The sequence below is a fragment of the Oncorhynchus masou genome, chromosome 31 (assembly GCF_036934945.1).
Source record: "Oncorhynchus masou masou isolate Uvic2021 chromosome 31, UVic_Omas_1.1, whole genome shotgun sequence".
NCBI classification, from domain to species: Eukaryota; Metazoa; Chordata; class Actinopteri; order Salmoniformes; family Salmonidae; genus Oncorhynchus; species Oncorhynchus masou.
In genome coordinates this window covers 67,874,198-67,946,286 of record NC_088242.1, presented here as the reverse complement: position 1 = coordinate 67,946,286, position 72,089 = coordinate 67,874,198, and the positions used below count along the sequence as shown (strand labels likewise).

The window sequence follows — 72,089 nt, the reverse complement described above, 5'->3', positions numbered from 1 at the left end:
ATCAAATGTAGCCATTTTGAACTACCACACAAGAGCCAACAAAATAGCAAACACTAATGCTACATCAGATAGGACGCTCAACACTGAACTGTACCACTACAACAATTTGCACGAGCGGCATGGGTGTCAGTAGTGATGAGCCTCCACTTATGTTATGAATCCTTTTTGGCCCGACAGTCTAGGGGCTGAGCTGGACCCAAGGAAAGAATCAATAAGCATCCAAAACACCCCCAAGCTAGACTAGCCTATTTCAACAACAGCTAACTAACCAACCAAAAATACAGTGTGTGGCCCGCCCAGTTCTAACACGTGTTTTTAACAAAGTTTACCTACGGGTAGTGTATGCCCGTGGGCGACTTGTCTTGGTTCCCCCTTTTCCCACCAGCAAACAAACACAAACACCATAACCAAAAACAATACTCACAGGTGAGGACAAAGTGATATGGAGGTGCTCAAACAAAAGATAGCTCAATACATAAAGAGTGATAGAGAGACATAGTAGGAGTGGGTGAACCAGCGCGATCTACAGACATATGGCATTTACAGAGAGATTGAGCTCTAGAGCAAACAACTGACAGGGATTTTAAACCAAGGGAAAGGAACTGTGATTGGGTAGGAAACAGGAGAAGGTGTGTCTTCTGATTGATGATTGATTGGTGACTGATTGGGGAGTGATGATTTTCACCTGTGAGGGGAGAAGGAGAGAAAAGAACACAGCATACATACACACACACAGGATACCTGTATCCGTAACAATACACATAGCTTGTAGGGAGGCAGGGTTGCCATGGGAAACCAAAGGGAAAGTTTTTGGATTTACAAACTACAAGCCACTAAATACCCTGGTTTAAATGAAGAAATGAATTTCAAGTCAAACCACAGATTTTCAATTGGATTGAGGTCTGGGCTTTAACTAGGCCATTCCATTTAAATGTTTCCCCATTAAACCACTTGAGTTTTGCTTTAGCAGTATGCTTAGGGTCATTGTCCTGCTGAAACCTCTTGAAACTCCCCATCCTGGATCCGGGATCGTGACTAAAGCCTCAGGCTCATTAGCATAACGCAACGTTAACGATTTCTGAAAATCGCAAATAAAATGAAAATAATGCGCCTGCTCTCAAGCTTAGCCTTTTCTTAACAACACTGTCATCTCAGATTTTCAAAATATGCTTTTGAACCATAGCAATTCACTAATTTGTGTAAGAGTATGCAAAGCTAGCTTAGCATTTTGAGTAGCATTTAGCACGCAACATTTTCACAAAAACCAGATAACCAAATAAATAAAATCATTTACCTTTGAAGAGCTTCGGATGTTTTCAATGAGGAGACTCTCAGTTACATACCAAATGTGCAGTTTTTCCTGAAAGCGTCTTTGTGTAGGAGAAATCGCTCCGTTTTGTACATCACATTTCGCTACCGAAACGAACCGAAAATTCAGTCACCTACAACGTCAAACTTTTTCCGAATTAACTCCATAATATCGACCGAAACATGGCAAACGTTGTTTGGAATCAATCCTCAAGGTGTTTTTTCACATATCTCTTCATTGATATATCGTTCGTGGAAGCCTGCATTCTTCTCTGAATTCTGTGGAAAAATACTTGCAGCTGACTTTTGCCCACCAATTCCGGCGCAGGACACCGGGCGGACACCTGGTAAATGTGGTCTCTTATGGTCAATCTTCCAATGATATGCCTACAAATACGTCACAATGCTGCAGACACCTTGGGGAAACGACAGAAAGGGCTGACTCACTCCTCTCGCATTCACAGCCATATAAGGAGACAATGGAAAACTGAGCCTCAAAAATCCTGCTCATTTCCTGGATGCCGTTTCATCTTGGTTTTGCCTGTAGCTCACGTTCTAGGGCACGCACAGAAAATATCTTTGCAGTTCTGGAAACGTCAGAGTGTTTTCTTTCCAAAGCTACCAATTATATGCATAGTCGAGCATCTTTTTGTGACAAAATATCTTGTTTAAAACGGGAACGTTTTTCATCCAAAAATGAAATTGCGCCCCTAGAGTTTCAAGAGGTTAACCTCTGTCCCAATCTCAAATCACTGGAAGACTATTCTTTCGCAGTAAATTATTTTTTAAATCTGACAACGCAGTTGGATTAGCAAGATTCTAGGCTTTCAAAACATGTGAGACTCTTGTATTTTCATGAATGTTTAATATGACTATTTATGTAGCGATCACCGTATGTTGTCAAATTTCATCCCGCTAACGGGTTTGGTGCGCAGAGAGGTTAACATCCCATCCGAAAGATGGCAACCTACACAGGGCAGTGTCCCAGTGAGATCATGTGACATATCATGTGACACTTAGAATGCACACAGGTGCACTTTATTTAGCTTATTATGTGACTTCTGAAGCTAATTGGTGACCAGATCTTATTTAGGAGCTTTTATTGTTTTTATTTTTTTGAAACATGTTATTTTTTTAATTTCACTTCACCAATTTTGACTATTTTGTGTATGTCCATTACATGAAATCCAATTAAAAATCCATTTAAATTCAGGTTGTAATGCAACAAAATAGGATAGACGCCAAGGGGGATTAATACTTTTGCAAGGCACTGTAATTGTGCACGACTTCAGTATTACTTACTAAAACAGTTCTTACACTAAGGTTTTTATTCTAAGAGAAACTTAGACTACAATTAAGTTGTGGAAATGTTAGGATTATTTTGCTTTTATGGTAGTACTGTAACCTACTCCCAACCGGTCACATTGTACAGTGCCTGAGTGGCGCAGCAGTCTAAGACACTGCATTGCAGTGCAAACTCCGTTGCTACAGATACTGGTTCAATAACCATGCCAACCGGGAGACCCATGAGATGATGGTAGGCTTTTGTTTCTCTCCCTCTAAAAACAGAAATAAGTCATTCTAAATAACAAGCTGGCTTTACTTATAAATTAGTAACAATGTCTCACACCATGTTCAAGAATGCCCTTTTTCTCGCTCACTCTTTGTTATTTGTCCTCTCCAAAATATTGTTATTTTTTAAACAAAGCAATTATTATTATTATTAATTAATTTAGAATGATTTAAAAGCCACTTAGATATTCTCAAAGATATATTATCAACCCTGTTTTTCAAGCATAGCAGTGTGTGAATTTTTGAATCAACGTTTCTCGGATGGGCTATTTGCAGGACAATATATATTGGTCATATTGGTCAGGGCTCCCAAGTGGCGCAGAATGGGATTGCCTTGCAGTTCTCCAGCTTTATCTGCTGTGATATCTGTGGGCGCATGAGGTTCAAGGTGTGAGGGACAGGCCCCATTGCACAGAAGACGGACCTAGCCCATTGGGAAGGGAGGAGGAGGACTCACTTGGTAGCACAGAGCAACATTTTAAAAGGCATTGCATTATAATGGCGCTGACTAGGGAAACATTCCAGCTGTTCTTAGTGCCTGTCTGCACGTTCAAACTAAAACAATGTATCTAATAATGGCATGAAAAATTCCCCTTAGATATGAATTCGGAGGGCAGAAATGATTAATTATTAAAGCAGTAGACCTCTCACTAAAGGTGTCAGTCAGAAGTTACATTTAAAAGCGAACTGGATTTAACAAAAAATGACAGGAAAAGAACACATTTGTAAATCCCAAACTCTCGAAGTAATTGGAAAGGTAGATACAAATTATTTGTGACATTGTGATTACAATAAAGAACTTAAACAAGATGCTGTGTTTTTATTTACAGTAGTGATGAACAGCAGGAGGCATTTTGAAAACAGGTTTTCAAATACTTGTTTTTCACAAGTGTACTGTAGCAGGTGTAGCCCTATTAGCAGGACAATAGACTCTTTATAGCCCGGATAGTGTAGGTGTGAACATCCCCCAACTTGCAATGTATTCAATGCTTAAGTATTCTAAAGTGTTACATTTCTAACTCAAAACAGCAGTACATTATTTCTACATCAACAACTTTATACTTTCGTCCATAAAATAGGGAAAAAAATACTAAAAATGCAGACGTCTATTTAAACTACATTTTAGTTGCACTTCCACCCAGCTCCAAAATCTTTATGAGATGATCAATGTATTTGATCCAGTTTATTCCTTCATTTGCAATGCAAACCGGGACGGGGGTGTGTTTTGGGTCAGTCTGCAAAAAACTAAATTTAGCCTAACAGTACAATACCAGAAATATACATGTAAATAGGCCTAAACATAACAACATACTTTGAAGGAAACTATGTGGTCCCAGAAACACCTCTGACACAGGGTCCAGCATATATCTTGATCAAATCAAATCTAATTGATTTATATAGCTGATATCTCAAAGTGCTGTACAGAAACCCAGCCTAAAACCCCAAACAGCAAGCAATGCAGGTGCAGAAGCACGGTGGCTAGGAAAAACTCCCTAGAAAGGCCAAAACCTAGGAAGAAACCTAGAGAGGAACCAGGCTATGAGGGTTGTCCAGTCCTCTTCTGGCTGTGCCGGGTGGAGATTATAACAGAACATGGCCAAGATGTTCAAATGTTCATAAATGACCAGCATGGTCAAATAATCACAGTAGTTGTTGAGGGTGCAGCAAGTCAGCACCTCAGGAGTAAATGCCAGTTGGCTTTTCAAAGCCGATCATTAAGAGTATCTCTACCGCTCCTGCTGTCTCTAGAGAGTTGAAAACAGCAGGTCTGGGACAGGTAGCACTTCCGGTGAACAGGTCAGGGTTCCATAGCCGCAGGCAGAACAGTTGAAACTGGAGAAGCAACACGGCCAGGTGGACAGGGGACAGCAAGGAGTCCTCATGCCAGGTAGTCCTGAGGCATGGTCCTAGGGCTCAGGTCCTCCAAGAGAGAGAAAGAAAGAGAGAATTAGAGAGAGCATACTTCAATTCACACAGGACACCGGATAAGACAGGAGAAGTACTCCAGATATAACAAACTGACCCTAGCCCCCCGACACATAAACTACTGCAGCATAAATACTGGAGGCTGAGACAGGAGGGGTAAGGAGACACTGTGGCCCCATCCGATGATACCCCCGGACAGGGCCAAACAGGCAGGATATAACCCCACCCACTTTGCCAAAGCACAGCCCCCACACCACTAGAGGGATATCTTCAACCACCAACTTAACATCCTGAGACAAGGTCGAATATAGCCCACAAAGATCTCCGCCACGGCACAACCCAAGGGGGGGCGCCAACCCGGACAGGAAGATCACGTCAGTGACTCAACCCACTCAAGTGACGCACCCCTCCTAGGGACGGCATGGAAGAGCACCAGTAAGCCAGTGACTCAGCCCCTGAAATAGGGTTAGAGGCAGAGAATCCCAGTGGAGAGAGGGGAACCGGCTAGGCAGAGACAGCAAGGGCGGTTCGTTGCTCCAGGGCCTTTCCGTTCACCTTCACACTCCTGGGCCAGACTACACTCAATCATATGACCTACTGAAGAGATGAGTCTTCAGTAAAGATGATGATTTTTTCCTGAAAGAAATCTCGAGCCATGCTCCCTGAAAAAGGAGGCAACAGTACATTATTGTGGAACAAATAGCAGTCCCTGAGGTGTAGGCTACAATATTTTATGTACCTTTTGCTTTGTATAGCCAAACTTACTGTCAACAATTAAACTTCGGCCTGGTCCCTGGCGAGAAATTGCCCCCCATACATGGAGTTTGAGCAGATGCTTGAGACTCGGCTTGCTTGAACTTCTTCCTTTTTTTCTGTAGCAATTTTGAGCAAATTGCTCAGGGGCCACGGTTGATTAGTCTGTGAAGATGACGTCAAGACGTTTTGCCAGCTTTGATCCATGCCTGGGCCTGCAGGACACACATTTCTTTGTTTGTCAGACGAATCATTGGGTCGAAATTACAGAACAGTACAAAACAAGAAATCACGCATGCATGGTTATTGTTCTCAGAATTTATATAGTTATATATATAATATATCTTACTGAGACTTCCCATTAGTCCATGCACATTTCTTCAACTGTCTTGACTGTGATAAGAGCAATGTTGAAGTGCCATGATGCCAGCAGATTACAGATGGTCTTTGCCGATCGCTCATCATCTTCATTCATCAGTGAGTCGATGGCTTGAATTGTCCTGATGGGAATGGAATACAACGTAAAAATGAGCAGCATACAGTAAAGACCAGCAGTCGATTTATTTAAGCATTATTTTTAGCATTATTAGGCCTACTTTACAGTATTGTCACCTACTGTAACTGTTAATTGTCCTTAGCTTTCGCGTTCGGCGTAACACAGGCATCTGATGGTGTTTGCGAATAGCACTGTCCATGACCAAAATCCCCAAGTCTACGAGTATTTTTTTTTAAATTTCTCCAGTAGATTTTCCATTCCTCCTGAAAGCCCTAGTCTGCTCACTTAAATGAATAGAAATCATGGTCATGGTGATACAGTATGTTGTTACAGCATAATCAAATTGACAATCGGCGATCAAAAGGACAATCGGCGATCTGCTGTATAGTTATAGCCTATTTTAACCTGAAAGTCACACCTATCCAGGACTGCTCGCCCCAATCCTCTAAATTTTATTATTGATGGAGAGCCATATAGATTGCAAAAGAGATTCCATGGCACATGGTTTATGAATTGACACGCAATTCTCCATTCCTCCTGAAAGCCCTAACAGTCAAATGCATTCTCTGCATTGCTACAGATGCTGGTTTGAAACCTGTGCCAGCCGCGACCGGGAGACCCATGAGGCAACGCACAGTTAGCCCCGCGTCATCCGGGTTAGGGGACGGTTTGGCCAGCCGGGATGTCCTTGTCCAAAAACCAACAGATGGAGAAAACCTACACCAGTCGAGCAATTCATTTCAGCGATAATCTTCATTTTAATTTGACATTACAAAACAACAAGAGGGCTTAATTGGAGTCTATTTCTTCAGAGCCTAGACCTATATAAAATAACTTAAATGGCTGAGGCTATGAGGCTTAACAACCTTAACCGCCTCTTAGAAGTAGGATATTTAGTTCTTAGGCCTACTTACAATTGCAACTGGTCAAAAATGTAGCATCCTACATAAAACAATTATTTCAAGAAAAAAAGTCTGTCTGTGTCAGGATAGCCTGCTCTTGTAACGACAGAAGAAACAGAACATATCAATATCCCTGGATAACCTCTCACAATAATATTAGAATTGACTAAATACAGTCATAAAGTCCACTAAGTTACTTATTCAATGAGAAAATTTGGATTTCCCCTCGGACACAATCTTGGGGATGTCAGGTTTGATGGATAGATGTGATTTTGATTTGCAGGCAGTCCTCAATTGACTTATGTGAAAGCTGCTTCCTGTCGTGAGTCTACATTGCATTCATGTAGGAAAATGAGGAATCGCATTGTAAGCACATAAAATGCAAGTTTCTTTGCTGTGCTGTATTCCTCTGAGCATGCCACCCGCAATGAATACAGGGACTCGACACTCCTGAGCGCATCCCTGATTTAGCTCGATGTCTGGAATTCAATCAGCAGTTTGAATTGTGGCCACATCCAGCGAGGGTATAGTTTTCTTAGCAAGGGAGGAGTATTCTCCACCTGGGCGGACTGTGAGCGGATCAGGTACAAATGCAATGATATCCTTGGGCATGCTGCAGTCTTCAAATCTGAAGGATAAATTGTCCCTCAGCTGCTTGATGGAATCTTCCATCACCTCACCATGTTGTTGTTATGTTGTGTTGCTACCATGCTGTGTTGTCATGTGTTGCTGCCTTAATATGTTTGTCACGGCTCTCGTCAGAATGAGGATCAGACCAAAGCACAGCGTGGTAAGTGTTCATGATATTTTATTACTCAAAAACATTCAAACAAAATAAAAGTGAAAAAAAACGAAACAGTTCTGTCAGGTGCTGGCACTAAACAGAAACGAACTACCCACAAAACACAGGTGGGAAAAAGGCTGCCTAAGTATGATTCACAATCAGAGACAAAGATAGACAGCTGCCTCTGATTGGGAACCACACTCGGCCAAAAACAAAGAAATAGAAAACAAAGAAATAAAGAACCTAGAATGCCCACCCTAGTCACACCCTGGCCTAACCAAAATAGAGAATAAAAGCCTCTCTATGGCCAGGGCATGACAGTACCCCCCTCCCCCCAAAAGGTGCAGACTCTGGCCGCAAAACCTGACTCTAAAGGGGAGGGTCCCTTCACGGCGGCGGCTCCTGTGCGGGACGTAGACCCCCTCCGCCCGCAGATCCCTCCGCTTTGGTGGCGGTCCTGGTGCATGGACCTTCATTGGAGGAACCAGGCCGCAGATCATCACCAGAGGAACCGGACCGCCGATCGTCCCCGGAGGCTCCGGGGACCGTCGCCAGCGGCTCCTGACTCACCAGGCTGGAGAGACACATTGCAGGCCTGGTGCGTGGAGCAGGCAAAGGACTCACCAGACTGGAGAGACACACTGGAGGCCTGGTTCATTGAGCAGGCACAGGACTCACCAGGCTGGAGAGACACACTGGAGGCCTGGTTCGTGGAGCAAGCACAACCCGTCCTGGCTGGACACCCACTTCAATCCAGCAAGTGTGGGGCACCAGCACAGGACGCACTGGGCTGTGAAAGCACACTGGAGGTCTGGAGCTTAGAGCTAGCACAACCCCTCCTGGCTGAATCACCACTTTAGCCCGGCACGTACGAGGCGCAGGACGCACTGGACTGTGCAGGCGCACTGGAGACACCTTGCGCAGAGCTGGCGCACTACTTGAAAGCAGCTCTAGTCTTTAGCCCGGTGCGGTTGTTGCCTGTAATCCATAGCTTCTGGTTGGGATATGTACATACGTTCACTGGCCGTGCACTCATTAGTAAACAGGGAGTACAGGAGGGGACAGAGCACGCACCCATGAGGGGCGTGGTGAGGATCAGCGTGGCAGATGTGTTGTTACCTACCCCTACCACCTGGGGGCGGCCCGTCAGGAAGTCTAGGATCCAGTTGCAGAGTGAGGTGTTTAGTCCCAGGATCCTTAGCTTAGTGATGAGCTTTGAGGGCATTATGGTTTTGAATGCTGAGCTGTAGTCAATGAATCGCATTCTCAAATAGGTGTTCCTTTTGTCCAGGTGGGAAAGGGCAGTGTGGAGTGCAAAAGAGATCGCACCATCTGTTGGTGAGGTATGCAAATTGGAGTGGATCTAGAGTTCCTGGGATAATGGTGTTGATGTGAGCCATGACCAGCCTTTCAAAGCATTTCATGGCTACAAACGTGAGTGCTACGGGTCGGTAGTAATTTAGGTAGGTTACCTTATTGTTCTTGGGCACAGGGACTATGGTAGTCTGCATGAAACATGTTGGTATTACAGACTCAGACAGGGAGTGTGGGCTTATATCTGAGTGTAGGCCTATATTGCAGTGGTGGTTCCGTGGTTTTCTGTAAAAATGTTTTACATGTAAGAGAAGGGATTAAGACCACGTCCAAACTTTCTGTACCCTTTTTCAACAATGTTTTAGATTCAATTGGCTTTATTGTCAATGAACAAAGGCTCAGTTTACTTTAGGTAATATATTTAAATAAGTTATGTCATGATAAAATGTGTAAGTGTTAATATTTGTTAGAAAATAGTGTTTAACAGTTTGCTTTCTTGATGCTAACCAAATTTTGCTGAACCAACTAGCCTAGTTAGCTCTAGGCTAGTTGGTTCAGTCAATGTTAGCATACATATTAGTGGTTAAAAATGTAATGGTTATAGCATAATTTCGCATAGGCCTCCAGTAATTTATAGTTTAAAAAAAATTGACACTCATAGTACAGTGAGTTTATATATAATGTGAATGTGTAGATGTCTGGTGAGTTTAGGTTTGGATGAATGAGCAAATGAGACTGCCATGGGCAAGTCTCTGAATGGGTACCAGGAATGGTGGGAAGACAATCTGAAGGTAATTATCTATGCACACAACAGCAGCGTCCAGGCCTCCAGAGTACTTACCCTATCGCCTGCTGTACGGTTGGGAGCCGCAGCTGTTCACTGAGGTAAACAATGCAATTGTATAAAAACATATGGCATATACTGTTGTATAAAAAGTTGTAATATACTTAGTCTTTGTCTATTGCTATTTTTATTTCATGTACTTTGAGATCACTGAAACTCCATCTGTTGTGGTGGAAGTGCAAGTAATCAATCTCAACCAATGGGTCAAGCTAAAACCTCTTTGGGATAGGTGGGGCGCTACATCCGGTGAAATTGCAGAGCGCGAAATTCAAAACACAAAATTCGTAATACAAGTGCCTTACATTGTTTAAAAAATTAACTTCTTGTTAATCCAGCCACTTTGTCAGATTTCAAACCTACCTTTGATTTTCCCATGGACAGCCATTTCAACGGGTGGTGACCTCAAAAACAAAAAAATTCTGGATGGATTCTCCTCAGGTTTTCGCCAGCCATATCAGTTCTGTTATACCCACATACATTATTTTAACAGTTTATGAAACTTCAGAGTGTTTCCTATCCAATACTACCATACTACCAATTATATGCATATCCTAGCTTCTGGGGCTGAATAACAGGCAGTTTACTTTGGGCACGTCATTCATCCGAATTTCCGAATACTGCCCACTAACCCTAAAAAGTTAAGTAACCGCCGCTTCCAGGTAGGTACTGCTAAGGTGTATAACTCCAGTGGTCATGACACCACCCTAGAGTTTCTCTCACAACTCACCTCTATCATTTTCATCCCTTACCAACCCCACTGACATAAGAAATTATAGACATGTATCCTTTCTTTTATGTCTGCCATCAACATTATTGTATGTCGAATAAAACATTTAAATTAAATAATTCAATAACTGTATTTTTACATACAGTTGAAGTCGGAAGTTTACATACACCTTAGCCAACTACATTTAAACGCAGTTTCACAATTTCTGACATTTAATCCTAGTAAAAATTCCCTGTTTTAGGTCAGGTAGTATCACCACTTTATTTTAAGAATGTGAAGAATTATTTATTTCAGCTTTTATTTCTTTCATCACATTCCCAGTGGGTCAAAAGTTAACATACACTCAATTAGTATTTGGTAGCATTGTCCTTAAATTGTTTAATTTGGGTCAAATGTTTCAGGTAGCTTTCCACAAGCTTCCCACAATAAGATGGGTGAATTTTGGACCATTCCTCCTGACAGAGCTGGTGTAACTGAGTCAGAGCTGGTGTAACCGGGGGTTTGTAGGCCTCATTACTCGCACAAGCTTTTTCAGTTCTGCCCACACATTTTCTATAGGATTGAGGTCAGTGCTTTATGATGGCCACTCCAATACCTTGCGTTTGTTGTCCTTAATTAAGCCATTTTGCCACAACTTTGGAAGTATGCTTGGGGTCATTGTCCATTTGGAAGACCCATTTGCAATCAATCTTTAACTTCATGACTGATGTCTTGAGATGAAATAGCCTGATTCAATGCGATTCTCCTGAATAAAAAGTTGTTATCTGTTAAACTGTTTGGTTTATGCATTGACCCATACCGATTCTAGATTTTTGGTCTTTTGCGGTAAGCATAACCTACCACTAATATTCTACATTGCGGAGCATTTAATAAACCAACCACATTTTCCTGTGATGTTGAGGCTGAGCAAGACCTTTGATAGGCTTGTAGACTATGCAGAAATAATTGTGGAGTTAATAATTGTGGTAGCCTCGATCGCTTTATATATTCTGGTCCATTATTTTTTCTGAGGATAAGCAAACAAGAGGAAGCATATACTTTTTGCCTGACTCCATAACAGGGGTTAGGCCTATATCCTCAATTAGCCCCTCAATTTGAGTCCTTCTTCTAACCATAAGACATCTCCACAGAAATGTATAGCCTAAGGATTGCATGGTGACTGATTGTGTCTGTTAAACTGGTACACGGTGAACTCTGGGTAAAAAACAAGGTAAAATCATGTCATCAGTGATTTTCAGGGCAAAGAAATAATGCCAGAGTTTCTGATTTGGAATTCTGAGTTGGATGACCGTTCAAAAAAATAAAAATAATCCCAGTCTGAGCTCGTTTTTTTTTTAGTTTCCAGTTGTCTTGAACGCACTGAAGTCGGAGTTGAATTCACCACTAGAGACATAGGCTACCTCTTATTTTTTAATTGTGCTACCTCCAACAAAGAAGCCCTTGTCTATTTTGATGTGAGAAATAGGCATCATCTACACAGTAATGGTGGCTGGCTGCGATATCAACTAGCCTAATAATTTTTGTAATAATGTGATATGCATACTTTAGCTAAATCAACAAATTAAAGTGATTAATCTGGCAATTAAAATATTTTTTACAAAACATGTACATGTTTGTAAGGCGTTCATGGTGAGATCATTAATAATAAACTAAACAGACACTTAAACTAACACTAACCCTTAACACATGTAGACGTTTTTAAGCAGTTCAACTGGCACAGGATGTGAACACTATGTCATGTGTCGTTAACGCGTTGTCAGTTTGATGCTGTAGATAAAAATTGGCTCCATTGACATCCATGTTAATTCATGGTGGTATTTTATGGCGCCAGGAAGACATTAGGTGACTTGGTAAGACGTAGCTTCGCGAGGCTTAATTCTGGCACTTATCACCGCCCAAACCTCCCCTCTCTGCACCGCTGCTTTGTTTCACAGGCAACATCACAACAGCATATATTTGACAAGGCAGTCTGTGTGTGTGTGTGACAGGCTGGCTGGCTGGCTGCCTGCATCGGGGGCAGATACGATTTGTTTTTGTGATTACCGCATTGTTATTTTTCTCTGTTCGCTACCATTTCCGGGCCGTAGAGTGGATAGCAGCTCAAGTCAGATTTGATGGTGATGTTGAGTACGTGTATCTGATTTGGCTAGGTCGAGGCCAGGAGCATCTTTAACAGCGTGGGAGTAGGATAGAGGGAGGGAAAGAGAGAGAAACCGCGTTGTCCGTATTGCGTCCGTCTGTCGCGCTCCGCGGTTGTGAATGGACTGCGCTCCCTCAGTGTTTATCTGCAGTCACTTCGAGTCGTTTCTGGAGGAAGATGGCGGACAGGGATGAGATGTTCTCACTCTCCACCTTCCACTCCCTCTCTCCTCCAGGCTGCAGGTAAGACATCAAACCCGCAGACGGAGCAAAGAAGGGTGGCTGGGCATAGCTGGTAGGCTATCCTCGAGCGCTCAATACTGAAGGGAGGAGGTGATACAGGCGGATGTGCGAGGATGGGGTGTACCGTTAGTATGTTTGCCAGTTTTGTTGATATTACCGCATTGTATTATTATCAACATGAGACATATAGGACTATTGAATGCTGATGATGCTGCTTTACGTCGTTATATAGGTGTACACAGCGCGTAGCTGATCCTGTGTTGGTTGCTTATGTTTTTGTCTCTCGCTTGATGTGAGTTCGTTTAGAAAATACCCTTGAGTTATACACAACACATAACTGCCTTTAAGAGCAAAGGGGAGAGAGGAGGAATGTTCACAGAGAGGACAAGATATAGATTTTTGGCGATCAAGTCGTTTGTCTGCCTGGCTGGCGCATTCTCTAGCTCAGATTCAATTACCTCAGAGGCGGAGGGAATGAGGCCCACGCCCTGTTGAGACAAACATAGCCCGAAATGGGTGCTGTGAGCTCAGTTACAATAGGCTATACAATTACACTTTTCCTTTAACATCAATAGCCACAAAACGTGTATCCACCTATTGTTGATTGGATAGTTTAACACTTCAGGTCTGTGTTCATGGTTTGGGGTGGTGGGGTGCTGCTTGAAAACACGGAACCCTACAGGGCTGGTCATTATTTTGCTATAACATATTAAAATAAGCCTATATTAACCTTATCTAAACCCCAACCCCAAGACATTCCAAGTAAATGACAGAAACCAAAAATATATATTTTCATTGTTTATTTAACAAGTGGTTAATTTAACAGAAATTCAGATTTGATGTGTGCAAATTGTTCTTGTGACTCTTGGGGATATTTTGGAAGGGAGTCCACTTCGAGACTGAGTTGCTGTCATGTTAAATGTTCTCCATTTGTAAATTATTAGCCTCACAGTGGACTGAGCTCAAACCTTTTTTGAGATGACTTTATAGCCTTCTCCAGACCGATGTGTTCTCATTACCCTCGTCCTGATGTCCTCTGAGATCTCCTTTCCTCTTGGCATGGTGTGCTTTGCATTCACCTGAATGGGTAACACCAAACTGACCAGAGCTGTGTTCGAATACTCATACTGACCATACTATTTGTGATGTAAATTTTGTGTATTGTATGCTTATTGGTCATAGTCTGGATATAGTTAGTATACCAAAAGTTCCCGGATGACATACTAAATTAGCCAAAATACAAAGTATACATGTAGTGGACACTATTTCTATGCTTTTAGGGACCATAATGCAATTCTTCAGAAAATGGGCGTGGCATAACTTTTCAGATTTGAAGATGGCTACGCTATCCTTATGAACCGCATAGCATTACAGCAGTATGTACCGGTATGTTAGCTAGTTACCTAACGTTAGTTGGTTACTAATACATTAAACTTGCCAGGCAGTATATTAACTACAGTTGAAGTCGCATGTTTACATACACCTTAGACAAATACATTTAAACTCAGTTTTTCACAGTTCCTGACATTTAATACTAGTAAAAAGTCCCCATCTTAGGTCAGTTAGGATCACCACTTTATTTTAAGAATGTGAAATGTCAGAATAATAGTAGAGAATTATTTTTATTTCTTTCATCACTTTCTCAGTGGGTCAGACGTTTACATACACTCAATTAGTATTTGGTAGCATCGCCTTTAAATTGTTTAACTTGTGTCAAACGTTTCAGGTAGGCTTCCACAATTTTCCCACAATAACTTGGGTGAATTTTTGGCCCATTCCTCCTGACAGCGCTGGTGTAACTGAGTCAGGTTTGTAGGCCTCCTTGCTCGCACACGTTTTTTCAGTTCTGCCCACAAATTTTCTATGGTATTGAGGGTGTTGTGATGGCCACTCCAATACCTTGACTTTGTTGTCCTTAAGCCATTTTGTCACAACTTTTGAAGTATGCTTGGCATCATTGTCCATTTAACTTCATGACAAATGTCTTGATGTTGCTTCAATATTTCCACAATTTTCCTCCCTCGTGATGCCATCTATTTTGTGAAGGGCACCAGTCCCTCCTGCAGCCAAGCACCCCCACAACATGATGCTGCCACCCCCGTGCTTCACGGTTGGAATGTTGTTCTTCAGCTTGCAAGCATCCCCCTTTTCCTCCAAACATAATTATGGTCATTATGGCCAAACAGTTCTATTTGTTTTAGAGGTCGACCGATTAATTGGATTTAATTAGGGCCGATTTCAAGTTTTCATAACAATCGGTATTTTTGAGTGCAGATTTGTATTTATTTATTTATTTATTTTTTACACCTTTATTTAATCTTTATTTAACTAGGCAAGTCAGTTAAGAACACATTCTTATTTTCAATGACAACCTTGGCGTTCCTAGGCCAATTGCCTCGTTCAGGGGCAGAAAGACAGATTTTCACCTTGCCAGCTCGGGGCACTAATCTTGCAGCCTTACAGTTGACTAGTCCAACGCAATAACGACCTGCCTCTCTCTCGTTGCACTTCACAAGGAGACTGCCTGTTACGCAAATGCAGTAAGCCAAGGTAAGTTGCTAGCGAGCATTAAACTTATCTTATAAAAAACAATCAATAATAATCACCAGTTAACTACACATGGTTGATGATATTACTAGATATTATCTATTATTTATCCTGTGTTGCATATAATCTGACTGAGCGGTGGTAGGCAGAAGCAGGTGCGTAAACATTCATTCAAACAGCACTTTCGTGCGTTTTGCCAGCAGCTCTTGGTTGTGCGTCAAGCATTGCGCTGTTTATGACTTCAAACCTATCAACTCCTGAGATGAGGCTGGTGTAACTGAAGTGAAATGGCTGGGTAGTTAGCGCACGCTAATAGCGTTTCAAACTTCACTCGCTCTGAGCCTTGGAGTGGTTGTTTCCCTTGCTCTGCATGAGTAACGCTGCTTCGATGTGGTGGCTGTGATCGTTGTGTTGCTGGTTCGAGCCCAGGGAGGAGCGAGGAGAGGGACGGAAGCTATACTGTTACACTGGCAATACTAACGTGCCTATAAGAACATCAAATAGTCAAAGGTTAATGAAATACAAATGGTATAGAGGGAAATAGTCCTATAATAACTACAACCTAAAACTTCTTACCTGGGAATATTGAAGACTCATGTTAAAAGGAACTACCAGCTTTCATATGTTCTCATGTTCTGAGCAAGGAACTGAAACGTTAGCTTTCATAGCACATATTGCACTTTTACGTTCTTCTCCAACACTTTGTTTTTTGCGTTATGTTCAATTTGGTTTAAATGTTTCATTATCTACTTGAGGCTAAATTGATTTTATTGATGTATTATATTAAGTCAAAATAAGTGTTAATTCAGTATTGTTGTAATTGTCATTAATCGGTATCGTCTTTTTTGGCCCTCCAATAATCGGTGTTGAAAAATCATACGTCGGTCAACCTCTAATTTGTTTATATCAGACCAGAGGACATTTCTCCAAAAAGTACAATCTTTGTAGCATACAGTATGTAGCATACAGTATGTTAGTATGGGTATTTGAACACAGCTCAGGTTTCTTAGTCCCGCTCAAACACTTTCCTAACTATCTCTCCTTTGATTGGTTCATTTGGTACCAAATTATTTCCCCACTGTATTCTACTTACCTACTTGATTTAATCAATGCAACCCTGGGTTCACTTATTTTTGCACCTGCACCAATTCCTTTTTAATGTTGTTTTTCTACTTCACACATGATTTCCTGTACACCAACATATGGTATTGGTAAATATAAACCTGTTATGTCAGATCAAAAAGACTGGTTCTGATTTAAATTAAGATTTCATGGTAGAAACTAAAATAAATCTGTAATTGCACAAGTGGTTCACATACTTTGAAGAAGCACAGTATAAGCTTAGTTTAACTCAGTATAGATCTACATGTGCGTTCTCTGTAAGGCATTTCTAGATTTGATGCATTCTTAAAGATGCAGCCTTCACCTCTATAATCCACTGCTAGGCTGTTGCCACATACATTTCTCTTCAATTGGAAAAACATTATAAAATATGACTATAGGTGATAATATGAACAGAAATGTTACAGATTATGATACTATTCTGTTTCAAAACCCATGAAGGAGCAGATTCAGTTATGGATCTAATATTAGACACATGTAGGTATTCTTGTCATGGATTCAGTTTGAGCATAAACTCTGAATCATATGGTTCCTCTATAACATCCATAAAGCCTTACTTTTGTTAATGTTGCTCATGTCACTTCATGTATTCCAACATTAACTTTTATTTTTATTCTTAAATGGGGGAGGGGGGGGAGGTGTGTGAGGTCCTATCCCACTGGGCACACCATTTCAATGTGGATAATTGGGTAATATTTGGTTGAGATGTTGATCAATGAGATACATTGCTTTCAGAAAGTATTCATACCCCTTGACTTACTCCACATTGTGTTGTGTTACAGCCTGAATTCAAAATTGTTGAAAAAGTGCCTCACCCATCTACACACAATACCCCATAATGACAGTGAAAACATGTTTTTAGAAATGTTTGCTAATTTCTAAAAAAATAAATAATGAAATATCTAATTTACATAAGTATTCACACCCCTGAGTCAATACTTTGTAGATACACCTTTGGCAGTGATTACAGCTGTGAGTCTTTCTGGGCAAGTCTCTAAAAGCTTTCCATACCTGGATTTTGCAACATTTGCTCATTATTATTTTCAAATTCTTCATGCTCGGTCAAATTGGTTGTTGATCATTGCTAAACAACCATTTTCGGATCTTGCAATAGAGTTTCAAGTAGATTTAAGTCAAAGCTGAAACTTTGCCACACAGGAACATTCATTGTCTTCTTGGGAAGCAACTCCAGTGTAGATTTGGCTTTGTGTTTTAGGTTATTGTCCTGCTGAAAGGTGAATTCATCTCCCAGTGTCTGGTGGAAAGCAGACTGAACCAGGTTTTCCTCTAGCATTGTGCCTGTGCTTAGCTCGATTCTGTTTTTTTTTTTATCCTAAAAGATAAAATACAAGCATACCCATAACATGATGCAGCCACCACTATGCTTGTAAAAATGGAGAGGGGTACTCAGTCGTGTTGTATTGGATTTGCCCCAAACATAACACTTTATTCATTTTTTTTTGCAGTATTACTTTGAGGTTGACTGATTAATCGGCATGGCTGATTTCAGGTTTTTATAACAATTGTTAATCTGCATTTTTGGATGCCGATTACATTGCACGTCATGAGACTGTGTGGCAGACTGACCACCTTTTTTTAAACTTTATTTTACTAGGCAAGTCAGTTAAGAACAAATACTTATTTTCAATGATGGCCTAGGAACAGTGGGTTAACTGCCTGTTCAAGGGCAGAACGACAGATTTTGTACCTTGTCAGCTCGGGGATTTGAACTTGCAACCTTTCGGTGACTAGTCCAATGCTCTAACCACTAGGCTACACTGCCGCCCCACCTGTTATGTGAGTGCCGCAAGGAGCCAAGGTAAGTTGCTAGCTAGCATTAAACTTATCTTATAAAAAAAAATCTATCGTAACATAATCACTAGTTAACTACACATGATTGATGATCTTACTAGTTTAACTAGTTTGTCATGTGTTGCAAATGATCAATGCGGTACCTGTTAAATTTATCGAATCACAGCCTACTTCGCCAAACGAGTGATTTAACCAGCGCATTCGCAAAAAAACTGTCGTTGCATCAATGTACCTAACCATAAACATCAATGCCTTTCTTAAAATCAATACACAACTATACATTTTTAAAACTGCATATTTACTTCATGTTAATAGGCAATATATTAACTAGGGAATTTGTGTCACTTCTCTTGCATTCTGTGCAAGCGGAGTCAGGGTACATGCAGCAGTTTTGTCCGCCTGGCTCGTTGCGGACTGTGTGAAGACCATTTCTTCCTAACCACAAAGACCGTAATTAAATTTGCCAGAATTTTACATAATTGACATAACATTGAAGGTTTTGCAATGTAACAGCAATATTTAGACTTATTGATGCCACCCGTTTGATTAAATACAGAATGTTTCCCTATTTCACTGAAAGAATAAATGTTTTGTTTTCGAAATGATCGTTTCTGGATTTTACCATTTTAATGACCTAAGGTTCGTATGTGTGTTTATTATATTATAATTAAGTCTAGAATTTGATAGAGCAGTCTGACTGAGCGGTGGTAGGCAGCAGCAGGCTCGTAAGCATTCATTCAAACAGCACTCTCCTGCGTTTGCCAGCAGCTCTTAGCAGTGCTTGAAGCACAGTGCGGTTTATGACTTCAAGCCTATTCACTCCCGAGATTAGGCTGGCAATACTAAAGTGCCTATAAGAACATCCAATAGTCAAATGTATATGAAATACAAATGGTATAGAGAGAAATAGTCCTATAATTCCTAAAATAACTACAACCAAAAACTTATTTACTGTGAATATTGAAGACTCATGTTAAAAGGAACCACCAGCTTTCATATGTTCTCATGTTCTGAGCAAGGAACTTAAACGTAAGCTTTTTTTACATGGCATATATTGCACTATTACTTTCTTCTCCAACACTGTGATTTTGCATTATTTAAACCAAACTGAACATGTTTCATTATTTATTTGAGACTAAATCAATTTAATGTATGTATTAGATTAAGTTAAAATAAGTGTTCATACAGTATTGTTGTAATTGTCATTATATATATATATATATATATTAATTGGTATCGGCTTCTTTTGGTCCTCCAATATCGATATTGAAAAATCATAGTCGGTCGACCTCTAATTACTTTAGTGCCTTGTTGCAAACAGGATGCATGTTTGGAATATTTTTATTCTGTACAGGCTTCCTTCTTTTTACAATTAGGTTATTATTGTGAAGTAACTACAATGTTGTTGATCCATCCTCTGTTTTCTCTTATCACAGCAATTAAACTCTGTTACTGTTTTGAAGTAAACATTTTCTTCATTGTAAAATCCTTGAGTGGTTTCCTTCCTCTCCGGCAACCGAGTTAGGAAGGACGCTTGTATCAGGGTGTATTAATACACCATCCAAAGTGTGTAGTAAATAACTTCACAATGCTCAAAGGGATATTCAGAGTCTTCTTTTTATTTATTTTTATTTCATCCACCAATATGTTCCATCTTTGCGAGGCATTGGAAAACCTCCCTGGTCTTTGTGGTTGAATCTGTTTTTGAAATTCACTGCTCGACTGAGAGACCTTACAGATAATTGTATGTGTGGGGTACAGAGATGAGGTAGTCATTCAAAAATCATGTTAAACACTTATTGCACACAGTGAGTCCATGAAACTTATTATGTGATTTGTTATGCAATTTTTTAATCCTGAATTTATTTAGGCTTTTCATAACAAAAGGGTTGAATACTTATTGAGTCAAGACATTTTAGCTTTAGATATTGTATTAATTTCAAATTTCACAAAACATAATTACACTTTGACATTATGGGGTAATGTGTGTAGGTCAGTGCCCCAAAAATATTTTATTTAAATCATTTTTAAATTCAGCCTGTGATACAAGAAAATGTGGAAAAGGTCAAGGGGTGTGAATACTTTCTGAAGGCACTAACCCACTCAAAGTCAGCCAAACATGAATTGAATTTCCAATGTGTTATCACTATTCTTTCAACCATTTTAAAAGCACAACCAAATTCCATTGGAAAAGCAATGTCGGATTTTTGTTGTCACCAAAATGTCTATCAATGCGCTTTCAACCATGTAAAAGCACGGCAAAGTTCAAATGAAAATACAATATCAGATATTTTGTTCATTCAAACAGATTAATGTGTTATCGCTATGCTTCATCTAATAGCAGAACCAAATGACCTGGATTGCAGTTGAGATTATATTAAAAGTACATGATGCAAGTGATCAATTCCGTTCGTGGTTCTGCACAGATTATTACAGCAATTGCGAAGCGCTCCACAGACCTGTGACGACCTAAGCATGCTACCTTGAACCTGCACTTTTTTATATAGTCCAATATTTACTTGTGTATTGAGGGATGGGGGCAGTGTATAAACTGAGCAATATAATAAGATTCTGGTAGCAGCAGTTGTGATGTGTGTGGGTGTATGCATATGAGTGAGTGCATGTGTGCAGAGAATCCTAGCAGGTGGTCAGTCCAGTTCAAGTGTACAGCAGTCTGATGGCTTGTAGATAAAAATGGTTTCAGTCTGTTGGTATCAGCCTGTTGTTGTCAGTATTTCTTCATATATGTTTACATAAGAAGAAAAGTATACAGTAACCGCAAAATGTGGCCATGGATGTGTTACTCATTTTTAAGGATGAATGTTACATTAATTTGTAAGAGCCTTAACTTGAGGCTTTTTGCTGTATTACGCAAGTAATATTGAATTGTGTTTGGTTGACAATACAACCAAATATCAACATTTTAAAGTAGATATACCTACTGTTTGCATAGTTCAATCTGAGCCACTGGCTTAATCCTATTCTTAAACTTGTTGGGAGACGTGAATCCAACATATAATTTGTTAACTTGTCGACAAGTTAATAGTCTATTTATTATTTTGTACTCCCTGACGAAGGCCATGCAGCCAAAACGTGTCAATTTTAAAACTTTGTTTCCATTGAACATGCCATACAAATTAAGGCATTTTGATTAATTATGAGGAGTGCCTTGTTCCTTTCTTTTTGATGACCGATTTACACCTTTTATCAAAGTGTACCTTCTGTCTACTAACACCTACTATTGTGTACCTTAGCAGCGCTTCCCTTCTTTTTTTAACACTTTTTCCCCTGCAGGCTATTTATTATATTTCAAAAGGGACATTGATTTGTGTTTCAATGCAACCAAATATCAACATTTGAAGGATATTTATCTTCTACTTTGATAGTTCCATCTGTGCCACTTACTGGCTGGCTTTAATTCCAGTCTGTCTACAAATGTAATAAATTACATGTTGGATTCATCATATGTTGGTCTCCATCTCAACCAAAAATCTATGTTAAAGAATAGGACTAAATAAAATCAAACTTGAAATGCACTTTAAATAAAGTTTGATTTATACCTATTCCTTAATATTTTTTTGGGGTTGAGATGGAGATTTGAATCCAACATATCAATTATTAATTTGTAGACAAAGTGCAATTAAAGCCAGACTAAGTCAGTGGTACAGATGTATCTTCTGCTTGGATAGTTCCATCTCCTTCAAACGTTGATATTTGGTTGCGTTGACAACCAAACACAATTCAATATCATGACATTTTAAATCAACCAAAGCTTGAAACCTTAGGCCTATTGTATTGTCTATTTTATGTTGAATTGAAACAATAGCAGTTGATGACGTTGCAAATGCTATATAGGCTGAAATGGCATCGTTGATAATGGGTATGGTCACATTTCATTTGATCTGTTAAACCTACCCTTTGGAATGACTTCAATAGCAACAGTGAATCTACTTAGTTTAAGTGGAGATCTCGCAACAATCATTATCATGATAGCTCATTGGTAATAGTCTGTCAAATTTCATAGCTATGCAGGACTGGGATTGGTTAAAACCCTGGATGGAAGGCCAAATGGTAGCTGTAAATCCATTCTCCAGTAAGGGGTGCTGTCTAGCCTAATGTTTTTTTTCTGATTGTGGATATGACATTGAATTTATCTATAAAACAGATCTTCTAACATATTTTGTTGAAATGTGGTTACCATGATGACACAATCCTGTGGTTGAAGTTTCACCCTTAAAAACAGTTGCTTTTTATAATTACTTTTTCAAATCCAATGTATTTTTTAAAAGATTCCACATCACATAAGGTTGACAAATTACGCTGACATATATTGATTCAACCAGTTTTTGCCCAGTGGGATGAGTCATTAGTCATCTACATCACCAGGAATCTCTTACAGAAAGATAAAGTGGGAGTGGAGCTGAAAGGAGCCACCCCCCCTTTTGATGATTAGAATTTAGAAGAATACACAGGACTAATTCTATTGTTCATTCTATTCTAAGGCTGCTTCTCCTGAGTGGAGTTCTGGAATCATGAGTGGAGTTGGACTCATCAGAGACCTGGCATTGCTAGATTCACCTCCCAGAATTGAGAGCTAGTTACACACTTAGAAAAAAGGGTTACGAAAGTTTTTTTTTAGTTGTCCCCATAGGATAACCCTTTTTGGTTCCAAGCGTTCTACCTGGAACCTAAAGGGGTTTTGCCTGAAACCCAAAGGGGTTCTTCAAAGGGTTCTCCTATGGGGACAGCCAAAGAACCCTTTTAGGTAGACTGCAATCCCATTAGCAACACACATGCCACGCCTTGGGCTGTCCTATGAGCTCATGTTGCGCAAAATTTACTATAGGCTATGCAATTGCGTGAGAGCAGAGTTTTGATGGCCTCTCTTAAAAAGAGGTTATAATCAGCTTTCTATACGCTAAATGTATTTCTCAACAATCCTAATACTAAGCACATTGCTTTGCTTTACAATCGGAGTAGCCTGCCTACCTGGCTGGCATGAAAATTAACCGTGGGAATGGCGTCCGCCATTCGCTAATTAAGTGCATACATGACTAATTTCCCCTGCCCCTCTTCCAACAGGGGCATAATAATGGCCCATTCTAAATCACAACTAATTTCACACACATTATTTAGTATATGTAAAGACAATGTTAAATTTAGATTAGTCTGATGGGTGACAATATCACCTGTGAATGATGCTCAGTGTGTGTAGGCTAGCATGCTGACGAGACCGGGAGCGAGAGTGCGTGTGTCCGAGTGCGCCATCGCCGGATGTTGATTTTTGTCCACCTACATCAGACTCAATCAGGACACACAGGTTTAAATATCAAAACCAACTCTGAAACTATATTAATTTGGGACAGGTCGAAAGCGTTAAACACTTATGGCAATTTAGCTAGCTATCTTGTTGTTGCTTGCTAATTTGTCCTGTGATATAAACATTGGGTCGTTATTTTACCTGAAATGCACAAGGTCCTCTACTCTGACAATTATTCCACAGATAAAATGGTCAACTGAGTTAATTTCTAGTACTTTCTCCTCCTTCAGGCTTCTTCTTGGACTTTATATGGTGGTTGGCAACCGACTTTATGGTATTTTACCACAACCACCTGGACTGGAGTGTGGACCTCAGTTCATCTTTCAAACACCTACGTGGGTATATGCTTCTAAAAACCAATGAGGAGATGGGAGAGACGGGACTTGCATTGCGTCAAGTGTCACAAATAGAACCATGTTCTATTTTTGCACCTGGCTATGCCTCGCGAGCAATGTCAATGCAACAATTCAATTACCTGTATGTGTACATTCATTTTGCAATGCTCATGCACGCAACATAGGCGTTGTGGTCAACCTGTTTGGTTACTTTGCTGTCGTCACTAGTTACCACAGCTACAAAGTAAAAATCGATATATCGTTAAAACGCAACATGCTGACCACACTGCCCGCGTCGCTTTGAGAATCACAACATAGGGTACAAAATCTGTTCTAGCTTTTAAAGGGGCAGTAGCCAACCTTGGGTGTACAATTTAAGGCTCTCCAAAGGGTGGTGCGGTCTGCCCAACACATTACCGGGGGCAAACTGCCCGCCCTTCAGGGCACCTACAGCACCTGATGTGACAGGAAGGCCAAAAGGATCAACAAGGACATCAACCACCTGAGCCATTGCCTGTTCACCCCGCTGCCAGTACAGCTGCATCAAAGCTGAGACAGAAGCCGTCTCTCAATCTTAAGGCCAGCAGACTGTTAAACAGCCTTCACTAACACAATATAGGCATAGACTAGAAATCACTGGCCACTTTAAGGAATTGAACACTAGTCACTTTAATAATGTTTACAGATCTGGCATTACTCATCTCATATGTATATACTGTATTCTATACTATTCTACGGTATCAGTCTGTTCCGCTCTGACATCGCTCGTCCATACAGTTGAAGTCGGAAGTTTACATACACCTTAGCCAAATACATTTAAACTAGGTTTCACAATTTCTGGACATTTAATCCTGGTAAAAATTCCCTGTTCTAGGTCAGGTAGTATCACCACTTCATTTTAAGAATTTGAAATGTCAGAATAATAGTAGAGAGAATAATTAATTTCAGCTTTTATTTCTTATTTCACATTCCCAGTGGGTCAGAAGTTTATATACACTCAATTAGTATTTGGTAGCATTGCCTTTAAATTGTTTAACTTGGGTCAAAAGTTTCAGCTAGCCTTCCACAAGCTTCCCACAATAAGTTGGGTGAATTTTGGCCCATTCCTCCTGACAGAGCTTGTGTAACTTAGGTTTGTAGGCTTTGCTCGCACACGCTTTTTCAGTTCTGCCCACACATTCTCTATGGTATTGAGGTCAGGGTTTGTGATGGACACTCCAATTCCTTGACTTTGGTGTCCTTAAGCCATTTTGCCACAACTTTGGAAGTATGCTTGGGGTCATTGTCCATTTGGAAGACCCAATTGCAACCAAGCTTTAACTGATGTCTTGAGATGTTGCTTCAATATATTCACAATTGTCCCCCCCATGATGCCATCTATTTTGTGAAGTAAACCAATCCCTCCTGCAGCAAAGCACCCCCACAACATGATGCTGCCACACCGTGCTTCACGGTTGGGATGGTGTTCTTCAGCTTTGCATTATTTAAACCAAATTGAACATATATGTCACGACTTCTGCCAAAGTCGTTGCCTCTCCTTGTTCGGGCGGTGCTCGGCGTTCGACGTCACCGGTCTTCTAGCCATCATTGATCCATTTTTCATTTTCCATTTGTTTTGTCTTGTCTTGTCTTCCCACACACCTGTTTTCAATCCCATTCATTACCTGTTGTGTATTTAACCCTCTGTCTCCCCTCATGTCTTTGTCAGAGATTGTTTTATTGTCAGTGTAGTTTTATGATGTATAGGTGCGCGTCGGGTCCTCGTACCCATATTTGTTTATGTATGTACCTTTTAGTGTTATGGAGCATGTTACGTGGACTTTATTAAGACTCCATTTTACACTCCGTTTGACTCTCCTGCGCCTGATTTCCGTGCCGCCTATACACCTATGCATGACAATGTATCATTATTTATTTGAGAATAAATAGATTTGCAATAGCTTTGACCAACAAACCATCGAACGGTCAGACAGTACACCGGCAAGCCTGAAGACCACAGCTAAGATCTCTCTTCTCCTCTTTCTCTCTCTCTTCCCGCTATTGTTCCAGTGCTTTACCCTGCAACCAGACTTTTTGCCTGCGATCCAGCTCTTCTACCATAGGGTAGCAGGGCTTTAGGTCAACAACATGCACTGTCCAGACATCTTCCCCAGTGTCCTCCAAACAGACCAAGTAGTTCACTGGTCCCAACTGCTGCACTACACTGTATGGACCATTCTATCTCGAAGCTAGCTTGGCAGTGAACTTCTTAGACGCCTTTGACATATGATGTGAACGTACCCATACACGAGACTGGGGTGGAAAACGCATGTCTCGTCTATGTTTGTCATAGTTTCTCAGCTGTCGTTGTTTGGCTTTGCTGGCTTCCACCCTGGCTAGCAAGGTGTGGTGGTGTTGGACGCCATCAAACGCTGGGCAGTCAGGTGAAACATTGGAACTTTGCAAGACTCTGTCCATCGGCCCTTTTAGTGGTCTTCCCAGGTGGAGTTCGGCGGGAGTGACCCCAGGTGTCTCCTGCACAGCAGAATTCAGTGCAAAGTGAAATTCAGGAAGATGCTGATACCACCTTGTGTGCTGATCCCCCACGAATGAAGCAATCATCCCCTTCAGGGTTCGGTTTACCCTCTCTGTAAGGTTTGTCTGAGGATGGTAGGCTGTGGTCAGCTTGGCAATTATACCCCAGTAGGTACAGAGCTCTTTGTATATTCCTGATATGAACTGCGGACCTCGGTCAGAGAGGATTTGGTCTGGAATTCCGAATCTGGTAAAGACCTCCCTTCACAGAATTAGAGCAATGTCTGATGCAGTAGCTTTGCGGAGGGCATCAACTCCACCCAGTGTGTGTAGTATTTCACTACCACCAATAAAAATTAATTCCGTGTCCCCCGGCTGGGAGGAAAAGGTCCCATGAGGTCAATTCCCATCATTTCATTTGGATGATTCACCTCGGTCTGCTGCATTTTCCCGGCAAGTCTGCCAATGTCTGGTTTGTTTTTCTGGCAGACTTCACACTGCTGTACAAACTTCCGTTTATCAACCCACATGCCTGGCCAGTAAACCACCTCTTGTCGTCTTCGATAAATCTTAAACTCCAAGATGGCCACTCATGGGATTAGCATGATAAACTTGGATTATCTGGTCACTCAATGTAGAGGGAATGAAGATGTGATAATGGGTGCTGTGTATTCCATCTTCTCTTGGAGTTTTTTGATACACTTTATCCTGAATTATGCTACACTTATCATTGAAGCGACTCTTGGAGTCTTCTTCAGACAGACTCTTGTGGAACGCCATGGTGGCAGCATCCTTCTGCTGTGCTCTCCATACACTCTCGTCATCCAGAGGAAAGGAATCATCCAGACATTTAGCGGTAGTATAAGTACTGCACAAGGGAGGACAAACATTGGCAGTCTCTGTAATCCGAGAAAGGGCATCTGGTACAATGTTCAGTTTTCCTTTGCGATACTCAATGATGAAGTCAAACTTCTGCAGTCTGATAAACCAGCGAATAAGACGGCTGTTGGTCTTGCCTGATGCCAGAACCCACTGCAGAGCAGCATGGTCTGTGACAACGGTGAATATCTTCGCCTCCAAGTAGTAGCTCCATTTCTTCACAGCGAGGCATTCCCTTTCAGTCGTTGAATAATTCCTCTCGGCTGAATTAAGGATGCGACTTGCATAAGCAAGAACTTCTTCTGTTCCAGTCCTGTTTGTTGAGCCAAGACTGCTCCAAGTCCTGTTTGACTTGCATCCGTGTACACAATGAAATGAGCATTCAGGTTAGGATGTCCAAGCACTGGAGGAGTAATAAGACTGTTTTTGAGTGCTTCAAATGCACTTTGGCATGCAGGGGTCCATTGGAATTTCACACCTTCTTAAGGTGGTTGAGGGGTTCGGAGACCTTTGAGAAGTCAGGCACAAACCTGTGGTACCATCCAGCAATACCCAGAAACCTCTTAACCTCTCTGGGCAACCCGACACGCTAGCGTTCCACCTTGCCAACAATAAATGCAAATGCACTACGCCAAATGCTAATAGCACTCGTTAAAACTCAAACGTTCATTAAAACACACATGCAGGGTACTCAATTGAAGCTACACTCGTTGTGAATCTAGCCAACAAGTCAGATTTTTAAAATGCTTTTTGGCGAAAGCATGAGAAGCTATTATCTGATAGCATGCAACACTCTAAAATACCTGAAGGGGACGTAAACATAAGAATCAGCGTAGCCGGCGCTACACAAAACGCAGAAATAAAATATAAAACATTCATTACCTTTGACGAGCTTCTTTGTTGGCACTCCTATATGTCCCATAAACATCACAATTGGGTCTTTTTTTCGATTAAATCGGTCCTTGTATACCCAAAATGTCAATTTATGAAGACCGTCAGATCCAGTAAAAACACAGTTTCTAAACGCAACGTTATTTTTTTAAATTAAAAAAGTTGCCTGTAAACTTTGACAAAAAACTTCAAACTACTTCTGTAATCCAACTTTCGGTATTAGTAAACGTTAATAAACGATCAAATTGATCACGGAGCGATCTGTATTCAATAGGAGCAAGTTTGGAAAACGTAGTCGACTTTCCCCCTTCCATTTCTTCCTGCTGTGTACCCGGCGAGAGGATGTGCCTATTACTCATATGACCAAGGATTTACCTGCATAGAATTCACAACACTGGCGACATCGTGTGGAAGCTGTAGGAACTGTAAGCCGGTCGCTATCTATTATACCTTGCAATAGACAATACAGAGACTGGCGGATTGATTTTTTTCTTCGTCGATTTTGTGATCAGGTTTCCTTGGGATTTTGACCACGAAACACGTTCTGTTATAGTCACAGACATCATTTAACCAGTTTTAGAAACTTCAGTGTTTTCTATCCACACATACTAATCATATGCATATACTATATTCCTGGCATGAGTAGCAGGACGTTGAAATGTGGCGCGATTTTTAACAGAATGTTGAAAAAAGTAGCCCGATCTCTAACAGGTTTTAACAGCCTTGAGGGATGAGGTAATTGGGAATTCCTGCACGGCTGCAACTTTTGCTGGATCTGCATGCATACCTTCTGCATTAACCACATGATCAAGGAACTTGAGTTCTGGCAGACAGAAACTACACTTCAAGTTCAAGGTCAAACCTGCAGCCTTTAGTCTGTCGAAGACGGACTTTATGTCTTGCAGATGATCCGCGACAGAGGAGGAGTAGATTATGATGTCTTGTGTATCTGGATGACAATTTCTACTCCTCAGATCTCCCAGGACAGTCTCCATCAACCTTTGGAAGGTTGCTGGAGCATTCTTCAAGCCGAAAGGCATGACTTTGAAGGAGTACAAACCAGCAGGGGTGACAAAGGCAGTCTTGTCCTGACTAGCGGGATCCATTGACACCTGCCAATAGCCACTGTTCAGATCCAGATTACTAAAGACTGATGCTCCTGCCAGAGATTCCAGTATGTCATTTATGTTTGGTAGAGGGTAAGCATCGCTTTCTGTTATGGCATTCGGCTTCCTGTAGTCCACACAGAATCGATATCCACCATCTTTCTTAGGAATCAGGACAACCGGAGAAGCCCATCTGGAAAAATAAGGTTCCGCAATTCCATTCTCCAACATGCTTTTGAGCTGTTCATTGAGAATTGCCAGTTTGGCGGGGGACAGCCTGTAGGGACGCTGCTTAATGGGGACCTCATGCTCGGTATAGATTGTGTTTGACTGTTGTACGGCCGAGTGTAAGAGTACAGACCTCACTGTTCATGTCCAACATCTGGGAGAGCTGCCACCTTTCATCATCTGACAGACATGCCTGTTCCACCGCTTGTTTGATGTAGAAATCAGCATCAGGTTTGCTTTTGCTCTCGGATAGAAGGGGGTATGGCGGTAATCAGGGTGATAGTTGGGTTCTCGGACTTCACTGGTGGAACATGTTTTTGTCTTTGTCACTTTATATTTTCTCTGTCTCTGACTTGACCTCGTCTGGACTCTGCATAATGTAGCAGGCTCCAGCCTGAAATCAGTGCATTACCAGGTTGAAATGGATGAGGCTGGGAATAGTCAGAGTGCAGCCGATAGGAGGGTTCGGACATCGAGATGGCCAGTCCACTGAAGAACAGGAAGTCTAGGCCAAGGACTACACCAAATGCAAGGCTTGAATCTGCAAGAATAGCCATAGGAAGGTTTAGTCTCATGATGCAGTTTTATTATTATACTAATCCAGCCCAAGGGGGTGGTAGGTTCTCCATTGGCCAAGTACAATGGTCCCTCCTCCCATGTTCATAGCTTCTCATTAGGTAATGCCATGTTCTGCCACAGGGCCTCTTGCATCAGGGTGTAAGATGCCCCTGTGTCCATTATGGCCTTCTCTCTCCAGTTCCTAACAGTCAGAGGAACCAATAGTTGTTGCGGAATAGGAATAAGACTGCTAGTTGTGCTGTCTAAACGCTTCATGGTGGTTATTAAAGCTGACCCAATTGTATGCAAGCCACCACAACTGTCTAGATGTTCAGTCTTCTGACCTTTTCCTGAATCCTGACGCTGGACATAGAGTGGGCAAGAATCTGGAGGATGTTGGACTTTACACCTCCAACACATCACTGGACTTTTGTCCTGGATCTTGGGGACAAATATCTGAGACGGTTTAGCCCCAGGAGAGTTATGGGTATACTGGGATGAGGGAATGGTGTTTTTAGTTTGGAGGTGGTGCTTCCAGTCATTCTCAAACTGAGTCCCCAGACCCACCAAATCATCCACATTCTGCACACGTTCTCGAAGTTGACTAGCAAGGCAGGGAAACATGTTCTTAACTTCTGGGGTCGAGCAATCCCAGATCCGGGATCCTATTTATAGCCTCAAGCTCATTAGCATAACGCAACGTTAACTATTCATGAAAATTGCAAATGAAATGAAATAAATATATTTGCTCTCAAGCTTAGACTTTTGTTAACTACACTGTCATCTCAGATTTTCAAAATATGCTTTTCAACCATAGCTAAGCAAGCATTTGTGTAAGAGTATTGATAGCTAGCATAGCTATAAGCCTAGAATTCAGCCAGCAACATTTTCACAAAAACAAGAAAATCATTCAAATAAAATAATTTACCTTTGAAGAACTTCAGATGTTTTCAATGAGGAGACTCTCAGTTAGATAGCAAATGTTCAGTTTTTCAAAAAAATATTATTTGTGTAGGACAAATCGCTCCATTTTGTTCACATTTGGCTATGAAAAAAACCTATATCCAGTTATAGCCTCAAGCTCATTAGCATAACGTAACGTTAACTATTTATGAAAATCGCAAATGAAATGAAATGAATGTGCTAGCTCTCAAGCTTAGCCTTTTCTTAACAACACTGTCATCTCAGATTTTCAAAATATGCTTTTGAACCATAGCAAAACAAGCATTTGTGTAAGAGTATTGATAGCTAGCGTAGCATTTAGCATAGCATTTAGCGGGCAACATTTGCACAAAAACCAGAAAAGGATTCAAATAAAATCATTTACCTTTGAAGAACTTCGGATGTTTTCAATGAGGAGACTCTCAGTTACATAGCAAATGTTCCGTTTTTCTTGAAAGATTCTTTGTGTAGGAGAAATCGCTCCATTTTGTACATCACGTTTGGGTACCAAAAAAACCTGAAAATTCAGTCATCAAAACAGCAAACTGTTTTCCAAATTAACTCCAAAATATCGACTGAAACACGGCAAACGCTGTTTAGAATCAATCCTCAAGGTGTTTTTCACATATCTCTTCATTGATATATCGTTCGTGAATGTCTACTTTCTCCTGTGAATCGCTTGGAAAAAGACGTGCAGTTGAAGATGACGCACCAATTTCGACGGAGGACACCGGGCGGACACCTGGCAAATGTAGTCTCTTATGGTCAATCTTCCAATGATAAGCCTACAAATACGTCACAATGCTGCAGACACCTTGTGGCAACGATAGATCAGGCAGGCTCATTCCTTGCGCATTCACAGCCATATAAGGAGACAATGAAAAACAGAGCCTCAAAAATCCTGCTCATTTCCTGTTTGAAGTTTCATCTTGGTTTCGCCTGTAGCATCAGTCCTGGGGCACTCACAGACAATATCTTTGCAGTTTTGGAAACGTCAGAGTGTTCTCTTTCCAAAGCTGTCAATTATATGCATAGTCAAGCATCTTTTTCAAAATATCAAAATATTGTGCTTAAAACGGGCACATTTTTTATCCAATAATGGAATCGCGCCCCCATAGATGTAACAGGTTAAGGAGTTTGACCATCTCCTGCTCAGTAATGTCAGCCTTCCATCTCATCTCCTACATAGAACTCGATAGGAGAAGGCAAAGTCCCGTATTGGCTCTGCTTCGCCCTGGACTCTGTTACGAACACCTTCCGCCAGTTCATCCCCATAGTCCTCTGAGAGGAAGGCTGAGAGGAATATTTTTTGAAACTCCTCCCAGTTTGACACATGTTCACGGGCTTTCTCCCACCAGTCTCTTGCTGTACCATGGAGAACACTGCGGAGGGTGGCAAGAACCTCCAAGTCAGTAAGGGGCCGGATAGAAAGAAAATCATTACACTTAGATAAGAAAAACAGTGGATCAACATCATCTTCTGGGCTGCCAAAAGTGGGGATAAGTAGTTTGATAGGGAGGGAGTACTCTAGAGGAGGCATGACAATGGCAGCGGGAGTTCTGTTTAACAGTATCTTCAGAGGGGTTTTTGTAGTGCTGCCTGTTCCTATTCCCTTACTGGCCAAGCCAGTGGCTGAGATAAAACCTGAGGGAGGTGCAGAAGACTTTTCCAGAAGGGAAAAGTACTGCATTACCTCCTGGTGCAGCGCTTCCATTTGAAGGTCTGTGGCCTTCTGTGCTTTTTCCATCTCATTAACGGTGTCCTTGAGTCTGTTCAATCAAAAATCGTATTTCCCCTGTGAGAGAGTCATTCATGTCCTCCATAACTTCCTTCAGATAAGAACACACTCCCTTCACAACAGAGGCTGACTCCTCTGCTCTCTGTTTTGGTTCCTCCTCAAGAAAGATTATGACTTGGTTAGTTTCCATTTGTGTTTTGAACCGGTGCAGTTTTCCTTGAAAATCCTGCTTCAGAGAATCTTGTAAATATTTCTATGAACAATTTGTTGGTTTTCCTCCATTTGACAGGGAAGGTAATCCAACCTCCGCTGCACATCTGTCTGAGCCTCCACACATTCACAGAGTTTGCGAATGGCCTTCTCCTGCATTGTCAAACTATGATTGGTGTGTGTCCAGTGATCACAGAGACACCTCTCCCAGTCTCTCTGGACAGGGTAACAGGCTGAGAGGAGGGTAATGGTGGAGATGTTATAGGTGAGCCGGAAGCCTGGGGATTAGGGTCAGTGCTATCCAACTCCATTAGTTCATTGAGTCCTCCCACAATGAAAGAATCCCGAACATGAATTCCATCAGGTGTGTCCATATTGACACAGTATGGGGTTCCAACAAAAGACCTGTTTCAACCTAGTGTGGATGGTGTCATGGGTGTTTCTCTTCAAGTCCCCGTTTGGGCGCCAATTCTGTAGCGGTATTTATTAGAGGGGTAAAGAGAGATTTTGTTCAGGCGCCAGGCAGGTATTAACCATGCCAAAAGAAAAAGAGTAGAATAGAGAGAGTACCACTACCAGACCCACACACATCAGCAGAAGACACTGCCAAGAGTGTAGCCTGTTTACCAGATAGCCAGTGTAGAGAAAAGAGAATACACATCCTATAAAACCCACATCACAGCACAGGGGTAACCCCACCAAGAATACCTCATCCAATAATAATACATGGCAGAGCAATTGAACAGCAACTTCATTCTCTTCCATTGGAGGAGTGCAGAGGGTATGAATGTGGGGGGTGTTCTTAGACACAAAGGCCTTAAAAATGTCCACAATCTTCTCGGCCACATGTTATGAGTACACCCCACCTCAATACAGTTCAAATAACAATACACCCAAATTCTTCTGGCATGGCAATAATAGTCCAGCTCTAATGAACTTCAATGGGAAGTGCATTTGAGAAATAGAAAGTCTGGTTACAGGGTAAAGCACTGGAACAATAGCGGGAAGAGAGAGAGAAAGAGAAGAGGAGAGATCTTAGCTGTGGTCTTCAGGCTTGCCGGTGTACTGTCTGACCGTTCGATGGTTTGTTGGTCAAAGCATCGCAATAATGTTGCTTCTAATCCATGCGATCCATAACTGGCGCGGTCTCAAACGATTACAACCACGACCTAGAACTGTCACACCGATGATTCAGTTAAATACTTTATAAACTACACACGCTGAAAATAAACCAAACTTCTGCAGCATAGCACACACAAACTGTCGCGCCAACCAAGTGCTCCTCCCCAAAGAGCTAAACAAGCTGTCTTCATTTCCTCCTTCCTTACTGCTGATGTGCTCTTAACGTGGCAGCGCACGGTGAAGGCTACGTGCAGGATTTCGCCACAAACTTCCAACTTCAACTTTATGTATGTAGTCTTAATTTATTTCTGAATAGATGTGAGTGTTGGGTATATGTTTTGTAATTTGTTAGATATTACTTGTTAGATATAACTGCACTGGCGGAGCTAGAAGCACAAGCATTTCGCTACACCTGAAATAACATCTACTAATCATGTGAATGTGTCCAATAAAGTTTGATTTGACCTCTGTCACTGGCTTCATTAATAAGTGCATTGACGACGTTGTCCCCACAGTGACCGTACTAGAGGTTGACCGATTATGATATTTTTTTATTAACGCCGATACTGATTATTGGAGGACCAAAAAAAGCAGATACCGATTAATCGGCCAATTATTTACATTTTTTATATATTTGTAATAATGACAATTACAAAAATACTGAATGAACAATGAACCCTTCTTTTTTTAACTTAATTTAATACATACATAAAATCTATTTAGTCTCAAATAAATGATGAAACATGTTAAATTTGGTTTAAATAATGCAAAATCACAGTGTTGGAGAAGAAAGTAAAGATGCAATATGTGCCATGTAAAAAAAAAAAAAGCTAACGTTTAAGTCCCTTGCTCAGAACATATGAATGCTGATGGTTCAGTATTCCCAGTTAAGAAGTTTTAGGTTGTAGTTATTATATGAATTATGACGCGTCGACTATTTCTCTCTATACCATTTGTATTTCATATACCTTTGACTATCGGATGTTCTTATAGGCACTTTAGTATTGTCAGCCTAATCCCGGGAGTTGATAGGCTTGAAGTCATAAACAGCGCTGTGCCTCAAGCATTGCTACGAGCTGCTGGAAAAACGTAGGAAAGTGCTGTTTGCATGAATGCATATGAGACTGCTGCTGCCTACCACCGCTCAGTCAGACTGCTTTATCAAATCATAGACTTAATTATAATGAACACACAGAAATACAAGCCTTTGGTCATTAATATGGTCAAATCCAGAAAGTATCATTTCGAAAACAAAATGTTTATTCTTTCAGTGAAATACAGAACCATTCCGTATTTTGTCGAACGGGTGGCAACCCTAAGTCTAGATATTGCTGTTACATTGCACAACCTTCAATGTTATGTAAAATTTCGGGCAAATTAATTACGGTCTCTGTTAGGAAGAAACACAGTTTTCAATGAGCCAGGCGGCCCAGACTGTTGCATTTACCCTGACTCTGCTTGCATTGAACGCAAGAGAAGTGACACAATTTTCCTAGTTAATATTGCCTGCTAACATGCATTCATCTTAACTAAATATGCAGGTTTAAAAATATACTGCTGTGTATTGATTTTAATAAAGCCATTGATGTTTATGGTTAGGTACATTTGTGCAACGAATGTGCTTTTTCGTGAATGCGCCTTTGTTAAATCATCAACCGTTTGGCAAAGTTGAAGTAGGCTGTGATTCGATACATTTAACAGGCAAGATTGATTATATGCAACTCAGGACAAGCTAGTTAAACTAGTAATATCAACCATGTGTACTGTAGTTAACTGGTGGTTATGTGAAGATTTTTTTTTTTTACAAGATAAGTTTAATGCGAGCTAGCAACTTATCTTGGCTCATTGCCGCCACAAGGTCCTTTTGACGCTGCAATCGCGTAACAGGTGGTCAGCCTGCCATGCAGTTTCCTCATGGATTGCAATGTAATCGGCCATAATTGGACCTAATTAATCGGCCATGCCGATTCATTGGTCTACCTCTAGACCGTATGTACATATCCCAACCAGAAACTATAGGTTACAGGCAACAACCACACCGAGCTAAAGACTAGAGCTGCTTTCAAGGAGCGGAACACTAATCCGGACGCTTATAAGAAATCCTGCTATGCATTTACACAAACCATCAAATAGGCAAAGCTTCAATACAGGACTAAGATTTAATTCTACTACACTGGCTCTGATGTTCGTCGGATGTGGCAGGGCTTGAAAACTATGACTCCAACACCATCATTAAGTTTGCTGACGACACAACAGTGGCAGGCGTGATCACCTACAACGATGAGACACCCTATAGGGAGGTCAGACAACAACCTCTCCCTCAATGTGGGCAAGACAAAGGAGCTGATCATGGAAAAGGTGGGCCAAACAGGTACCCATTAACATCGACGGGACTGACGTGGAGCGGGTCGTGAGTTTCAGGTTCCTTGGTGTACACATCACCATCTAACTAACATGGTCCAAACACATCAAGACAGTTGTGAAGACGGCACAACACATTTTTGCCTTCAGGAGACTGAAAAGATTTGGCATGGGTCCCCAGATCCTCAAAGTTATACAACTGCACCATCGAGGATCCTGACTGATTGCATCACCGCCTGGTATGACAACTCCTCGGAATTTGAACGTAAGGCACTACAGAGGGTAGTGCGTACGTCCCAGTACATCACTGGGGCCAATCTTACTGACATCCAGGACCTACACTACTGTTAAAAAGTTTGGGGTCACTTAGAAATGTCCTTGCTTTTGAAAGAAAAACACTTTTTCATCCATTAAAATAATATCAAATTGATCAGATATACAGTGTAGACATGGTTAATGATGTAAATTACTATTGTAGCTGGAAACGTCAGATTTTTTTTGTATTTTTATGGAATATCACATAGGTGTACAGAGGCCCATTATCAGCAACGATCACTCCTGTGTTCCAGTGGCACGTTGTGTTAGCTAATCCAAGTTTATAATTTTAAAAGGCTAATTGATCATTAGAAAACCCTTTTTCAATTATGTTAGCACAGCTGAAAACAGTTGTTCTGATTAAATAACCAATAAAACTGTCCTTCTTTAGACTAGTTGAGTGTCTGAAACATCAGCATTTCTGGGTTCGATTACAGGCTCAAAATGGCCAGAAAAAAAATAACTTTCTTCTGAAACTCATCAGTCTCTTCTTGTTCTGAGAAATGAAGGCTATTCCATGTGAGAATTTTCCAAGAAACTGAAGATCTCGTACAACGCTGTGTACTACTCCCTTCACAGAACAGGGCAAAATGGCTTTAACCAGAATAGAAAGAGGAGTGGGAGGCCCCAGTGCACAACTGAGCAAGATGACAAGTACATTAGAGTGTCTAGTTTGAGAAACAGACGCCTCACAAGTCCTCAACTGGCAGCTTCATTAAATAGTATGCGCAAAACACAAGTCTCAACGTCAACAATAAAGAGGCGACTCCGAGATGCTCAGTTCCTCTGTCCAGTGTCTGTGTTCTTTTGCCCATCTTAATCTTTTCTTTTTATTGGCCAGTCTGAGATATGGCTTTTTCATTACAGTATTTTTTTTATTACAGTAAGGAGAGTTCACAAAGGCCTAAATAGTTTATTTTCAGACAGCAATTCATATTGAATGACATCCCAAATAATTTCCCTGTATCACATTGTAGGCTGCTGCTGGTCAGGAGCTCTGTGTGTGTGTTTATGATCTAGCCATGATTTCTGATTTAGCACTATTACAGTATGCAATTTTGCCCAGTTAGACAATGATCTAGTTTTACGTTTCCACCTTTTGATGTTTTTTCTGACACTGCTTCACAGTAGTTCTGTATTCATCTGTACTAAGCTCTGTCTGGAATGTCCTGTCCTCACTAGAAAACCTGCATTGCAGCATTTCCTTCTGAGCCTTACAAAAGTATCTTACTAATGGAGTAGATAGCTGAGCTTCTGTTGTAACTAATGGACCACAGTTATACAGATGGTTTATAGAAAACAAGATGATGAGCTCATGAACTGTTGTCTGCAAACTGGGGGGGGGGGGATAATGGTTGAACTCCTCTGTCTGCTTAGAGAGCAAAGCAAAATATGGAGGATGTGTGGGTTCTTGTGTCTGGTGAGTGAGGCACAGAACTAAATAGTGATGGGCCATATCTCAGAGCAGTCGTCCCCAGGGTCGGAGCACTCTGTGTGGGCATCACTCAGAGAGATGCTCACCTCCTGAAGGGTGGTGGTCAGGTACATGAGGACTGGAGGTGAAATCACAAATGTTTGTGTGTAGGTGTGTGTGTGTACTATGTGTAAATATTAACATTCTCCCTCCCGTTCTTCCAGGCCTTCCCATGACATCAGTCTGGAGGAGTTTGATGATGAGGATCTGTCTGAAATCACAGATGACTGTGGAATAGGACTCAACTACGACTCTGATCCATACGAGAAGGTGGAACACACATACGCATGCAAGCATACACATGCACACACATACACAAACACACAGGCACATACATACACCAATGTAATGTAGTGAAACAGCATGTCTGTAATTAATAACTTTTCTGGGGGCTATTCTGCTCTCATCAATAAATAGATTAGCTTGCAGACGGCTTCAAACTACTGTCGTGTAAACTAAAAGCTCCTCCTATAGTACAGATAGAAAACAAAGGTCTTCCTACAAATTTGAAGCAAAGCACCTTGGCTGTCAGTCTGTTTGGGTTTCTTTGTGTGGCTGTGTGTGTCTCTGCCAACACATGGTACTCAGGGCTTTGATTGACAATTGCTGTGGGTGACAGAGAGATTGAATATGAGAGAGAGAGAGAGAGAGTGATCGACTCCCCGGTATAACCATTGGATGTGATAACTGCCAATTTGTGTGTACTCGGCTCGTCTCTTATATAAGCGGCAGTGTAACTTGCTGTTAATACCTGTGTTACCAGAGCTCATTACATTAGTGACCTTATACTAAGCTCAGTCCTGCCCTATCATTTCCATCCTATCAACATCAGTTCCAGCATCAGAGTAGAATATGAATGGTACTGTACTGTACAACTCAAATCCCCTCTTAGTGACCGAGCTCTGGAAATAATCCACAGACCTGTACTACTGGAGAAGCACTGGGTCTGCTTCCTCTCTCTCTATCTCTCTGTTTCCCTCTTTAATTATTTATCTGTCACCCCTTTCTCTCATTCTCTCTCTCTCTCCCCATTTTCACTCTCCCTCCCCCCTCTCTCTCTCCTGAGGGATGTGAATGTTTTATGTGGCTTTGAGCCATAGCTGCAGAAAAGGGTGAATAACCCAGTGCAGTTTGCTGCTATGCAGAGACAGTCCTCCCGCATCATTCCTTTCCACCTTCTCTCCTCCCTCCCTCCCTCTCTCTCTCCTCTCCCCTGACTGCTCATTCCTTCATTAGCTGCTTTGCAGAGCTCTGTTCAGAGAGATCCTACCTTCAACCCCCTTCTTTTTACCTCAATTCCTCCTCTTCCCCATAAGAGACATGTTTTTGTTTCTACCTCATTAATCCCACAACAACAAAAAAACTGGGCAATTGAGTTATTTTTTTCAGTCACATGCAAAGTTCTTTCTACAAAGCAATTTGTCAGTGTGTAGAGATGACCCGGGCCTACAACCTCAGAAAGCAAGTTAAGGGAAACACTTTTATCCTTGCAATCAAACACAGATCACCCAATGGAACAAACAGGCCCTGACTGCTCAGTCCACAGATGTGTGGGTGTATGCCAGAGACCGTGTCACTCTTTGTTATGTTACATCATCAAACCCACCCCCACCAAGTCGCCCAGCCCCAAAGGAACTAATCCTGCTGACTTTGGACTGACACTCTGGATTAAGAACAGAGCTGGAGAGTGGTGTGTGTGCATGTTTGTTTTATGTATTTGATTGGGTGTTTGTCATCAGCCCATTAAGCCTCTATCACACAGTTAAATGGTTTCTGTTTGTTTATACATGTGCCTGTATTTGTATGCGTACTGCATGTGTGTGTGATAAAGCACTGAAATAATTTTGTAGAGGTCATCTTTTAGCACTTTCTTTGATCTTCAAGGCTGACAACCAATCAGAAAAGTGGGATTATCCTTCTGCCCAATCCCCATCTCTGATTAATAACCATTCATTGTTCACTTCCTAATCTGCATACCCCTTTCAAGATTAGGCTTGGCTCCCTTTGAGTTACACGCACACACACACCCATACCATCATAAACCGACTGAAACTGATTATGTCCCGGAGCAGAGATATTAGTCTTCAATCATTGGATTTTTTTAATATACCAGAAAGGGCATTTCTTGGAGAGAAGATTTAAATGTTTAAAATGTGATAATGTTTTTACAACCTAAGCCCACGCCTCCCTCCATACTATTGGTGTAAACTGCTGCAGTTACTAATGTATTTTTGAAGATGACCCAGAAGGAGGAAAATAGATGTTTTCATGCGTGTAATTAAGTTTTTTGACTTGGTTGAACTGTAGTAAGCTGCGACACACATACAGTACCAGTCAATAGTTTGGACACACCTACTCATTACAGGGTTTTTATACATTTTTACTTTATTTTGACTATTCTCTACATTGTAGAATAGTAGTGAAGACATAAAAACTATGAAGTAACACATATGGAATCATGTAGTAACCAAAAAAGTGTTAAATTAAAATATATTTCAGATTCTTCAAAGTAGCCACCCTTTGCCTTGTTGAAAGCTTTGCACTGTTGGCATTCTCTCCATCAGGATCATGAGGTAGTCACCTGGAATGCCTTGTTAGAAGTTAATTTGTGGAATTTCTTTCCTTAATGCGTTTGAGCCAATCAGGTGTGTTGTGACAAGGTAGGGGGTATACAGAAGATAGCCCTTTTTTGTAAAAGACCAAGTCCACAATATGGCAAGAATAGCTCAAATAAGCAAAGAGAAACAACAGTCCATCATTAATTTAAGACTAGGTCAGTCAATCTGGAAAACTTCAAGGACTTTGAAAGTTTATTCAAGTGCAGTCGCAAAAACCGTCAAGCGCTATCATAAAACTGGCTCTCGTGAGGACCGCCACAGGAAAGGAAAACCTAGAGTTACCTCTGCTGAAGAGGATAAGTTCATTAGAGTTTCCAGCTTCAGAAATTGCAGCCCAAATAAATGCTTCATAGAGTTCAAGTAACAGACACATCTCAACATCAATTGTTCAGAGGAGACTCTGTGAATCAAGCCTTCATGGTAAAATTGCTGCAAAGAAACCATTAAATAATGGACACAAATAAGCAGAAGAGTTGCTTGGGCCAATAAAAAATTTGAGATTTTTGGTTCCAACCGCTGTGTCTATGTGAGACACAGAGTAGGTGAACAGATGGATGATCTTTACATTGTGTGGTTCTCACCATTAAGCATGGAGGAGGTGTGGGGGTGCATTGCCGGTGACACTGTCAGTGATTTATTTAAAATTCAAGGCACACTTAACCAGAATGGCTACCACAGCATTCTGCAGCGATACGCCATCCCATCTGGTTTGTGCTTAGTGGGACTATCATTTGTTTTTCAACAAGGCAATGACCCAACACACCTCCAGGCTGTGTAAGGGCTATTTGACCATGAAGGAGAGTGATGGAGTGTTGCATCATATGGCCTCCACAATCACCCAACCGCAACCCAATTGCATTGGACTGCAGAGTGAAGGAAAAGCAGCCAACAAGTGCTCAGCATTTGTGGGAATTCCTTCAAGACTGTTGGAAAAGCATTCCAGGTGAAGCTGGTTGAGAGAATACCAAGAGTGTGCAAAGCTGTCATCAAGGCAAAGGGTGGCTATATTTTGATTTGTTTAAAACTTTTTTGGGTTACTACATGATTCCATGTGTTATTTCATAGTGTTGATGTATTCACTGTTATTCTACAGTGTAGAAAATTGTAAAAATAAAGAAAAACCTTGTAATGAGTACATGTAGAGGTAAACTTTTGACTGTTACTATACACACATAAATAATCAACCTAGGAATGGTTAATTTCCCCATTACGCACAAAGAAGCAATTCCAATTCTGTTATTCCTAATGTTGACATTCTGAATATCATGATGATGATTTTTACTGACTTTGGTCCTCCCACATGTCCTCACTGTCATTCCTATGCAGATGGAGAGGAGAGGACACTGGCCTATAATTTCCCATAATGCTTCAGTGAAGAGAAAAGGGAGGTTAACTCCTGACTCAGACAGTTTCTGCATTTTTCCCCTTCAGTCTCGTGACTTGTCTGTGTCTGGGAGTGAGATATGAGCTACAGACGAGCTCAAGAGATGAGCATGAGTTGTCTTCCATTCTCTGTTTGCCGTGTATAATAAATCTCAGTGAAAGCCTGGTTGGGTGGAAGCAAATGGCTTATTTTCCTGTTGGTATCTATCAATCTTTGGGAGTAGAACCAGAGAGAAATTATAAGAGAAATACAAAATGAATGAATGAAAGAGAGAGTGAGAGGAAGAATGAGAGAGGGCTGTCAGTATTTTGGGAGCAGACAGGATACTCAGTCCCTTGAGTCAGACTCGGGCATAAATCACTGAGCTATCAGGTGAAGTGAGTCTCCCCCTCTACCTCCATCCTTTCTTTCACTCTCTCTTGCTCTCTAACAGTGATTAATGCCCCTGCACATATATATTATTCATAATATGCCATAGCAATGTGGTAGTAGACAAATGGGGCCTGTGGGTCTGTGTGTCTCAGATACTCTTGTAGCTCTCTGCTTTACCGGCACTGTAACAAATTGCTGTAAATTTACAGAAAAACTAAGTTAGCTACTGTAATTCTATATTACAGTACTAAAGAGCAATACATTATGGAGGCTCAATGTCATTCTGCTACACTTCTGTAATTTTACAATACAATTTTAAAGTAAATAACTTACCTGTTTTGCGTATATTTACAGAAGCATACTATGAATTATGCTGCATTGTAGGAAAATGTTGTGGGCGGCAAAATGTCTCATTACCATATTTTGAGGCGTGCTTTGTAAGAGGCCATTAGTGACAATGCTGTTCCCCACAGAATACAGTACCATACCATATTTTTTCCTGTAAATCTACAGTAATTAACTGGCTACTGTGCTGCCAGTAATTTTCTGTAATTCAGTATCATACTGTAACGAAAACAGGTTTATATATATTTTTTTGCGAAGTTATAAAAAATAAAAACTGAAATATTACATTTACATAAGGGTTCAGTATCAAGGCACAAGGCGAGACCGAAATGCAGACACAGGTTGCAGATGGTTGGAGTCTTACAATGTTTATTAATCCAACGGGGTAGGCAAGAGAATGGTTATGGACAGGCAAAAAGGTCAAAACCAGATCAGAGTCCAGGAGGTACAGAGGGGCAGACAGGCTCGTGGTCAAGGCAGGCAGAATGGTCAGGCAGGCCGGTACAAAGTCCAGAAACAGGCCGGTACAAAGTCCAGAAACAGGCAAGGGTCAAAACCGGGAGGACTAGAAAAAGGAGAATGCAAAAAGCCGGAGATCGGGAAAACCGCTGGTTGACTTGGAAACATACAAGACGAACTGGCACAAAGAGACAGGAAACACAGGAATAGATGCACTGGGGAAAACAAGCGACACCTGCAGGGGGTGGAGACAATAACGAGGACAGGTGAAATTGATCAGGGTGTGAAATTCAGATAATTTACTCAGTACTTTGTTGAAGCACCTTTGGCAATGATTACAGCCTCAAGTCTTCTTGGGTATGACGCTACAAGCTTGGCACAACTGTATTTGGGGAGTTTCCCCATTCTTCTCTGCAGATCCTCTCAAGCTCTGTCATGTTGGATGAGGAGCATCACTGGACAGCTATTTTCAGGTCTCTCCAGAAATGTTCGATCGGGTTCAAGTCCGGACTGGCTGGGCCTCTAAAGGACATTCAGAGACTTGTCCCCAAGCCACTCCTGCATTGTCTTGGCTGTGTGCTTAGGGTCGTTGTTTTGTTGGAAGGTGAACCTTCACCCCAGGTTGAGGTCCTGAGTGCTCTGGACAGGTTTATCAAGGATCGCTCTGTACTTTGCGCCGTTCATCTTTCCCTCGATCTTGAATAGTCTCCCAGTCCATGCTCAGTTTGGCCAGGCAACCAGCTCTAGGAAGAGTGTTGGTGGTTCCTAACTTCTTCCATTTAAGAATGATGGAGGCCACTGTATTCTTGGGGACCTTCAATGCTGCAGAAATGTTTTTTGTATCCTTCCCCACATCTGTTCCTCGACACAACCCTGTCTCAGAGCCCTACAGACAATTCCTTCAACCTCATGGCTTGGTTTTTGCTCTGACATGCACTGTCAACTATGGGACCTTATGTGTGCCTTTCCAGATCATGTCCAATCAATTGAATTTACCACATGTTTTAACAACATCAAGGATGATATGGAAACAAGATGCACCTGAGCTCAATTTCGAGTCTCATAGCAAAGGGTGTGAATAGTTATGTAAATAAGCTATTTCAATTTTTTCCCATCCATTTTAGAATAAGGCTGTAGCGTAACAAAATGTGGAAAAAGTCAAGGGGTCTGAACACTTTCCGACTGCATTGTATAATTATGGCATGGAGAGGAGCCATTAGTGTTATTAATCAATCACTAAATGGTATTGATAAACCAGGACCAATCATTATTAATCTATCTGTTTTTGGATTAACATAGATGTATTAGGAGTATGTGAGTTTGGTCTCCTGTTGTTGGATGTATATACAAGTAGAATGTAATGAACCGATAATGTGACACAAACACAGACAAATGTCACATTAACAAACAGTACAGCAACATTTTCTCCCTCCTATCATTTTAATTCCTCTGGATATAATGGAGCTGGCTCCTATCGTTGAGACAGGGAGAGAGGGGAAACTCATTCAGTCAGCAGAAGGGTTGTGCTTCCGCCAGGCTGGCTGCCTGACCTGTAGAAGGGAGGGAATGTCAGCTCTGTCTGGACCAACATGGTGGGATGTCCTTGGGTACCTGAGAACTGGGGATTGATCCACAAACACACACACACACACATATTTATAGCTGTCCACTATCACCACTGCCACCAAGGAGCAGAATGTAGTCATTACATTCTTATTGATTTGGTGATGTTTAACTGTAGATAAATGATGTCAATGTTTAAATATCCACTATGGAGTAATACTGTTATGAGTACATTACAATATCATTAATACACTACCAATACACAACACTATCAGTATGACTTTTAAGATTAATAGATGATCTACAAATGTGATCACACGCAACATTTTTTCAATACTAATAAAAAGCAATCGATCCATGTTTCTTGTACAGTAGGCTTTGTCATTTGACTTTCTCTGAGAAACTGTGCTGTACGTGTATCTTCTAGATTTCCCCTGGGTTATAGATTGATGGTTGATTTTAGTTTCTCTGGTGTTAAGGTTTAGCAGGCGTTAGCAGTCCAGTGTGAAGGGGACAAGAAGGTGGGCTATGATGCTGAGAGAGAGGAGGGAAAGAGAGACCGATGAGGAAAGTGCGGTGCTGTTCAAATGCAAAGTGGATAGAATATATTCAATCCAGTGTTCTCCCTGTCAAAAGCAATATAGTGTTGTGTTGATTGTAGTGAGTGATGTAACAACGTGTCTATTCACATTGTAGCGACTAAGACAATAAATAAAGAAAACATCTATAATTATTGCCACCAACTTTTCACTTGGAGACTGTGATTAGGGCTCCCGGGTGGCGCAGCGGTCTAAGACACTGCATCTCAGAGCTTGAGGTGTCACTACAGACACCCCGGTTTGATTCCAGGCTGTATCACAACTGCCAGTGATTGGGAGTCCCATAGGGCGGCACACAATAGGCCCAGTGTTGTCTGGGTTTGGCCAGACCTGACTTGCCTAGGTAAATAAAAGGTTTAAAAAAATACTTAATGGTACAGTGACTATTTCCCCATACTTTTTGCATGTACAAAGATATACAGTACAAAGATGTGCTGAGTGCTTTTAGCCTGGACAAAAGCATGCATACACACACACACACACACACACACATCTGAATCTAATTTAAATTGAATTTTACTGTAAAACAGCTGAAACCTGAGGCATCATCAATCCACCCCTCTCTCTCCTTTTCTCTCTGTCTCTTTCTCTCCCCCCTTCTAGACTTTGGAGCAGAGTGGACAAGTCACCTGAGCCCAGCCTACCGCAGTGCTTTGATGTGTGTTTGTGTGCTGATGGGATACTGCAGTGTTATATTCTTCTTGTAGGCTGCTCTGGGTTTAACTGTCCCACAGCTCTCTGAAAACTATTGTATATGAGCCCAGGAAGGTGACTCTGGGGTTGTTGCTTTTGTTCATACTAGCATTTGAGAATTTGCTGACAGCATTGCATTTCAGCCTCTCACAGTGTTAAAATATTGTTAAAGCAATCTCTGCCATACCACCAGTAACTCATTCTCTCTCCCCCTCCCTTCATATCCTCCCTCTCTCTCTCTCTGTCAGGACTGTCTGATTCTGGAGAAGAACGATATTCACCACCCGGTCTGCTCCTTCCAGGACGACTTCCAGGAGTTTGAGATGATCGATGACGAGGATGAGGAGGATGAAGAGGAGGTGGACCCTGATGCTCCACCCTCCCCCTCCGCTTCCCTTCCTCCTTCCCCTACCCTGGGCACTCTGAAGAGCCGTCCCACCACCCTTAACCTCACCACCACTCTCTCTCTCTCTCAGGACTCATTGAACAACAACAGCAGTCTTTCTCCAAAGAAGGGCAGCTGGCAGCACTCTCTACTACGCAAGCCCACCTCACAAGGTGAATACTGTGCTGTCTTATTACTTACCAATAATAAACCACTACCAACACCTAGCAGCTTATTTCCTCTCAAATACCCTAGCTTTCTAAGGAAAAGGTTTTCTACAAATGTTTGTATGATAATTTATCTACCTAGTATTCTCTTTATGCTGTGTCTTTAAATGTTACTGTAAGCTGCTGTCCTTTGCGTGCAGGCCGTCTGTCTCCAACCCACTCATGTCTGGAAGATGGGAGCCACGTGACAGGCCAGTGCCCTTCCCAAACAGCCCCCCAGGCCCCAGCCCCCCAGAGCAAAGGTACCCCCCCCCCAAACAAAATGGCCGCCCTCCAGAAGTCATCCCCCATAAACATCTAGTGACATGTTGTAAAAGTGTAGTCGTCCTGTCCTCACTGGCCAGAGCTATAGATATAGACTTTGGCAAACATAGTTTGGGATTCTAAAGAATGGACTCCATTTTGACACCAAACAAGTCCAATTGGTGAGAATTAATTTGTTATTGTGTGTTTGGGCCCAACACAGAGCATAGTTTAGATAGGTCTGTTTATCTATTGCTCCCATCACTGCCATCCCTACTCTGGTGACTTCTGGTTTAAAGTGGCTATTGCACTAATGTTCTCATGATCAATTCTAATCTCTCTTTTCTTCTCTGCATTCTCATCTCCCTCAACCTCTATCATCTCTCTTCATTTTATCTCTACTTGTTCTGTTCTCTCTCTATCCTCTCCCTCTCCAACAGGCTCCTTTGGTCAACACAAGTCTCACCTGGGCTCTGACGAGGTCATTAACTCCTCAGCCGACCCTTCAACTCTGACCTCCAGAGTTTCATCCCTGAATGACCACTCCCAGTGCTCTGACACCGAGGTCGACCACGACCTCAACAACGCTGACCACAACCACAAACGTTCACGGTCCTGCATGTCCACCCAGCGACGCCCCACCGACACCTACACGGTCACTACTGAGTCAGGCCTGGACCGGGAACTGGAAAACGACCCAGACGGGACCAGCCGATGCCTGTCCTCCACTGCTCCCATTGGGGGGAATGACGGAGCTGACACCCCTCTGTCAGGTGAGGAGCTGGAGAAAGATTTTGACGTAGAGTTCATGTGTAAGGAGACCTATGACATGGCGTGTAAGGAGAACCAGAGCTTAGTCTACGTTGAGTTCCCCTCCATCGAGCCCTGTGAGCTGGCTTTTTTCTCCAGCGATATGCCATCAAGCCGCTCTGATGTTCTTGACCAATCCAGAAACACTGACCAGAGAGAGCTTCCAGCTATAGCCAATGAGGCGGCCAATGACTCCACCTCTCCGTCCTCGGACCCTGGCATCGCTGATATGAATACCAAGCGGTGCTACGCCACCTCAGACCAAGAGCATGACCTGAGCTCTCCCGGGTCAGAATCAGACATTGAGGGGGAGCTGGAGGCAGCATTTGCCTGCGGAGGACCCCTGGTCTCCAATATGATCTCCTCCATCTCAGAGACAGAGCTGGACATGACCAGTGATGACAGTAGTAGTGGACGCTCCTCCCACCTCACCAACTCCATCGAGGAGGCCAGTTCACCCACCTCCGACCAGGAACTGGGCCCTGACAACGAGTTAGAACAGGACAGCAGCATTGTGGGAATGAAGGTATCGCTCCTCCTTGGCCACCCAGACCCCATCAAAGTGGGCTCACCCTTACCCTCACCTTCACCACTACCCTCCCCCAGCCTAGCCCCCCCCCCCCATGCTGACTCCCCCATCCTGCCCCCAGAGCCCTATGATGACGGCCAGGCTCTGATGGGCCTACAGAGTGTAGATGATTATGATGAATTGCCCTATGAGCACCAGGCTGACCCAGATGAAGCCCTGCCCCCACCCCCATGCTGTGAGGAGGACAGAAGGTCCAAACAGATGGTACTCCAGATAGAACCCGACCACAGCCTGGAGAGCTTCAAACACTCCTTCTACCTGCCAGTGGGACCCAGACTCATACCCACTCACGCTGACGACTATGACGGTAACAGTGAGGGAGAGTCAGAGTCAGAGAGCGAGGACGAGCTGAGCGAGAATTCAGACTCACCCTGGTTGCTTAACAACCTGGTGAACAAGATGATCTTGGAGGGGTCTTATCCAATTAGCTGTCCCGAGGACTGTTTCAAGAGGTCAGTGTCCGTCTCGGACACCATCTCACCCACCTCAGACATCGAGCCAGTCACGTTCACCGACGCTTCGGGTGAAAGAATGCTGAAATCTGGGACGAAGGAATCGAAGGATAAAAAAGGGAAGAGTCTGAGGAAGGAGTGTAAGGAGAGAGAGAAGATGGAGAAGAGTGCAGAGCTGCCCAAATGGAATACAGGGAAAGCCAACGATAGATTTGGCCCCTGTCTGTACAAGAGCAATCCCACAGCTGACACCATCAGACCGGTGATCGTGGAGCGTTATGGCAACAGGGTATCCACAAACAACAATCACACTCAGGACTCTGAGAAAGAAATCACCAGCCCTAAATCAGGCAAAAACACCAAGAGGCAGGATGAAGAAGATGACGATACTGTGGAGCCCGATAATGACCTGATGATGCTGGAGGGTACGGAGAAGCTGGACTCTCCCATTCTGAGTGAGAGCATGGCGATTGACAAGGACGAGGGCCGCGAGATAGAGGCCAAGCCCAAAGGACACTCTACGGCCTCCCTGGAACGCATCAACACTGTCAAACACAGCATGACCCTGGATATCCCCACGGCCCAGACCAACCGATGCTTCAGCCTCACCTACTCCACTGACAATGATGAGGAAGAGGAAGAGGGAGACTCCTCCCCATTCCTGAGCTGCCTGAGGAAGCAGTCATCCTACGGTGGCAGCCACCAGTACCTGGATAGCTCTCCGCCCATCGACGAGAGTGTCCGTGACCTCACCCTATTGGAGCAGGAACGCACCCTGTGTGAGAGAGACCTCCCTCTGCGGTCCCAGCCGGATGACGAAGGTCTGGCATACGACTCCATGAAGTACACTCTGGTGGTGGATGAGAACACTACACTGGAGCTGGTCAGCCTAAGGAGGTACTTACATGGAGAAAGGGCCCATCTTTGTTGTGGAAGGGTTTAGTTGAATTTTATTCTATTGGCAATTTAAAAGTCATTTACATCAAGTTGTTTAATTACTCCTGTTTAGTCAGTGCTGTCACAACAGTCCCAAGCTGATTTATCAGGAGTCAACTTTATAGTGCATTATGGATGCTTTTATATTGTCTTCTTCTATTAAGCTATTATGACTAACCTGTGTGAACCGTGCCCTTCCCAGATGTACCTCTGTGCTGAGTGATGACAGTGAGCTGTCTACACTGTGTGATGATGACCCTCTGGGGATGGGGGAGGTGGGGTACTTCCGGGGGAACGGGGGTGCGGCCAGAACTCCTCAGCTCGTCAGAAGACTCCTCACCTGAGGCTGACATGCACTTCTCCAAGAAGTTCCTCAATGTATTTGTCAACAGCACCTCACGATCCTCTAGTAAGTATTCTACACTTAAAGATACAGGTTCCAGTTGGAACCAAATAAGGTTATTCAGAGTGATGCTATAGGGGAACCATTTTAGGTTCTTTGAACAAACTTTAAATGGGATGGTTCTTTGAAGACCCATAGAAAAATCAAGAGATTTTTGATTCCAAAAGGAACTATCATAAAAGGTTCTACAAAAATAAGTTTATGGCTCTTTGTGGAACTGCGTTGATAGAGGTTTTATTTTGGGTGTTTTTTTTTACGCTGTGTTAAGGCTTATTTGCATATTTCACGTATGCCTTTTGAGTACATTTTTGAGTTATCAGTACCACCCATGACTGCTTACTAGTGACTGAGACATGGTTGTTCTATTCATTCATGTTCAGGCCTGTACCAAGTTAGATCCCACCAGATAATGTCTCATTTACTGAGTCCAGAGTGTTCATGTTAGCTCTCCCAAGCTGTAGCATGATAAAAGATCACTGAAGGATCGTCTACATAATTAAGGATCTATTACAAATGGAAAAAAGAAGAAGAATTTCATCATAATGAGTTATTTTGACCGATGCCGTTATAATTCATTTAGATGTTATTCAGAGGTCCTATGGGTTATATTAATGCCCCTCCCAACGTGTGTATCAGTGATCTCACTGTTTGTGTTTACCTGTGCAGGTACAGAGTCATTTGGGCTGTTCTCCTGTGCCATCAACGGAGAGGAGAGGGACCAGACACACAGGGCTGTATACAGGTGAGTCATAGCATTCCGAACATAATTTACAGACATACCGTGTTATATAAACAGAGAGCAACACAACAAGCAATCTGAAATCATGATCAGAGAAAAAACTGTAATTATTGTAAGGTTATCATTTCAAGAGAGTATGTTATAATCTCTTATCTGTTTGACTCTTTGTTCTTAGTCCCACACATGCACTATGGATTGTAGGTGATATGGGATAAAGGATGGTTGTGTGCAGTAGGAGATGTGACTCTGGTGAATCACTAGTGGTCTGGAGAGGGGGAGGGAAGAAGAGATGGAGGGAGGAAGAGAGGAAAGGAGAGAGAGAGGGGGGCAGGTGTCATGGCCCTAGTGAAATTGCAGGGGGAACAGCTATACACACACCAGCCTGCCACCACCTGGGCCTCACTGTGTGTGTGTGTGTGCTCACTGTTTCCCCTTTCCTCAGTAACTGAATCATTCCTTTCTCCCTAACCTTTATAAACCTAAATCATTCAGCATTTCCCCTCCCCTTCCTACCACCCTCCCTCTTCTCTCCCCTCCTCCCTCCATCCCTAAATGTGTCTCTGCTGTTTCTTCAGCTAACAGCCTCTCCTCGGGGAGTCACCTGATACCCAGACAGATGCTGCTTCCTCCTCACTAAAACCAAGTAATGTGTGTGTATCTATACCCTCTGTCTCCTGCCTCCTACAGGTTTATCCCTAGACATGTTGATGAGTTGGAGCTGGATGTGGACGACCCTCTGTATGTCGAGGAGGAGGAGGATGACTACTGGTACAGAGGCTACAACATGCGGACGGGAGAGATGGGGATATTCCCTGCCTTCTATGCCCATGAGGTCATAGGGCAGTTCAAGGAGATAATGGGTGAGTGATAAAGAGACATAAACGTTACGTTCATGTCTGGTAGGAGCAGTTTTACTGGAAAGTTCTCTTTCTATACAGAGTATGTCATCACTGGAGACACATAACCTGGATGTCAATAAGATAAAATAGACGGTACATAAATGCCTCCAGTCTGATGTCACCTCCTGTGTGTGTACTTCCGGTAGGAGTGAAGAGGAACCCAGTCTGGATGGACAGTTTCAGCGTTCAGTTCCTGGGTTCTGTGGAGGTGCCCTATCACCAAGGCAATGGTATCCTCTGTGCCGCCATGCAGAAGGTAAACAGGAAATGCACCACTCTGGGTTGGGTAAACTAACAGGTCATAGAGTGCTCAATAGTCTGAAAGTGTTCAATTAACAAATCTGTATCGAACTCTCTCTTTGTCAGATTGCGATAGCGCGGAAGCGGACGGTCCATGTGAGACCCCCCTCTCTGTGTGAGCTGGAGATTAGTTTACAAGGGGTTAAACTGGTGATGAGCCTGGAGGCCGAATATGACACTTTGGATGAGGTGAGAGATATGGGGAGGTGTAAGTGAAGGTAAGAGACGAGTGTAAACTGGGACTGTTACGCACGCCTCTATGAAGAGGGAACGCAACTCCCTGCTACAACTCAACTCCCCGTGAAGTGAAGGAGGTATGGGACTGTAGGTGCGAGTAAGGATGACAAAAGGCAGAGATTTTACCGTTTAATAGGAATTTATTCCTTCACACGGTAATATGGGGAAAAGGGGCTGGACGGAACCAAAGCAAAGAAAGTAAATTAGCCATGGAGTCGACCAATCAGCTGCTTGGGGGATTTCAGGAAGCCATTCTGAAACACACACATAACAAACCACAACACAGAAACTGGGGACGTAACAGGGACATATATGTTTTTGGCAGAGACTCTTAAGCGACTGTAGTGCAATCAAAAGGATGCTGAAACTGCCACATAATATGAGCATCTCTCTCTCCCCCTTCCCTTTCTCCAGTTTGACAGATGTAGTCACTTCTTCCAGATGAAGAACATCTCTTTCTGTGGATGCCACCCCAAAAACAATTGGTATGAAAGTTAATGTTGAGGATACATTTCATTAGACAATAAAACACCAAAGAATAAAGGCAGAACATTCAACTTTATTTGTTTATACTTAACCCCCTCTCTCACTCCTCAGCTACTTTGGCTTCATCACTAAACACCCCATGCTGAACAGGTTCGCCTGCCACGTCTTTGTCTCCCAGGAGTCAATGCGGCGTGTGGCCGAGAGTGTTGGGTGAGTCACACACAGTACTTCAGAGTCTCCCTTTCACACACCCATCTCTGCTATAGGACACACTTTGGAGTATGATTCTCAATCCCCTTTAAGCTGTGCTTGTAAACCTAGGCATTTAGAGCCTCTACACAGCACTGTTTGTTTTATTGAAGTTGCAAGTAAAGGCATTGGCTGTGCCCCCGTAGTGATGACCAAAAAATATACAGAATCATGTTTGTCTATACTGAACAAAATTATAAACGCAACATGTTAACTGTGTGTCCAATGTTTCATGAGCTGAAATAAAAGATACGCACATACGCACAAAAGCGTATTTTTCTCATATTCTGTGCACAAATGTGTTTATATCCCTGTTTATGAGCATTTCTCCTTTCCCAAGATAATCCATCCACCTGATAGGTGTGGCATATTAAGAAGCTGGTTAAACAGCATGGTCATTACACAGGTGCACTTTGTGCTGGGGGCAATAAAAAGCCACTCTAAAACGTGCAGTTTTGTCACGTGCAATTGGCATGCTGACTGCAGGAATGTCCACGAGCTGTTGTCAGGGAATTGAATGTTCATTTCACTACCATAAGACACCTCCAACATTGTTTTCGAGAATTGGGCAGTACTCCCATCTGGCTTCACAACCGCAGACCATGTGTAACCAGCCCAGGACCTCTACTTCCGGCTTCTTCACCTGCGAGTTCATCTGAGACTATCAGATGATGAAACTGAGTATTTCTGTCTGTGATAAAGGCCTTTTGTGGGGAAAAACTCATTCTGATTGGCTGGGCCAGTCATGTAAAGTCCATAGATTAGTGTTTAATTAATTTATTTAAATGGACTGATTTCCTTAAACGAACTGTAACTCAGTAAAATCATTGAAATTGTTGCATTGTATGTTTGTGTTCAGTATACATTAACGAACACATTCCTCTGAACTGTACATTTTTTGCGTAATTTGTTTTTTAAAGTTAGGATTACTTACATGTGTTTCCATCCTAGTATTTTTGCCAGCCATCTTCTTGAAGCAACTTTAGACCCTTGGGTTGCAGTTTTGGGAGTTTTGACAACCACGCGAAAGGAAGTCTGCATATAAATTTACTTAGTGTGGAGGGCCAACTAGAATACTGAAAAGGCACTACCCTTCATTCAGAGTTGAATTGGAAGACCCCTCCGACTCGATGTGGCTTGCGGAATAGTGCAAAACAGAGAGGCAGGGCTAAGGGGTGGGTGTGTGTATTAGGGTTGAGCCTAACAATGCTTTAGCATTGCTTTATCTCCCAATCTCGGTCATTACTGCTTATATGACAAACTGTTATACTGTGGTCTGAATAAGAATGTTGGAAACCATAGACTACTATACCTATAGTATCAAGCCCTTTAGTTCAGCTGGCATGCTGGAGAGGAGAAGAAAAGTCATTACAAAGTATTGAGTCATTCTCTCAGCGAGAGACAGAGACAGAGAAAGACAGAGAGAGGGAGTGTGTGTGTGTGAGCTGGGGTTTATAATGTCTGTAGTTCCTGTCTTGTCTGAATCAGGCAAATTGGGTTTGAATTATTAAAGATGGCCATGGTTCAAGGTCGACACAGCAAAGCAGAGGGCAGAGCAGGACGGTATGGGCTGAGGAGTCAGGGTTAGTGAACAGAAAGGCTTCAGACATTAATTAATGGTATGGGTAAATGTTTACTTAGCTGATGCTCATCTTGGGCTAGAACCATCATGTGAGTCTGGCTGAGACATTATTGCAGGGTGATTTGATTGTAGACATATGTTTGTTAAGCTAAGGCCTCTGTTCTCTGTCTTGCTCTCTAGACGGGCTTTCCAGGAGTATTACCAGGAGCACCTGGAGTACGCTTGCCCCACGGAAGACATCTACCTGGAGTAAAGCAGGCAGGAAGTAGGAAGTGTTGCCATGACAACCATATCCTCTTCTTCCTGCTGCTGCTTGTGTAGGTTCATCAATCTCACCACCAGGGGGTACTGGTGGCTCTTCTTTTCATTGTAAAATACCCCATATATACAGTATCCCTCTAAAACTGGAATATTAATTTCCGTTCTACAATATGCGACATGTTTTATTCATTTATTGACTTATTTATTGATTAATTTGTTTATACGTTTATTTTCCATCTTCTAGATGGATTGCCTGTTTCTTTTTCTATGATACAGTTCTAGGAATAATTCTTGGTACCGTATTTTAGATATTATGTATCCTCCTCGGTTTAAAAAACAATAACAACAATGAAATTCCTACTACTGCTATTTTACATGTTCCAATGCATGGCTAGGAGGGTAATGCACACACAATCACATACAGAAAATTAGGACACACAAATAGCGCAGAAATCAAGAGGACATGAAGCATATTATTTGGTCAGGTGAGGTTTGGTGTAAATATGTTTTTGTTCAAAGATTGAAGAAGAGAGAGAGTACATTGATGTGATTGGTCCGAGCTAACACCTGTATCGTGTACAAGAAAGTGTGTAAATATACACATTAGGAACACCTGTGTATAGGCAGTAGAGAAATACAGATGACTCATACAAACTATGAAAGTAGCATCCACAACCAATAATCACACAAGAGGAAGTGAAGAAAGGAAAAATAAAGAAATAGAAAGGAAGAGAGGGATGATGTTTTAGCCCAGTGTTTACCAAATGGTGGGTCAGGAACAATTGGTGGGACTTGGACCTATTTCAGAGAGCTTATCCTTTCACTGGTTGTGTTATGTGGCTTATGCCTGTTTCCAGTTCTCTTCTCTAGTTCCTTCCCTAGCTTTGAAGTCCACCATTTTTTTATTCATAGTTTGAAAATGTACTGGCGTCAGATCTGAAAGGACCGAGCAGGTGTAAGCGACGTGGTGATGGCCACAGTTAGCCCTTCAATTGAGCTAAATGGAGTTGCCATCATATTTATTACACCTATCCAGATCCTTTCAGATCTGTGGGTGTGAACACTGAGCAGGAGCTAGGGGAAGGGACTAGGCACTAAAATGGAATGAAGCCTCAGTTTTGCAATGGAGGCTCTTCATCATATTGGTCATTTTGACATTGAAAGGGTTCTGACTTATGTTGAAGTTGACCTGATAGTAAGCCCTGTCCACCATGGTCCATAACTGTCTCAGTAGTCATCTGTCATTGGACAACAGCTCCTCTGATCAAATCTCCAAACACAGCAGTGGCAGGAAGAGGTTGCTATGGAAACAGAGCGATAACTGTCAGTGCTTTGGGAACAGAGAGAAAGATTAAAAAGAGAGAATCATTCAGCTTCTGGACTTCTAATGATGCAAATACAGTATTACAGAAAGAATCCAATGTTGTATTCCTTTCCATCTGGTCCAACTGTGAAGTGTCCTAATGTACATGTACAAAGATAATCAGTCTGAATATCAGGTTGAGGACAGTTGAAGGTCCTCTTCAGGAGAAGCCATAATCCCACGGTTCTGACTGTTCAACACTACTCCCTCACAGGAAGCACTGTTGTACAGGTGGGTGTCCGTCCCTGTTTGAGTTGAGTCCACTGAGAATAAGGTCAGATTGGCCTTGGTTGACTGTCCATAAGGCAACAAGGAAAGTAAAGTCATGACATCGATAATGCTGACAAAGAAATCAGTGGTGCCTTCTGTGTCCTTCTACCTTCTCTTTAAGGTGGATCAAGTCAAAATGAGGATAGAGAATTTAAGCATTTAAGTTTTCAAGATATTAGACTTTCAAGATGTCACTGGCCACCATCATGATGATGCAAAATGCTAATCATTTATGGAAAAATACAAAAAGATAGTTTTTGAGAGGAGTTCCCCTTTAAGTTAGAAAAAGGTTTGATATTGAAGTGCCACCATTGAAAGACCGGTAGTTTCTTGGATATAATAGGCTTGCTTTGGTCTGACCAACAGTTTTAGAAGTTGACTTTACAATGTCTAAATGCTCATATTCTGCCTGATAAATGTCCTGAGGAGTTGACCTTTCCACATGTACTCCTTGATTGCACTCTTATCATAGGTAATATACAGTACATCTTTTGCGTACTTATAATAGGAAGATTTTACTTTCTACAGTTGTCTTTTCCAGTTCACATGTAATACTGTAGGCTACAGTATGCTATCTAAACAGATGAAGGGAGTAGAGAGGTGAGAGGTGGCCAACACAGAATGAATTGAAATAACAGGTGTCATACTGCAATCCCCAATATCTGGTTGAGTGTAGAAGATTCTTCAACAAGTATCAAACAGCAAGAAGAAGATCTTGTAGAGGAGAGCATTGTTGATCCGCTGGTGATGGGGTGTCATGGGACCTCCATGGTGACCAGTTTATTATTTGTGAGAGTAGTGTCAGTAGGAGGGGAGAGAGGGTATAATCTAAATGTGTATCGCTGTCGGTTAGATCCTGTAAATACTATAGAGAGTCAACAAGATAGTGCTGTGTCCTTTACGTTAAGGATGTTATTGAAATGGAATATGTCAAATAAAAGGAGACCTATTCAAAAAATAACCATGAAAACCCCAATGGAAAGAGAGAAAACATTGTACATTTCCTTTTATTATTTGTTTTAATTTGAGCATGTTGCGTTTCCATACACGTCACTGTCTCTACATCAAACCACTATGTTTTGTGAACCACTAAGTTCTTGCTAACTCAGACATTCACCCCACAGACAGGCTTCAGCAGCACCGCTTTTAGGCAAATCTGTGACGTTGTCATTAGGGGACACACGTAAAGTGTCACCTTGCTGATATCCAATGCCACACCCACTCAAGTGCTGGCCAATCCGCTGATAGAGCAGAGTAGTAAAGATTAACCAATTAAAATAGCTTTCAGAGTCTGCTTTCACACGGGAACTAGAGGTGGGACCAAGTCACTATTATTCGAGTCACTGCAAATCTCAAGTCACAAGGTTCAAATCGAGTCCCAAGTAGAACGGGTTGAGTCTTGAGTCAAATCCTAGTCTTGCATTCTAAGAGCGAGTCGAGTCGCAAGTTTTTTGTGTGTGTCTCAAATCAAGTCAAAAAAATATACAGGCAAACGCTTGTTTAACTACAAATCTTTGTCCATTTTTTTAGACTACCAGACAGCCCTTTTCATTATTTTGTCAACAACACATTTTGATTATGTAATAATTTATTTTACCAAATTCCAAATGCAAGCCTTATAAGTAAATTATACATTTCAAGCCATTTTGACTTACCAAAACACCAGTAGGTCTATGCTAGAAATTGTTGATTGATGCCCCATTGCTGATGAGCTTGCAAAGTAAACGGTTCATATTCCTGATCATCAGCAAAAAAATAAAAAGATATGTATATTCATTTATGACAATCCTCTGTCCCTACAATTTGACGTTTGCACTGCACACGATCCTATAGCTGTTCAGCAAATCAGCAATCTGTTTGCCAGCTCAGTGGTTTTCTAACTGTTTGACCCGCAACCCCCAAAAAGGAATGGTTCAAAGTGCGAGACCCCCACGCAAAGGTGCGCACAATCGCTGCTCAAATTTAGCCTATCATTACGGCCAAAAAACGGTGATGCATTTTCAAAACGAATGATACACAAATAAAAATAAGTCAGAACCCTTTTACACCTGCATTTTGAGCTGAAAGTCATTCATGTTAGCTGTCGATATCAACTAGGGATATCATGTCACAGTGACCACGTTTTCATGCACACCAATAAGACGTTATTATTCAGGATACTCAAGTATTCTGTTTTTGAGATGGTGCATATAAACATCATATCCCAATTACTATAACCCAAAAAAGCTTTTGTCCCGGTTATGAGAAACCCAGAAAAAAATGCCTGGGATATGCTGATTTTAGACGGGATGTAAACAACTTATACCCTTTACTGTTGTTTTTTCGATGTCTGCGCAGGCTCAGTTGCACATATATGTTGTGTTGTGCAGTCCATGGGGTTCTGCGATGACGTTTTCGTCTGATTGTCAAATCACTTCAGAGGGTGGGCTATCTGTCAAATTCAATCCATCATAATTCCATAATTATTTTTTTTGCCTCTACTCCATACTGGACCGTATAGCTGACTAGCTACATTCAGCACTAATTTAGACAACTTTCTGCTTATAACTTCTGACATTTGGTAGGCCAATTGTTTTTTCAACTAGGGTTAGATAGGCCTACATGCAGCTTCTCTTCTGTCATAAATTGTTGCCCCAGAAGACTAAATAAAGTAGTGCTCACCAGAATGTCTTACATTGATAGAATGAATGCATTAGTAATCTAGTAAATACCGGTAAAGTTGTCTGTTTTGTTTAGGGACCTGAAAGAAAATGCAACAACTCCAAAACAGTGGAAAGATTGGTCCTGTGCAAAATGTAATCAGTTTGACTGGTTTTAAGGGAAAGAAAAGCCGAGAAAACAATTAAACACATTTCTGTTAAGACTTCAGTTTGGCTTGGGTGCATATGTCTGCTTGCATTACAGTGTCAAAGATAACACATACCCTGGCATTTGTATTTTCTCGAGATGCTGAAATAAATAAATAATATTTCTCCATTCCTGTTCCCATGACGAAATTAACATTTGTTGTATAATTTTACTGCAATAAATGCATAATTCTGAAGGAGTTAATATTCAAATCAAATTTTATTTATATTTTATTATTTATATTATTTATATTTTATTATGCTATATGTTTTATGCTATATGTTGTGGGTATAATTTGTGGAACTTTCCACTTCCAACATGAATCTGTTCCAAAAACTTCTTGAAGTACAAGGATGCCAACAAACAACGCATACAAAGTAGCACGATCAATTCACCTAGCTATCTAGCTGCTAAATAGGCATCAACTCACCACATATATTATTCTTAATGTGTGTCCATAGGCTACCAGATCAAGGATAGACATTCTTCTGAATTAACGTGGTGAGTGAAAAACTTAACCAAATTTATCTTATTCTGCCACTATAGAACTTTGAATGCGTTGTTTGTTGGCAACCTTGTTATTTACAAAGTTGGGACGTTCCACAAATTATACTCACCCCGCTACATGTGAGAGGTAATAGGCCTACAGTCAGTGTCCATATTTCACTTACTATCCCATTTAGCCCATATTAATTTAAATGAGGAATATTCTGTTTATTCACGGTTACCCGTGAGCGGGTTATCAGAGGTGCATGTAAACCATTTAGCCGAATAAGATTTTAAGCGGGATATGAGCTCCTATCCGGACTACTGTGCGCATGTAAACGTGGTCATTGTCACTTCGCTGGAGTCCAGAGCTAGCAGGATCAAATGGCCTACCAGTATGCAGCAGAGGCTGCGGGATCGGATGGAAAGCATGATCTGTCTAGCCTTTTTCTTCCTCGCAAATAAGTAATTAATTCGCCAGAATATGTTACATCTTCATCCCATAAGTATTGAAGGTAGTGTGATGTTCCCACTGAGCTGTAATACTTATAAACCACCCAAACTAAGCCATATCTGAAATTTGAAAATTATAAATGAAATCACCATTGCTAAACGGTACTCTAAGTGGATCATATTAATGTAGGCAGGCTACTCTTGTTACCAGGCAAAATCGGAGAAAATTAAACGAGTGCTTTTTGGTCACTATTTGGATGTGTGCGACCGCCTTTGCGCACCAATGCTGATGACTGGACATTGGTCAACAGTCAAGACGCGCAGCTTTTTGGTTCTGACGCACAGATGATATGTTTTAACAATAATTGTTCAATGCCGTAGGCCTATGTTAATGACCTGATCGAATAAGCAATTGTATAAATATACAATACAAATGGTAGGCTATATATAGCCTATTAAAATATGTATAAATAAAACCTTCTCACTACGCTAGCTCACCCAGTGTTGGGTGACTTTGCTGGTCCAATCATAGGTCCTTTTCACTAGCCAATATGTTGTTGTTTTTTGCAAGTGCGATACTGTCTCTGGCTCTCCAAGGAGTCAAATCGTTCCAAACCCTGGCCAGATAATCAAGGTATTTTATTTTCTATCAGGCTGAGTCTCAAGTCATCAAATTTGTGAATTGATTCAAAGTCATGTGACTCGAGTCCACACCTCTGACGGGAACCTATCGCATCTTGACAATGTAGCCCATGGCTTTGAGCTCCAGATGTGTGCCATCTCTTAACTGTACCAGTTTGTTTCGTGTATTTTCTCTGTCTTATAACAGCTTAATTGAAGTCCTTTGAACTTCCCTGATAGCTAAAGTACACCAACCAACCACCAAGTATCCCCTAGTCATGTATAGCAGCTCAGACATCCAGTTAACAGTTAATCTACTTTTTTTTTAAATCCATAAACAATATTATTCACTGTATAACTAGAGCATCAGTATGTGACAAAAACACATTCATCTATCTTGTATCATTAGGGGGACTTGTCAAAATGTAAAATAAAAACAAAGAAAAACACTGCCTTGTCATGGGTTTGATCTTATGAATAAACTATATGCTTGATGTCAGGTGCGTCTGACTGTCTCTTTCTTGTGGTTGTGTGACTGTGCTGCTGGATCACAATTTCTATGAATCATCTGTCTAAAGTGCATTTATAGAGTAAAATCCCAACCCCAGTAATAAACTGGTTGGTTCGAGCTCTGAATGCTGATTGTCTTACAGCTGTGGTATATCAGACCATATACCACAGGTATGACAAAACATTTATTTTTACTGCTCTAATTACATTGGTAACCAGTTTATAATAGCAATAAGTCACCTCTGGGTTTTGTGGTGGCCAAAATACAACGGCTAAGGGCTGTATCTAGGCACTAATAACAGCCCTTCACTGTCCCTAAGAACAGCCCTTAGCTGTGGTATATTGGCCATACTATATACCACACACCCTCAGGTCTTATTGCTTAAATATGCCACTGTAATTCAAATGTCAACATTAATGCATGGTTTAGGTCCAAGTTACAATCTTTTTTTCTGTTTGTGTGTGTGCATTCGCGCATATAGAAACATGACCTGACAAGAAAACCCCATCGTACAGCACACGTGACTGCTTTCCTGAAAAACGTCACACATCCGCGTTGTCGTTCTGCTGTGCTATTTGTCGTTGTGTACTTTTAATAACCATTTAATCAAAACTCTGCATTTAACACAATTACCAACTTCTTTGTTTTTTCCTCGCTCAACTTTTTTCATTCAACTTTTTACCCCTGGAAACTTTAGTACCTGGATACCAACAACTGAGCCAGGCTACCAAGAGCTCAACTCCTACAAGGCTCTCTATAGAACTACTAAAGGAAAGTCCTTATTTTCAGTGTGTGAGTGTGGCTCTAATTGTTGGCCAGTGCATGCTGTAATTGTATGTTTTGTATCCCACTCGACTACAGACACTGGGGACATGCCCAACACAGCTCTGAGAGGCTACACCAAACATTAACACGCAGCCGGGCCAGTGCGTAGCAAGGAACGAGCTGCCACTGACAACCGACCCAGTCATCACCCATGTCCCTGCGCTTCTCTCTCACTCTCCACATTCAACGAGAGACAGATTACAACACAGTTGTGTGGGGCGCTGTTTGGGGCATCCGTGGCCATGGAGGGATCATCTAAGTTCCCGGCGGCACCAGGAAATGTTTGTTCCCTTGGAGTGTCAACGTTCAGCAGTGAAAATTCCTTTGAATCTCCTGGGGACTGCCATGCTAGTAAGTGTTTGATCTACAAGATGTTCGGAGTTGTCACGGGGGAAAGGTCCAATGGATACCTTCATTTGTGAAAAATGTTTTGAACTTGATGCAGCTAAAGAAAGGATTATTACTCTTCATGAAGAAATTACAAATTTGACCAAGCACCTTGAACTGAATAAGGATTCCATCTATCAAATGCTTCCTATCAAAACATTTGAGAGGATGATAATGGGAACTTCCTGGACTCTGATCAATTTCTGCCACTGCACCCCTCTACTAGCTTGAACCAGAACATTTCTGCTCGTTGTTCGACTCCAGGTTAGCGTAAATGGATGCTTGTTGGAACCAGAAAGAAGGAGAAGATTCGTTCTCGGCACGCCTGCCTTCTTCCCGCGTCTGAACTTAATACTTTCAAATAGCTTTGAGCACCTGTACCAGCTGTTTTCTGACGGGGACTTGGGTGTTCCCTCCATGGCTGTGGATGTCCCTCCAGCCCTCTGCCCTCCATATATTGTGGCTTAGGATGGTTCAGCAGACTTTTAGCCCTCCATAATTGTCTACGAGACTATTTCAGCTCTGTGGATGTAACATTTATTGACAGTTATTTGGGTTCCTGGATCCTTTCACAGCATTATAAGGCTGCGTTGAGACAATGACTTATCAATGACCCAATTCCAGCTCATTTAATCCCTACCATTGTGTCGCTGAGTTATCATAATACTTTAGCAAATGTATATTATACCAGGGGCATTGGGAGACACAATGTAAGTAACCTAATTTATGTCCCTCTTACTGCCCTGAATAACTCTGCTGATCCTACGGCTATTGTGTGCAGTAATCATATGGCTATGAACCTGAGTTATACTGCTAGCACTGAGGTGGTGTGCCCAAGAAAGAAGTCCACTGAGTGCAGCTCATCCTGTACTAACATAAACAACCTGAACATGTCTACCTCTGCTAAGCTTCCCAGTAAAGCAATAAAAACATTCAAGCATCCCAGAAAAGTGTTAAAAATAGCCCACATTAACATATGTAGCTTAAGAAACAAGGTTCATGAAATCAATAATTTGCTAGTAACAGATGACATTCATATTCTGACAATCTCTGAAACTCACTTAGATAGTAACTTTGATGATACAGTGGTAGCAATACATGTTTATAATATCTACAGAAAAGATAGGAATGCCAAAGGTGGAAGTGTGGCCGGAACCTAGGAAGAAACCTAGAGGGGATCCAGTCTATGAGGGGTGGCCAGTCCTCTTCTGGCTGTGCCGGGTGGAGATTATAACAGAACATGGCCAAGATGTCAAAATGTTCATAAATGACCAGCAGGGTTAAATAATAATAATCACAGTGATTGTAGAGGGTGCAACAGGTCAGCACCTCAGGAGTAAATGTCAGTTGGCTTTTCATAGCCGAGTATCTCTACCGCTCTTGCTGTCTCTGGAGAGTTGAAAACAGCAGGCCTGGGACAGGGTAGCACTTCAGGTGAACGGGTCAGGGTTCCATAGCTGCAGGCAGAACAGTTGAAACAGGAGCAGCAGCACGACCAGATGGACTGGGGACAGCAAGGAGTCATCAGGCCAGGTAGTCTTGAGGCATGGTCCTAGGGCTCAAGTCCTCTGAGAGACAGAAAGAAAGAAAGAAAGAAAGAAAGAAAGAGAGAGGGAGAGAGAGAAAGAAAGAAAGAGAGTGAGAGAGAGAGAGAAAAAAAGAGAGAATTAGAGAGAGCACACTTAAATTCACACAGGACTCCGGATAAGACAGGAGAAATACTCCAGATATAACAGACTGACCCTAGCCCCCCGTCGCATAAACTATTGCAGCATAAATACATGTTGAATGCACCGAGCTGTCTGTTTGAACTACTGGCACACAGCTCAGACACCCATGCATACCCTACAAGACATGCCACCAGAGGTCTCTTCACCGTCCCCAAGTCCAGAACAGACTAAGGGAGGCGCACAGTACTACATAGAGCCATAACTACATGGAACTCTATTCCACATCAAGTAACTCATGCAAGCAGTAAAATTTGATTTAAAAAACAGATAGAAATACACCTTATGGAACAGTGGGGACTGTGAAGCAACACAGACATAGGCACAGACACATGCATATAAACACACAATAACATACTTCCTGTAAAATTAGCTTCATACTGCAGCACACCTTACAAGCTGCTGCGGAATTCTGTAAAATCCATTTCCTTATATTTTCCATTCACTCTCTGACTTTGTACAATTTGTTTACATGAAGTTGTTCCTCATGAAAAAGTATTATAGTATAGCATTAATACTAGTATTCACTGTATTAATGCTAATGTGTTTTCGCAGACTTTAGTGAATACTGTAGTATTTCCTTTAGTATACTGTAGTAATGACAGTTAACTTCAGTATTAAATACTGTAGTAAAAGAACTGTAGTATATACTATAGTAAGTCATGTAGTGTTTTTGCGGACTGTACTTTACTGTATTATTTACTGTACTGTTTTTGCAGACTACTATACTATAGTGTTTACTATAGTGTTTTTGTGAGTTGTACTATACTATGGTATTTACTGTAGTGTTTTTGCAGACATTAGTGTAGTACTTATAATAGTGTTTTTGTTTTATCATCTTTGAGATAAAAGTGGAGGTTGTGCTCTCTTATATAACCTGTAGGGAACACAATATATGGTCTTTACTTGGCATGTAGGTTTCTCACTTATGGGGGAGGGGAATGTAAATACTGTAGTATTTACTATAATATTCTACAACATTCTATAGTAAGTACTACACAAGATTGAGAGATACTATAGTGTGTAGTATAGTATCCTACAGTGTACTATGGTTTACTATAGAATTATATAGTAAGTACTGCAGTATTCTATAGTAAACTGTATTATTTTTCATGTGGGTCTAGTTAGTAGAGAGAGGTTTAAGTTTGGCTACCACTCCTCTCTGGGTGTAAGAGGTTACATTCACCCTCACTATAAAAGTGTATTAATACAATCCTGTATTTAAAAATAATACACACAATGTATTTTTGGTCTGTATTTCCTGAAACTAGCCAATACAGTAGTCTTTAGGTGTTGTTGTCACTGAATTGCAGGGTTTGTCCACATGATGGTGCCATCATCCATAGAATTAGAATGTGTAGATAAGACACTTGTGGAACTGGATGTACCATTTCTAAGTGCTCCTTCCCACATACAGTAGTTTCTCAAATGGCTTAAAGAACAGTCTGTCCACAATTTCAGAGATTCATTTTGGGGCTGCTTCATCCACAGTAGTAGAGGTACTAGAACTAGTCTTACAAAAGGTATAGTACAAGTAGCACTGTAGGTTTGAGGGTGCATCAGCCACACTGTCAGCAGAAATGTTTGGGGATGCAGTGCAGGGAGCGGCAGGGCTCTAGATTTTCCCAATCTGGCTCTCCCCAAGCTCTGTGGAGGCTTCGAACTGGTCCTTGACCATCCCTATCCTCTGCAGCAGGGCCTGCAAGTCAGGGCGTCCCAGGTGGGACAGGGGTAGTTCTCACTGGGGTCAGACCTGGTCAAACAGCAAGGGAGGATCATGGGGCTTCAGGAAGGAGATGTGACAGTCCTGGTCTGAGGTGGTCTCACTGTGGCCTGCACATGGGAGACAGATAACCAGGGAAGGCGGGTCAGAAACAGAGATTTTAGATTTAGGCCAGGTTCCATTTCAGCATCTAGCTGGCCCCTTTGCCTTACTGTTTAGACATTTCCTGTTTTGAAAAGGCTAATTACAAAAGAGCACAGGAATCACATCAGGAGCACAAACAGGAACTTTGGAGTACCCTATTCTGAAGTGTGACTCTCTCTCACACAGACGTGCACAAACACACATACACACACTTACCACATGTGTAGAAGTGGGCTTTGTATTTGCCCAGCCTGAGAGTGAACAGGCTGTACTTCTCACTGGGGTCTGTAGGGTAGAACATCATGGCCTCCCTCAGGAAGATATTGGAAAGTTTAGGAAAACATCACAGATAATCATCAAACAATCTTGTAAGTATGATCGTTTGTAGTTATTCTGTGCAGATTCATCACTCTCTCCCTTCTAATGAGTCCTACACAGCTTGTGTTGTAGATGGAAACAGGTAATAGCTCCAACCATTCAAAACCTATAACCAAATTTGTAGGAAGAAAACTATTTCAAGAAGCGCTAGAAACTGCTTTTACCGCTCTGTTTGTCCAAGCCGCTAATAAGGTTACTCACGTAACCACGGTTCTATAAACTAAGCGGCGCATTCAGCTGATTGAGGAAAACAACAACAAAAATTATTGCCACGAGCCACCAATTAAGTCGAACAGAGACACACAATGACTATACCCGGTTTAAGAACACATTATGCAATGTACTCATCTTCTCTTCTTCAGCCCAAATGGCATTGAGCTAAACTCTGAGTGTGAATAATGTCTCATAGGTGACTCCTGGAAAAGGTAGTTCAAATTAAATGAAGTTCCAAATCTAGTTTAAATGTGAGGGGGGGGGGTGGACATACACATCAACTCAGGCCTGGATGAGGAAAGCGAGGTTCACCAAAGGTAAAATGTGAAAGGCTCTAAGTCCTCTTAGGCTCTTAGTCCTTTCACATTTGTTTTAAAACCAGTAGTAAACCCAGGAACACACATGGTATGACACTAAACTATTACATAATATCCGTACACGCTACTATTAAACTACACTGACACACCATCTCACACACAGTGACATAGCTCCTACCCGTTATCAGCAGTGAACAGTATGAGTCTTGTTGAGGACTCCAGTCTGTTCCAGAGCTGACAGCAGGTTCCCTAATGTAGAGTCAAACTCCAGTAGAGCATCACCAAAAGGACCCCTATGCGACCACCCTGCCGCTGCTAGGCCTGCATAATGGGGGTAGTGGGTGTGCTAGAGGGATGACAGGAATGAGGGGGAAAGACAGAGTCTGTTCACCTGGAAAATTGTTGGAGGTACACACAGTACCTTTGAACTCTAAGTGATTGTTAGCTTCTCACATGGGAGAGGTAGTGGAGAAAGAAGAGATGCTTACATGGGAGGGGTAGTAGAGGAAGAAGCGTTGTTTCTTCCTGGCAGACTGGGTGATGAAGTCTGTCGCAAAGTTGCTCTAAGCCCTCTCGAGATCCAAGAAGTCCTCAGGCTACTGCTTGATGACATCATTGCGCATCAGTGGGATGGTAACGCCCTGTCAGCAAAGACGCCCTAATGTGAAAAGTCAACCATAATTGTATTTATTGAAAACAATGATGGGTAAAAACATTTTACTTCGATCACCCTTTGACAGTATCCCTTTTGATTTAAACAAAATTATATATTTGTAATAAAACGTTTTTTTTTATAAAGAAATTATTAAATAGTTTGACAACCCTGTTTATAAGCTTTTAAATCAAACTCAATATTTACCTTTTCCATTGATGAAGATTGATGTCTCATGGTATAGTGGGGTATGCAAAATAGGTTAACTTTGAGCACCTTTATCTCTTAAATGTCTTGCTATTCAGGTCCAAAAAGTCACTTTCTGAGCACTTCTACAATGGGAAAATATGTACAGTATGTGAGGTTTTGTTCAAATCAAAAGGGGTGCTGTCAAAAAGAGATTGAATTCCAATAGATTTACCCTGATACAAATGGATGATGAACACAAAACAGATGTTGTGCACTGTGTCTATGATCACATTTTACACTGAATTCAGAAAACTGTGGGAGGATCTAGTTGGAGTGACTGAGTAAGAATACCACCACCATGGATCTAGCCACTGGCAGCTATGTGACCAATGGGCTATGATAATGACTAATTGTCCATGGGCCAGCAGTCAAATTTGACATATTTGTCCATTTTGGGGTGGCAAAGTATAATGATGATTTTCCATTAAGGTTTATGTCTGTGGGTTATATTTTGGTATGATACCCACATATTGGAGGAGCTAATTGTGGGTATCACTGCATTATATCAACAGACATTTGCATATCATTGCTTTGTGGATGACACTCAACTATTTTTCTCCTTCCCTCTTCTGACACACAGGTGGCTTCATGTGGACTTCTGTTTCGCTCCTGAGTGAAAAGGCATGAGAGAAAAGGCAGTAGATAGCTTCAACTGGATGCTGTCTCTCGATAGAAGTGGTGCAGGACAGGGCCTGAAGAAAAATATATTGAGAAAAATGTTACCCCAAAAATATGTTCAAGTTATTTAAATCTTAATAGGCAGGAAAACATTTACTGAGGTCACTGATGTGAACTCTCTAGTTGTTTTATATTTATAGGCCTACCTTTTTACTTTAGTAACGGTGTGCATGCATTGCACTGTCTTCCTGGCCTCTGCCCACCCGCCTGTCCAAAGTGATTTTCTGTCTGAGCACTCACACCCCCTTGTGGCTGTGTTCGAGGACACAGACTGGAGAGCCCGCCTTGCCTATCTTGCTGTGTTCAGAAAACTGAACAACCTGAATCTAACTCTGTAAAGACACACACACATTCTAAACAGTTATGACAAAGTGTGTGGATTCATGAAGAAGATCAAACTGGGAGAGGAAATGTGAAGATGGGTTATAAATTGTTTCCAGCAGCGTGACACCTACCATTCTTCAGGTGATGTTGACAGATCTCCTATGGTGCAAATAGTAAGCTCACATTTATCCAAACTCTACAGTGAGTTCAACTCCTACTTAAATATATCCTAACCTCTTGAAGCCCGGGAGCACTATTTTTATGTTTGGAAAAATAACGATCCCAAAGTAAATGGCCTATTTCTCAGGACCAGATGCTAGAATATGCATATAATTGTCAGATTAGGATAGAAAACACTTGTTTCCAAAACTGTCAAAATATTGTCTGTGAGTATAACAGAACTGATATTGCAGGCGAAACCCTGAGGAAAATCCAATCAGGAAGTGCATCTTATTTTGAAACCCTTCTGTTCCTATGCATGCCTATCCTCCATTTAAAGGGATATCAACCAGATTCCTTTTCCTCTGGCTTCCCTAAGGTGTCAACAGTCTTTAGACATAGTGTCAGGCTTTTAGTTTTAAAAATGAGCGTGAAAGATCACATTGCATAAGTGGATAGGTGGGGGCTCTCAGAGTGAGTTTTTGTGCTACAGAGTAAAGCCGCCATTGTTCCTCCCGCTGTTATTGAAAAATCTACACATTCGGTTGATATATTATTGAATATATATTTTAAAAACTACCTGAGGAATGATTATAAAAAACGTTTGACATGTTTCTGTGGACATTATGAAGACTATTTGGAATTTCCGTCTGCTTTGTCGTGGCCGCTCTTTCCTGTGGATTTGTGAACATAACTCGACAAACGTCTGTATTTTGGGTATAAAAATAATCTTTATGGAACAAAAGGAACATTTGTTGTGTAACTGGTCGTCTCGTGAGTGAAAACATCCAAAGATCATCAAAGGTAAATTTGATTGCTTTTCTGATTTTCGTGACCAAGCTTCCTGATGCTAAGTGTTCATAATGCTATGCTAGGCTATCGATAAACTTACACAAACGCTTGGATTGCTTTCGCTGTAAAGCATAATTTAAACATCTGAGACGACAGGTGGATTAACAAAATGCTAAACTGTGTTTTGCAATATTGCACTTGTGATTTCATGAATGTTAATATTTTTTAGTAATATTATTTGACTGTTGCGCTATGCTATTCAGCGGTTGCTGACGAAAATGATCCCACGACAGGGATGGGTAGCGTCAAGATTAAGATATGTTTTTTTTGGTGTGACAGAATGAGAAGACACTAGGGAATATTTCTTAAATGTCTGCAGAATTAAAATATAACTAAAACGAAATATGAATGAAGTTCTCTACTTCAACATTATTGTGGTTTGATGTACACTCAGTCGTCAGTTTATTAGGTATACCACCCTGTTGTCTCCTAGAATAGTGCAACAAACAGAAAACATCCAGTCAGCGGCAGTCCTGAAAAAATGGCAACAATTGTGCAAGCTAACAGGCAGGCAGCAACAGAATGTTGTGACGTGACTTTTGACTGTTATTTATTTAATCCACTAACTATATTTAATTGTTTCCCAATTAAATTAATCATGTACCAATTAACTCATTAGTAATTTGGGGCACCACGGAAGAAGTTGTTTAACAAGTTACCATCTCCTGAATTAAACTCTAGAAGATCAGTCTCATTCTGAACAGTCGTAACCTTTTTGGATCCACAAGAACCCCAACCTTTTCTCATCATTCAGTACATCACAAATGTATTGAACTATTTATTTACTAACTAACTAAATAATAACACAGAATACACATACACACTTACATGAGACATAAGTCCCTAGTGGACTGACAAGATATGACGGCTTATTACACAGAGATGGAGAAAGGTGTCGGGAAAATAGAGAGATTGACATTTATTGTGAACCCATTCTAGGACTGTCTTCACATTAATCATATACCTTGTACACGAACTGCTGCCCGTTTTGGAAGCAATTAATGTATTTACATGTTTGAATGCCGTCGTTTGCCTTCTATCTCTGTTGAAACCAAACCTTCTTGAACCTCTTTTACACAGACAGCTGCAGCCTGTTCATGTTCGGGTATAGTCTGGTGAGTTTATCTTCTTCACCTCATGTTGTTTCAACCATTTCCTACATGTAGCTAACGCTCCACATTTCTTGGTCTGGTCGGTGAAGTTATCTACCCATCTAGTGTTGAGGTTGAGAGTTTCAGAGTTTCTAACCATTTCAACCTGTGGACAATGATCTCACATCTTCTGGATTGACATGTTAATTCTAACCCAGTCCTTTTAAGCACTCTGGTCGAATAGGGCGGTTCCATCACGCTGACAAGCTCTGACCTCATTTGGGGTGTGGCTAGTTACTGTGCAAGCTATTCTCAGAAACAATTATCTTATTATAAAACTAAAATAACAATCCTATCTTAACAAAAATAGTTTCATAATTGTTAGTATCACATAGACAACGTTTTGGATGGAAACTTGACATAAACAGTTTCAGTATTTTTGTTATACCATTTCTATATTATTTCTAAAGATATCACAATGAAGACATTCGTTTTCTACATCTCCC

At 41.6% G+C, this 72,089-nt stretch overlaps 1 protein-coding gene across 1 annotated transcript; it reads left to right on the top strand.

Annotated features, from left to right (window-relative positions):
• The first annotated feature begins 12,538 nt into the window (after positions 1-12,538).
• LOC135524314 (C-Jun-amino-terminal kinase-interacting protein 2-like) lies at positions 12,539-61,852 on the top strand. The gene is given in 14 exon segments (XM_064951742.1): positions 12,539-13,008; positions 38,647-38,752; positions 46,764-47,073; positions 47,268-47,369; positions 47,811-50,118; positions 50,360-50,452; positions 50,454-50,566; positions 51,227-51,302; positions 51,987-52,159; positions 52,345-52,454; positions 52,565-52,687; positions 53,150-53,220; positions 53,333-53,431; positions 55,233-61,852. Coding segments are annotated over 14 exon segments (3,822 nt in total). The 5' UTR covers positions 12,539-12,943; the 3' UTR covers positions 55,306-61,852.
• Positions 61,853-72,089: the final 10,237 nt, after the last annotated feature.